General features: G+C 36.7%; 3 protein-coding genes across 7 annotated transcripts; 1 reads left to right on the plus strand and 2 right to left on the minus strand.

Moving 5' to 3' along the window:
• Positions 1-26,789: 26,789 nt before the first annotated feature.
• LOC121987579 (NAC domain-containing protein 37-like) lies at positions 26,790-28,512 on the minus strand. 2 transcript variants are annotated; one of them, XM_042541324.1, is made up of 4 exons: positions 28,448-28,512; positions 27,969-28,190; positions 27,595-27,869; positions 26,790-27,477 (listed from the first exon to the last, which is right to left on the minus strand). In XM_042541324.1, exons 2-4 carry the CDS (start codon positions 28,129-28,131, stop codon positions 26,932-26,934), a joined length of 984 nt encoding a protein of 327 aa, XP_042397258.1. In that variant the 5' UTR covers positions 28,132-28,190; positions 28,448-28,512; the 3' UTR covers positions 26,790-26,931. The 2 variants fall into 2 exon arrangements, with proteins under 2 accessions (XP_042397258.1, XP_042397260.1); XM_042541326.1 differs by lacking the exon at positions 28,448-28,512 and having other exon boundaries at positions 27,969-28,255.
• A 3,555-nt stretch (positions 28,513-32,067) lies between these two features.
• On the plus strand, positions 32,068-59,126 carry LOC121984759 (sister chromatid cohesion protein PDS5 homolog A-A-like). 4 transcript variants are annotated; one of them, XR_006112995.1, is made up of 29 exons: positions 32,068-32,291; positions 35,171-35,368; positions 35,626-35,807; positions 37,746-37,866; positions 37,997-38,182; positions 38,263-38,479; positions 38,560-38,705; positions 38,820-38,977; positions 39,049-39,198; positions 39,295-39,343; positions 42,045-42,236; positions 44,139-44,318; positions 45,460-45,602; positions 47,851-47,977; positions 49,965-50,111; positions 50,245-50,316; positions 50,711-50,847; positions 52,117-52,234; positions 53,919-54,053; positions 54,141-54,346; positions 54,452-54,590; positions 54,685-54,825; positions 54,937-55,575; positions 57,000-57,086; positions 57,169-57,197; positions 57,960-58,087; positions 58,384-58,475; positions 58,582-58,664; positions 58,753-59,126. XR_006112995.1 is itself a non-coding variant. In XM_042537885.1 (29 exons), exons 1-29 carry the CDS (start codon positions 32,199-32,201, stop codon positions 58,780-58,782), a joined length of 4,116 nt encoding a protein of 1,371 aa, XP_042393819.1. In that variant the 5' UTR covers positions 32,070-32,198; the 3' UTR covers positions 58,783-59,126. The 4 variants fall into 4 exon arrangements, 2 of the variants coding, with proteins under 2 accessions (XP_042393819.1, XP_042393820.1); XM_042537885.1 differs by lacking the exon at positions 58,384-58,475 and having other exon boundaries at positions 32,070-32,291; positions 37,994-38,182; positions 54,937-55,017; positions 55,138-55,575; XM_042537886.1 differs by lacking the exon at positions 58,384-58,475 and having other exon boundaries at positions 32,070-32,291; positions 54,937-55,017; positions 55,138-55,575.
• Positions 59,127-59,399: 273 nt separating this feature from the next.
• On the minus strand, positions 59,400-60,181 carry LOC121987580 (transcription repressor OFP15-like). Its single transcript, XM_042541327.1, has one exon. It carries the CDS (start codon positions 59,983-59,985, stop codon positions 59,467-59,469), a length of 519 nt encoding a protein of 172 aa, XP_042397261.1. The 5' UTR covers positions 59,986-60,181; the 3' UTR covers positions 59,400-59,466.
• Between the last annotated feature and the right edge of the window lie 3,507 nt (positions 60,182-63,688).

A 63,688-nucleotide genomic window follows, 5' to 3' on the forward strand; every position in this document is an offset into this window, starting at 1 on the left:
TAGATCTACATTAGATAAGGGTTATACCTTCGAAGCGTGCCTTTCGCTTATCCCGCTCGTCCAAGGAGTTGCCGGATCTCTAGACCGTCAAGCGCCGGTCCTCTAGAAGTATCCACACGGACACGTAGGTGGAGAAAACCTCACACAAAGGTGTGCTAGCACCTTGGTGAGATTCGGCCAAGCAAGGAGGAGAGGGAGAGGGAGAGCTTGAGAGGAAGAAGGAAGAAGATGCCCACAAGTGAATGAAAAATGAATTCACATCAATTCCCAAAGTGGCCAGCCACTTTCTTCTAGTGTAACTCCCCATTAAATGCAATTAATGTGAAGTTAATAAGAAAATGGCTTTGTAACTTCCATGAGGTGGCATCCATGATGATGTGGAATATCATCATTGGTCCACCTAATGCCAACTCACCAATGAGGTGGCAAAAGGTCAAGTCAAAATTGACCTTTGGTCTTCCTTCTCTAGTCAAGTCAAACTTGACTCAATCTCTACCATGGTTGATCTAATCCAACCATTTGATTCGAGCCAATTTAATATAATGAATCTAATTCATTAAATTAAATTGATTTAATAAGTCATGATCTAAATTAGACTTATTAAATACATGAATCAACTTGAGTCGAACTCAAGTTAGCCCAATTAGGATTACTCTTAATCCAATTTGATTTATCAAATAAATCTAATCCTCTTGGTTCATCATATGAACCTAATCTCCATCTATTTGTCTTAAGTGTGTGACCCTATAGGTTCTTGTAACGTTGGCAATGCCCTAAACTCATTTAGAAGCATAAGTAATGAGCGGTATCTAGCAACACATCATTACTACCCAAGTTACAAGAATGTCGAGATCCAATATCACCTTGTGACTACTAATTGTGACTCCTCACAAAATAATGACAAGTGTCCTTCTATCCTAGACATCTAGATTGATCAATATGAGGCATAGACCGTGTCATCCTCTAATCAATCTAAATCTTGAACTCCAAGTAGACTCACTCGATCAAATGAGCTCAACATCTAATGTTGACTCATTTGGGCATGGCCATGCGCTTAGTGGTCTCACTCTATCAAGAATAGCGATGTCGCTCCCGTCATATGGGAGGGATAGATCCTATCTACATCACTCACATCCCTCTGCATAATTCGTTACATACCCAGTAATCGCCTTTATAGTCCACCCAGTTACGAGTGACGTTTGACGAAACTAAAGTACATAACTCCTTATGTAGGGATCCATGGTGACTTCAGGTCTAAGGACTAATAGTCATACTAATAGCCACATGAGAAAGTATATGACACTCATATAACGATCCATGATACTTTCTCATGGCGGGTCATTCAGTATACATTCTCTAATGCATACCCATGTGTCAGCTTGATATCTCTATATCCATGACTTGTGAGATCAAGTCATCGAGCTGACCTACATGCTAGTCTTATTGTATTAACATTGTCCCTGAATGCTAATACTCGACTAGGAATGATTTAGAGTAGTGTTCTCTATATCATCTCACTATCGATTCAACTAATCGATTGATATAGGTATGAACCTTCTACTCAAGGACGCTATTATACTTAGTCTATTTGGCACTAATATAAATAAGTATAATAACCAAACAAATGTCTTTATTAATATACAAGAATATGATATACATGAGTCCATACAATCATCAAATGATTGGCTCTAGGGCTCTAACTAACAAAAGTTGGAGCAATAAATGCTTTAGGGGAGCAAAATGTCATTAATGATCCAGATTCAGAAAAGTATTTGATGTCGAGGCATTCGAGGTTATCCTATAAAGCTTCCGTGTTAGTTGATGATGCATCTTTGAGTAATGAAAGGACAACCTTCTTGGATGAACAATTCGATTGTATCTATAATAAAATTCAAGAGATGTCTATTAGTACAACATGCAGTGATAGAAGTCAAAGGAAAAAAAATCCATTGATGAGAACCTTAGTATTGTTGATCATTCTATAGTAAGAACAAAGGGATGTGGGAAGATATTAAAATTATCAAAGGATAAATCTACATCAAATTCTAGGCTTTGTCGTGGATGCGGACAACGAGGAGTATCACATGACAAGCGTAACTGTCCCAATTTGCAACAAGGGTTTGTGTCGATTTATTTTTTCCTTTTTATTATATGTTTTCTTGCAAATAAATTTATTTTATTATATTTATTATATGACAATGTGTCACTTATTAGTTTGATTGAAGATAATAATCATATCAGTCTTGACGACACATATGAACTTGATTTGGGATCTATAACGGGTACTATCAAAGTTTTAATTTGTTAAATTATAATGGTTTATTGTTTATTGAGAAAATGAGATTAATAAATTATCTTTATTGTTACGGGTTCTAGCAACATGTGCTAGGATGTCGTAATTATCTATGGTTAGTATTCATCTATTTCCTTTAGTGTATTTTTTTTTTGTATTGAACTTCTAAAGAATCTGGTATAGAATGCATACTTCTAACGCATACTGTTTCAGAATGCATACTTTTTCAAGTTCTCTTTTGGAAGATTGCGGCTACCTTGCCCGGGATGGAAAACCTTTCTTCAGAAAAGTAGAATGACATGGTCGGTGTTAATTTGAGAGCAACCAATGCACACTTGTATCAGTTACAGTCACAATCTGGAGGTTATGGTTGTTAATGTCATCCTTCACAATATTTTGTTGTACCTTAATTTTAGTGCTTGTGAGAGAGTTTACTCTTTTATATATTATTTTATTGTTGAATGATGTATGAATTCTAGTTTCCCATAACTGTTTGATATTCTAGAATAGTGTTGCAAATGCAAATGCAAATGCAATTACTTAGCCATACATAACTGTTTGATATTCTAGAAAAGTGAAATGCGGAAGTGTATCTAGAATTGTTGTGGAAAAAAGTATATTAATTGATAGTGAAGATAAAAACATTATATCAGTTTGTGATTTTACATATCACGTATGACACCCAACAAAAATTGATTGTTTGTGCCTAATCTGAACAAACACAGTTGTATCTGTTGGATACCTGCTCCAGTATATGATGAATGATGTGTGGTTGAATTGCTGAATGGGAAAAATTATATGTTTTGGTGCTATCCCATTATGTACTGTAAATGGTGAGAAGAGGCAAACAATACTAATTTATCGGCAATTTATTTCGGATGTTGTAAGGAGTTCAAATATGATGTCCATTATTTATTTCAACTTTTAATAGATATTAATATATAAAATCAAAGAATTATCAAAAAAGTCCACGTTGGGCCTTATATGGAATCATATCAGGCCCACGTTGGGCCTAATATGAAATAATATTAGGCTCACGTTGGACCTGATATGAAATAATAAATACCAAACCTATATTACCTTATTTTGTAATGATCAATTCATTAAAAGAGCTTGAGATCATTCATAACTAGACCACTTATCTGAGAATGATCCTTGAGATATTCAACATAGTTTCATGTCCAGTTCAGTTGGCAACGTTACATTTACCCTCACAACATAGTCATTAGTCATCACTGACCTAAAAAGATCAAAAAAATTTACCTTGAAGCAAGTGAAATAAAAATGCAGGCATACAACTCCATTTCAGACAAAAAAAAAAGTTTACAAGAGAGGTAATTGACACAAAAATTAGGTCACTTGGAAATGAAAACTCTTGATGCAGTATGCAATTCGTTGAAATAATGGAAGCAGACACTTTTGGGTCTCCACTTCATTAGTAATTTCTCTATATATTGCGTCAGACAGTAAGTCAGCTGTTGATGATACACACCAAGTGTCTTTGGTCTGTGCAGAGGTATCATACCCAACGTGGGTTTTTTTGCTACTTCTTTGATTTTATATATTAACATCTATAAAAAGATAAAATAAATAATGGACACCATATATGACTCCTTGCTGTTGGTGCAACATCCCTCAGGTCAAGGTTGACCTGGTTGACCAAGCTGAGTCTTGGTTTGAGTTTAGATGTTTGACAATAAGAAATTGATTGAAGAAGAGTCAAGTAGGTCAAGGTTAACCGGATACTTGACTGGGAAGTCCTAACTGGGATGTTAGGTAGAATGAAAGTCCTGGTGAGTGAAGCCAGGTGAAAGCCCTAGTGAGTGAAGCTAGGCAGATGGAAAACCCTAGTGAGTGAAGCTAGGTGAAAGCCCTAGTGAGTGAAGCTAGGCAGATGGAAAACCCTAGTGAGTGAAGCTAGGTGAAAGTCCTGGTGAGTGAAACCAGGCAAGGGAAAATCCAGATGGATCAAGGATGATCGGACATCTGGTGTTGGGAAGTCCAAGTAGGTCAAAGGATTGACTGGATACTTGGCACGAGGAAATCTGAGATAGGTCAAAGGGATTGACCGGACATCGATGGAAGTCCAAGTAGGTCAAAGGGTGATCGATACTTGGCATGAATAGAAAAGTCCAAGTGGGTCAAAGGATTGACCGGACACTTGGTGGGAAGTCCTAGCGGTCAAAGAAGTGACCGGATGCTAGGCATGGTGTACCAACAGTCAAGGTTGACCGGTGTTGGTTTGGTAGGCTTGGGACTTGGTTTTGGGCAAAACCAATCGGATCGATCATGGATCGATCCAAGCCTTTCCTAGCGAGCAGAGACTCGGATCGATCCGTGGATCGATTCAGATGTCCCAATCGATCGGTGGATCGATTGACGCTCACCAGCGATAAGCGCCGGATCGATCCATGGATCGATCCGGCGATCGAGAGGCGCTCTGGATCGATCCGTGGATCGATCCAAAGCCTCCCCGATCGATTGGGAACATTCGAATCGATCGGGATCCGACCGTTGGCGTCGATAAAGGCCGCAGGCGCACGATTCCTTCGGTATCTCTTCTCCGATTCACTCCAGATCTCTCGCCAGCTCCTCCACAGCACTCACAAAGCTCAGATCGCCAGTTCTTGAAGGATCTTAGAAGTTCTCCAAGTCAAGAGGCGGATCAAAGCCAAGAAGAGAAGCTAGGGTTAGGGTTTATACTCATTGTAAGCTTGTAAACTTGTATTTCTTGTATCCTTTCCCTCTCTTCTTGTATTGAGTCTTGTAGGGCTTCTCCGCCCTTGGTAGTTACCATAAAGGAGAGTCTTATTTAGTGGAGGGTGTGTGTGTTGGTGTGGATCCTTGGATTAGTCACCTCTTGTGAGGTGGATACCAAGTAAACCAACCGTGTTAGCGTTGTGTGATTGTTTCTTTGTATTTCCGCTGCACATCTTTGAAGAAACAAGCAACGTCGAGCAACGAGCGAACGCGACGAGCTATTCAACCCCCCCCTCTAGCTACTTTTGGTCCTAACAAGTGGTATCAGAGCGAGGCCGCTCTTCACCGGAATCATCACCGGAAGGGTCAAGCATAACAAGAAAAGCTAGAGGGTGAAGAAGTTGAAGCAAATTCATCAAAAGTCAAAGATTTCAAGAAGCTCAACTTCAAGATGCAATTCCAAGATGGACTTGGATTTGACACAAGGGTGGCTCCACCATACACTTCCACGAGCTTCGATTCTTGGAAATCAAGAATCGAAAACTTTCTTATGATGGAGATAGAGCAATGGTTTGCTCTAATGGAAGGATTTGAAGCTCCAACAAACTCGAAGGGCAAGCTTCTCAAGAAAAGTAAATGGAGCTCGGAGCAAGTCCAAAGGTGCGATGCAAATGACAAAGTGACCAAGCTTTTGGTTAATTTATTGCCAAGCACCATCCTTTGCAAAATTGGAGAATTTGAAGATGCAAAGGAATTATGGAGCAAATTGGACAAGCTTCATGAAGAGATCCCCTCCACTGTACAAGAGCAAGAAGTATCCAGAGAGGGTGACTCTTTGGAGCAAGACCAAGAGGAGGACTCCAAGGTTGAGAGATGCTCAACCTCCGAAGAAGAGGAAATCCAAGAAGCTTCATCCTCAAGGGAATGCAACGAAGGGAACAAGGAGGGAGCATACTCCTTGTTTCATATTCAAGATGATGAAGCCTCCACCTCTAGGATTGAGGGGGAGCAATCCTTGGTGACGCCGGATCAAGAAGAAGGAGAAGCTTCTACATCCGGGTCAAGAGACAAAGAGGAGGAAGAAGATTCTACCTCCACAAGTCAAGAAAAATCAAATGGAGGAGAATCAAGGTCCGATCAAGAGGAAGCTTCTACCTCCGGATCCAAAGAAAATGCCACCCCTACAAGCAAAGGTATAAATATTTCAATTAACAATAAAAATCATATTATATGCTTGGAGTGTAGGGAACATGGGCACTACAAGAGCAAATGCCCTAAATTGGCCAAGAAGAAGGGCCAAGTGGCACAAAAAGACAAGGTGAAGCCCAAGGAGATCATCCCCAACACAAAGAAGAGCAAGGAGCATATTATATGCTTCTCTTGCGATCAAAAGGGGCATTACCGAAGTCAATATCCCAAGGGGAAGAAGGTGGTCAAGGCTCAAGGAGGCACTAGTCAAGGGGGAGCCTCCAAGGTAAAGAAGAAGGTATCTTTTATTGAGCCTACCCCTTTACATTATGGTAAAAAACATAATAGTTCTAATTTTTATCATTTTAATGCGATTTACCATAAGAATAGGAAGCATGAGGGCTTTAAGGAAAAACATGTGGCCCTACATGCCAAAACTACCCAACCTAAGGTTAGGAAGGTAGATGGACACTTGGGCAAGAACACTAAGGATAATAGATACAAGCCCAAAAATAAAAATGCTCATGGGTGTAATGAAAAATCAAAATCTAAGGATTTAATGATAGAAAATCAAGTCTTGAGATCAAGACTTGATAAAATGGAAAAGACCCTAAAAAGGATGGAAAATATCCTAAAAGGGCAAAATGAGCATAACCTAGGTTTGGGATACAAACCCAAAGCTAAAAGGGATGTGCCTAGTTATCATAGGGTTCCATATAGCTATGGAACAAACCCTAAGTCTAGAGGTCAAGTCAAAGATACAAGGGAAGATATCCCTAGAAGTATCTTTGCAACCAAAGTGACTAAGACTTCTAAGAAGTCTAAGAAAGTCACTAACAAGGTCACAAGGGAGGCTATCCCTAGAGTTGACCTAGAAAATGTGACCAAGGCTTCTAAGAAGCCCAACAAGGTCACTAGGAAGGTATCTAGGGAAGTTATCCCTAGTGAGTACCTAGAGCATCCAAGGAGCACCAATAGGTGTTGGGTTCCTAGGAGCATTTTCTCTACCCCATAAATGGGTTAGAGAGTGTCAACTCCGATTAGAAGGGTAGTTAACCCAACTTTGAGGAAATTGACACTCAAGGAGCATTTTCAAGGTTTTGTTAACCTTTGAAAATGAAATGGAAGTATTATTTACTCTTTGAAAGAGTAAAATGTGCCTAATGGTGGAAGAATTGATTTTAATCTTAAATGACACATATTGGGAAATTCATAAGAACTACCAAGTTGAGATTTTGGTATGTTCTTAGTAAATTTAAGGCAATCCGGGCCTTAATTTAAAAGTGCTACTTTTGTGAAAAATGAAATATGCCAACATTTGAGGATATGTTTAATTTCGACTGGCATAAATTAATCAAGGGAATTAGAAATGTCAATTTAGGCTTTGGCATTTTCTTGAAGCACTTTAGGGCAATCTAGGTTTAAGTTGTAAGTTTAGCTAAGGTTTTAAGGATACTTAGATAGTTAATCTAGGTATATTTTATTTATGCTAAATCTTGACATGATTGTTTGCCCATCATATGCCATGACATCATGTCTATTTTTGCATTCATGTTTTATTATGAAAAATCCAAAAATACCATGTCATGACATTCATACATCATGTAGTTATAGGATATTTTCTTTTGAAAATTATTTCTTTTTGATGTATGCCATAACAGTATCATGCATTAAGTTTAATTCCTTGTAATTAAGGACAAATAACATTTAACAACACTTATTAACAAGTGACATCCTAGGTGGATGTCTAATATCTTTAAAATGCCTAGATAGATATGCATGATCCCTAGATTAGGGCAAAACCAAAATCTACATCTCACAAAGACTATAAGGTGACTTGTATGTGCTTTAGTGCACATTAGATACAAGTGAGATGTTAGGATGATGAACAAAGCTCAAGATGTTGATTTAGTGCATTCTTTTGAGTTTTTAGGTTCATCAAAACACAATAGTTATGTGTTTTCCCATCATTGGGAAAGCTAATGTACAAGTCATGTGCATTGTGCCCAAGGAACATGATGGGATATTGGTTTTGAAAATGTTTTTAAAATGCTTTTGGAAAACCATGGTGAAAGCTATCTTTTGATAGTAATCACCATTGAATAGTTAGACACAAACTTGAAGAAAACGCTAAAGTTTTAGCAAGTTTTCAAGCCTGTGTCAATCTTTGAAAATATGATGTATTTTCATAGAAAACTATTTTTCCATGATTAAGTATGCCCTAAATAATGTCTACACGAAATTTTATGATTTTTGGATTTTTGTAGAATTTTCTAGGGGTTTCTGAAGTTGGTGAAATGGAATTTCAGCAACTATCGAGCTCCGATCGATCCATGGATCGATTGGAGTGCCCGAATCGATCCGTGGATCGATTCAGAAGGCAAGTCTCCCGCGAGCAAGCTCGCTGGATCAATCCGATCGATCGGGTAGTCCGAATCGATCGGTGGATCGATTCGAAAGGTTCAATCGATTGGAACCCAACTCCAATCGATCCAAGTTGCTGATTTTGGGTGGGAAGGCAGCATCTTTGAACCTCTTTGAGTCTAGGTAACCATTCCAAACCCCTACAATACATTTGTATACATACAAAGGGTGTTTTCATGTGAAAACAAGGATGGATTGGTTAAGGAAGGCTTCATTGAAGTTTAGGTTGAGGTTTGTTTCAAATTTTGAGTATTTGAACTTCAAAACTTCTAAATCTGGGTTTCCTAAAGGTTTAGGGATTCCAAGTCATTGTTGGTGCAATGACAGAAGTTACCACCATGTCTTTAGGGGGAGGGACTCTTTAAAGACATGAAAAATTATTTTTCATGAACCTTGGAAGGTGGTTAACCTTCTTTAAAGAAAATGCTCATGTATGAGCTTTTGAACTTGAAATGAGGAGTGAATATCCTCATTATTTCAAGTGGGAACTCAAGTGGTTAGAAAATACTCAAGGTTGGGTATTTGTCTACATTCAGGAAGAAGTTAAGGATAAATGAAGGGTATGGGACCTTCATTATCGTGCTGATCACAACGAGCGATGTTGTGAACAACGAGGAGCAACTCTTCAGGGGGAGAGTCGTCAACAAATGGATTTGTTGATGTGTACCCAAAATTGGGGCAAGGGTTGATGTGTGCCCAAAGATGGGTTGATGTGTGCCAATAGGGGGAGAATGAAAGGACCTGTGAATGGGTGTAAGTTAGGCTTTCATTACCTAGAGGGAGTGTGCCCTCTTAGGGGGAGAATGAAGAGCTCAATTTATGTATTCATTACCTAGTGGCATGAAGATTGAGGCTATAGGATTAGCCTAACTTACATGTGGTATTGTAAGTGTTATTGTGGTATTGTCAAACATCAAAAAGGGGGAGATTGTTGGTGCAACATCCCTCAGGTCAAGGTTGACCTGGTTGACCAAGCTGAGTCTTGGTTTGAGTTTAGATGTTTGACAATAAGAAATTGATTGAAGAAGAGTCAAGTAGGTCAAGGTTGACCGGATACTTGACTGGGAAGTCCTAACTGGGATGTTAGGTAGAATGAAAGTCCTGGTGAGTGAAGCCAGGTGAAAGCCCTAGTGAGTGAAGCTAGGCAGATGGAAAACCCTAGTGAGTGAAGCTAGGTGAAAGCCCTAGTGAGTGAAGCTAGGCAGATGGAAAACCCTAGTGAGTGAAGCTAGGTGAAAGTCCTGGTGAGTGAAACCAGGCAAGGGAAAATCCAGATGGATCAAAGATGATCGGACATCTAGTGTTGGGAAGTCCAAGTAGGTCAAAGGATTGACTGGATACTTGGCACGAGGAAATACAGATAGGTCAAAGGGATTGACCAGACATCTGATGGAAGTCCAAGTAGGTCAAAGGGAGTGATCAGATACTTGGCATGAATAGAAAAGTCCAAGTGGGTCAAAGGGATTGACCAGACACTTGGTGGGAAGTCCTAGCAGGTCAAAGAAGTGACCAGATGCTAGGCATGGTGTACCAACAGGTCAAGGTTGACCGGGTGTTGGTTTGGTAGGCTTGGGACTTGGTTTTGGGTAAAAACCAAGTACTGGATCGATCATGGATCGATCCAAGCCTTTCCTAGCGAACAGAGAGCCTCTGGATCGATCCGTGGATCGATCCAGATGTCCCAATCGATCAGTGGATCGATTGGGACGCGGCTGCTTCGCGCGATAAGCGCTGGATCGATCCATGGATCGATCCAGGCATTTTCCCCAGAGCACAGAGGCGCTCTGGATCGATCCGTGGATCGATCCAAAGCCTCCCCGATCGATTGGGAACATTCGAATCGATCGGGATCCGACCGTTGGCGTCGATAAAGGCCGTAGGCGCACGATTCCTTCGGTATCTCTTCTCCGATTCACTCCAGATCTCTCGCCAGCTCCTCCACAGCACTCACAAAGCTCAGATCGCCAGTTCTTGAAGGATCTTGGAAGTTCTCCAAGTCAAGAGGCGGATCAAAGCCAAGAAGAGAAGCTAGGGTTAGGGTTTATACTCATTGTAAGCTTGTAATTCTTGTATCCTTTCCCTCTCTTCTTGTATTGAGTCTTGTAGGGCTTCTCCGCCCTTGGTAGTTACCATAAAGGAGAGTCTTACTTAGTGGAGGGTGTGTGTGTTGGTGTGGATCCTTGGATTAGTCACCTCTTGTGAGGTGGATACCAAGTAAACCAACCGTGTTAGCGTTGTGTGATTGTTTCTTTGTATTTCCGCTGCACATCTTTGAAGAAACAAGCAACGCCGAGCAACGAGCGAACGCGACGAGCTATTCACCCCCCCTCTAGCTACTTTTGGTCCTAACACTTGCAATATCAGAAATCCATAGGAACTGAAATGGGTGTCATCGGAGCTCCCTAGGTCCATCAGTGGGCTTTAACCGAAACCCACTGATGGACCTAGGGAGCTCCGATTGCACCCATTTCAGTTCCTATAGATTTCTGATGTTGTAAGGAGTTCAAATATGGTGTCCATTATTTATTTTAGCTTTTAATAGATATTAATATATAAAATCAAAAAATCGTCAAAAAAGCTCACATTGGACCTGATATAGAAGCATATTAGGCCCAACGTGGGCCTGATATGATGATATGATATGAAATCATTTTAGTTCCTATAAATTTGTTGCTCTGAAAGCTTGTGATCTTGGCATGGTCTGATTGCCCCTCACACACCTGGTGAGCTGACATTAGGTTGCAGAGTGCATCAATCAATTTCCAGTCAACAACTTCCTCTCATGTTGAACTATGAAATTATAAGTTGTCCTCAATCCCATGCTAATTACCTTGTTTGTTCAGTTTGTTTGCTAGAATTGTACTTTTTTTTGGCACAACCAAAATTCTCCATATATTGATACTTTGTTTTACCCATAAATGAATATCTCTACTCTCCATCTAAAATTGAAGACAAACTTTAGTTTAGTCAGAAAATGCTCTTATCAATCCTTATCGGATTCAGAAAACTTATCTCATTGAAAGATGCCCTAAAATTTTGTCAATGGTTATTTCATATTAATATAAAGTCGTTTGGAGAAATTGGATAAGGCAGGTTTGTTGGCAGTTATGGAAACAAGCAAATTCATGAGATTTATAGAGCTTTATAAACAGTGTAGATGGTTTAGCATAATATTACAAAGGTATACATTGAAGATTAAATCCTGCCAAATCCCAACAATTACAACAACAAAACACTTGTTCGAATTATTACTTTTGTAGATGTATTTTTTTGCCAATATAATTATTTTATTAGGTTTTTCATGTACAAAAAAGCTTGCTAGATGGAGTAAACAATAAGAGGCTTATGACATTATGGTACAAAAGTATATTTGAAATTGAGATAAATATGTTTGTTTGGGCTTTCTGTTATGAAATTCCATAGTCCCATTGAAATATTTTGATATTCATAACAAACATAAACATTCATAAATAAAAGGATAGACCTTGGTTCTATTTCATCTCTTCAACAAGTTTTGTAATAAGCATAACACAAAACTAATATCCATCCATACCATAAATAAAAAAAACAAATGTCAACATAATCCATAATTACATTTCTTTATCACATTACACCACTAGTACTACTTAACAAGGCCAACAAACAAACAAAACAAGTATATAGCCAAAATAATTAAGTTCACTATCACTAATATCCAGACCATAAGCGGTACATTCCAATTTCCCATATTATGTCCAGGATAAGTAATGTGTTTACTCCCCACCCTTGATTCTGCTCTTGACAACATGCTAAAATATATATCATTAGTGTCTTCATTTAGTCCAGTATCAGGCCTCACCCACTTTAACCATCCATGATAATTACATCCGTAATATAGTCTTCCTGTGTTCTTGATCGATCTAGAGACTAGCACCAATGCTCTTAGTCCGTAGTCCCTACATCGCACAGTTTCATATTTGGTATGGTTGATGCTGCTATTACTTGATGATGTCATTCAAGCACAACATAAAAAGTAAATTCAAGCACAACATAAAAAGTAAATTTTGACCAAATTAAGCTAAACAATAGCAATTTGCTTAAGTAATGGGAAATCATACAATTTTATTTAAAATTTGAACAATTTGCATTATAAGTAGCCATAATTTGCATTAAAATACCTAAATTTTATAACACACCATATTTTGTAATACCTAAATATCAGTGTTTGCAGTGAGACAAAATTAATCCAATTTACAAGAAATTAATCCTTTGTCAATCTTGACGAGCGAAAAAACTGGTGTTTTTTGGGATTTATCAGAAAAATATTAGTGTCAATCTTCACAAGTATAAGACAGCTTTAGGAACCAGTATACAGGTGAGTTTGGGAGAGCTTTGGCAAAGTGCTTTAAGGCTTCGATGTACTTTGAGGTTCAAATAAGGTGTTTGGTAAGGATATGATCATGTTTTTTCTCCAATGCACAACCTACTCAAATCCATCTTTACAATATAGGTGAGGAGCCCTAGTACAACCCCTTCCCCAAAGTTAATTCATAATTTACTGCTAAAATCAATACAGTGTACCATCACAAGCGATTTTTGAATAGAAAACCAAGACTGTAGGTAACAAATGATTGGAGAAAAGAAACTCAAGCAATAGAGTGTACCGTCGAGGAGAACAAATGAAGGAGAGTGAGGTGCGGAAAAATCCTAGGTTCAGCTTGTCGCGACGAAGGAGGAAGGTGCCTGTGGGTGTTCCTCTTCTGCGGTTGCGTCGCGACGAAGGAGGAAGGGGCAGAAACCCTAGCTTCAGGCCGCCTATGGGTGTTCCTCTTCTGTGGCCGCGTCGCGACGAAGGAGGAAGAAGGAAGGAGAAATGAGGAAGGAGGAAGGAGAAATCTGTGGAGTTTCCTCATGGTTGTGGGTGTTCCTCTTCTGCGACCGCGTCGCGATGAAGGAGGAAGGACAAATCTATGGAGTTTCCTCGCGGCTGTGGGTGTTCCTCTTCTGCAGCCGCGTCGCGACGAAGGAGGAAGGTGATAGATCGATTTAGAGCGATAAAGAGGGGGGGTGAATATCGCATCTTTTTAAAACTTTTCTTTATCTTTTAAATCAAAGTCGTGCACAGTGAAAAGTAAAAGGGAGACAGATTGTTTACTTCGTTTGGAGCTTAGCTTGACTCCTACTCGAAGGCCCACGGTCCTTGACTGCACTGATGGGCAAAGCACTAAAACCATCCTTCGGAAAGAAGCAGATCATACAGATACAAAGATATAAGATAGTAACAACCCTACTACCTTATTTGAATTTAAGTGCAATACAAAATATACCGACAGTAGTAAATGAAGGTTGAGGCTCGGTTGGTGCTTTTGGACGAAGTAGCTTGCTGAGCTGATGAAGACTTGTAGCATGAGTAGCAAGGTAGAAACGAACTTGAGTCAATCAGAAAATAATCTTGTGAGCTTCTGACTTCGAGCACTTTTTATAGGTGTACTGGAGGTTAGGTCGACCGATCCCACTGCTCGGTCGATCGAACCCACTCTCTTCCTTCTTGGCTGAAATCCGAAGCTGGCTCGATCTTTTGTATTTACTGGTCTTTAATGGTTCGGTCAACCGAACCATCTTTTCGATCGGCCGAACAAGCCTTTTCCTTGTTCGTCGAAATCTGCAAGAGATCTTCTTTTAATGTTGTTTAATGCTGATTGGATCGGTCGACCGATCAAGCTTCAATCGGACTATGCTTCGCTTTGGTCTGAACTGATCTCTGGTCTGAGTCAAGCTGGTTCGGTCGACCGATCCTCCTGTTCGGTCGACCAATCAGGTCAAATCTGTAAAATAGAGTTAAACAATATTCCTGCAAAACAAAGGTTAGCACAGTAATATAATGCATGAGTAATATAGACAGTAGAACTGTCTTGATCTCAACTTGGAAACCTTCCCGGTTTCTTCAATTGGATCAGCGACCTAAGGTTGTTCCCTTTAGGAACCCGACCTCACTATCGCTCCTCCAGTTGCATACCTCAACTTACCTGTCAAGCATTGGTCCTCCAGACCTGTTTGGACTTTTACCTGCTCAGTGTCTGATCGCCCGATCCACTAAGACTTTTCCTATAATACTACATTAGTCAACAACAATAATAGTAATATAGAATACAATGGTAAACCTAAACCTAGATTTACCGAGATCCGCTGGTCCGGTTGACCATCCGATCAACCTTGCTTGGAGTTCACTCCTCCAAGACTTCTCGTTACCTAAGGTTACCACCCCCTAGGATTTTCTCCACTTGGCTTCACTCACCAAGACTCAGTATTCGGCTACCCAAGGATCAAGTCCTCTAGACCTATCCACCTAGCTTCCACGATATACTGAGATTTCCCTTACCTAGCTTACAACTAGTACTCAGTATTCGGCTACCTAGGGATCAAGTACTCCAGACCTATCCACCTGGCTTCCACAATATACCGAGATTTCTCTACTTGTAACAGCCAAAAATTCTCAAAATAAATTTTAGAAATATTCTATTATTTTTCTAGAATTTTAGAATATTTTTATGAAATTTTTGGAGTAACAGAAGTAGCAAAATTAAATAAAAACGTAAAATAGCCTAAGCGGGAATTGAACCCGAGACCTATTAGACCCTACGATTTATAGATGACCTTAGTAACCAGGGGGCCCCAGCAGGGGTGTGCTTAAAGAAGAGGAGAGAAATTATATTTATGATCGAGTTGAGTTGTATTAATCACTTAATATAAATAGGGAATTTAAGTGGGAGTTTATTATTTCGGATCGACAACTCTCCCTCAAACCCTCACCCGACGCCACCCTCTCTCTTCCTCACCCTCTCACCGCACAAGCCCCAAGAGATCTAGGGCTCCATCCCTAGGGTCGTAGGAGCACCTTCCGGCGACGTCTACGATACGAGGACACTCCTCTCCGCGAGAAGAACGCGTAGACACAAGAAGACCGCCGAAGAGATCTTCTTCTCCGGAAATCTAGCGATTAGAATTATAAGAAACCTAGCGCAGGAAGTAAGTAACCCCTCACCTGCAATATAAGTAGCTAATCGTATGTTTCTATATTCTTAGTTCAGCCATATGCAGAGTTAGAGCACACCAAGTGCTCGATAAAATGACTAGTACAGTTATATGCTATAGTGGACATTTTAATAGCTCAATTAAATGTCATAGAAGCATTTTAAATAGCATACTTAGTCTTAGTCTTGCTTCAGTTTATATGGGACTACGGTCCAATGGGTGGGCTCCCATAGTCGTCTCTAGGTTCAGATAACCTAGCTCTAGGTTCAGATAACCTAGTAAGAGCAAGATAAGATAAATTAGCTTATGAATCAGTATTTTACTTTAACAGTGACACTGTGCTGGACTCTTAGTTGTCCTTGGGTTGGGCTCCCATAGTCGTCCATAGGTTTAGATAACCTAGTAAACCCTACTAGATTCGGGACTAGCTACCTCGGGTCTAGTTAGGGATGCGCGCATAGCAAGTACAGTTGTCGGGCCCATCAACAGCATAATTATTATTTTTATCTATTATAAAAAATAGTTTTCAAAACTTCACAATTCAGTTATGTGAATGTAGTTCAGATTTAATCTTAGTCTAACATCAGTTTAGCTTTTCTCGTTGACAAAGCAAGTTAGTTCTATGAACCGTATTTAATTGCCATAACTTACATATTTGTATGCCATATTTTAGTATTTTCAGCACGATTATCAGCATGCATTCTAACTAGCATCTTTTGAAAGCATGATTTCATTGAATGCATGTTTTTGTGAGGTAGATGGTTCTTACTAAGCTCCCAAGCTTATAGTTTCTTTTTCCTTATACTGCAGATAAAGGTAAAGGGAAGATGGATTAGCGGAGGCTGGAGGGCAATGCGACAAGATGTGTGTGAGAAGGAACTTGGAATAAAGACTCTTGGGGACTAGCCAATCTAAAAACTTAGTATTTCTGATTTTGTTACTACTCTGCACTTTTAGGATGTTTAAGTGTCATGAATTGTGAAAGTATGCACTAGGTTATGCTTAGATTACTAGTTGTATTGATATTAGATATCAAACTATGAGTAATGACATGCCTAGTAGTGTTGTTTCATGCTTTTAGTTGATTTATGTGAGTTCTGTATGAAATCGTGTGGAGTTTCTGTGAAATCAGAAACTCAATCGATCAGCCGATCGATTGGAAAGAAATTTCCCGCGTACAGAGAGTTGTTGAATCGATCAGCTGATCGATTAAGGAGTCCTCGATCGATCAGCCGATCGATTGAGACGCGACTTCCGCGTACAAAGAGCTGTTGAATCGATCAGCTGATCGATTGGCCATGGATCGATTAGTCGACCGATTGGGGAGCTCATTCTTGCAAACAGAGAGCTGATGGATTGATCAACTGATCGATTGGCCAGACTGGATCGATCAGCCAATCAATTCAGACGGGATTTCTGTGCACAGAAGCACGTTGAATCGATCAGTGGATCGATTGATATGTTCCAATCGATTGAGTCCCGACCTCAATCTATTGGGGAAGTTTGATTTCGGCTGGGAACATCTGATTTCAGCTCCTTGACCATATGGAACGTTGGGGGTACTGAGAAACTTCCAAATCATGTTAAAGTTCCCCTTTTTGATGTTTGACAAATATGTTTAAGTTAGTTCAATTCAAAAAGATTTAGATTTCTAACTTAAACCCTTCTTCTCCCCCTTTTGTCATACAATAAAAAGAACTCTTCATAAATGACTTTAATTGCTAAGGATCCCTAGGTTTTGTACCAACAATGATGGAATACTTTTAAATATTTTCAAGATATGCCTAAGGTATTCCCTCACCCATTTGATGTATAATAGAGTTTTCAAAAATGATTCATAGAGATTTTGAAAAAGCCTCATTCTGTGAAAAAATTGAGTAAATTTGCAATATCTTTTTCAAAATAATTTTGAATAATGCACTAAGTAAAATTTCTCAAGAATATGTTTCAAAAAGTATTTCAAGACTTAAAGTATTTTTGCAAAACCATGATATAGAAGACTTAATGCTTGCAAAATTTCTTTGAAAGATATTTTTATAGAATATTTTTCAAAAATATTTGTAAAGAGTTTTTATCAAGCATCCTTGTTAAAGCTGAGTTAAAAAAATATTTTCAAGTAATTTTCAAGAAAATTCTCAAAGAAATTCTCTAAGTAAAATTTTATTTTCAAGGAATTTTCAAAAAGTTTGAAGAATATGATTTTGAAAAGATAATGCTTGAGCTAGGTTTAAAAGATAGTATTTTGAGTTTTGTAAGCAATTTTTCAAAAATATTTTTTAAGTTAATTTCAAAACCAGATTTCTTTAAATAAGTATGTAAAGATAATTTTCAAAAAGTATTTGATTAAGATATTTTAAAGATAATTTTTAAAAAGATTTGTAAAGAAGTTTTATCAAACAATTTTTTTTTAAAAAAATGTTTTGAAACATTTATTCAAAATATGTTTTCAAAAGCAAGATTTTGAATGATATATAAAAAATATGTCCTTCAGTCAAGTCTCTCCTCCTTAATCAGACACTCCTTTTAGATATCCTTGTTACCCACAAGGAAGGCTTTTCTATGTGTATCTAAGGATGACGATTGACTTAAGGTTCTAAGGACTTAGGCGATGAACAATAATAATTTATATATATAATACACCCAATCAATCATCAATCAAAACAAAATCTTTTAAATTTTAATTTTCTTAGCATCTCACCCATTCTAAATTTTCAAGTATGGTAATTCTATAATTGTGTGAGATGACTTTATTGATTTTGAATTTGTTGAAACTTAAATTGAATTTTAGTTAAACTTTGATTATTGTAAGTTAAATAGATGGTAACATTTATTTTGTGAATTAATTGAATTAATGTTTAGTTTAGAAATTATAAAGTTATCAAGTGGATTTGGTTAAGAATTGTTTTAATAGCTATGATTATAGGTTGATTATTAGATTATTGATTGATTTAAATATAATTTAAAAGTTATTTTCAATTTAATTTAGTATTATTATTAATTAGGTTAAGAATTAATTTTAATTGTTGATTAAAGTTTCATCATTAATAGTTATGAATTAATTGATTATGAATTATTATTAATTTCTTAGGAATTAATTAGGTAAAGATTTTAGAATTAGTTATAAAAATTTAATTTTGTTTAAGGTTAAAGTACTTTATTTTTTTATTAAAGTTAAGATTTCAAGTTGAAATTTATTAAGAATTAATTAAGTGCATTAAGTTAATTTAATTAAGTTAAACTAGTTAATGATTAGGGTTAATTAATTAATTTAATTTATTTAGAAGGGGGTGAATATCGCATCTTTTTTAAACTTTTCTTTATCTTTTAAATCAAAGTCGTGCACGGCGGAAAGTAAAAGGGAGACAGATTGTTTACTTCGTTCGGAGTCTAGCTCGACTCCTACTCGAAGGCCTACGGTCCTTGACCGTACCAATGGGCAAAGCACTAAAACCCTTCTTTCCGAAATCCTTCGGAAAGAAGCAGATCGTACAAATACAAATATATAAGATAGTAGCAACCCTACTATCTTATATGAATTTAAGTGCAATACAAAATATACCGACAATAGTAAATGAAGGTTGAGGTTTGGTCGGTGCTTTTGGACGAAGTAGCTTGCTGAGCTGATGAAGACTTGTAGCACTAGTAGCAAGGCAGAAACGAACTTGAGTAAATCAAAAAATAATCTTGTGAGCTTTTGACTTCGAGCACTTTTTATAGGTGTACTGGAGGTTCAGTCGACCGATCCCACCGTTCGGTCGACCGAACCCGCTCTCTTCCTTCTTGGTTGAAGTCCGAAGCTGACTTGATCTTTTACATTTACTGGTCTTTAATGGTTCGATCGACCGAACCATCTTTTCGGTCGACAGAACAAGCCTTTTCCTTGTTCGTCGAAATCTACAAGAGATCTTCTTTTAATGTTGTTTAATGCTGATTGGATCGGTCGACCGATCAATCTTCGATCGGACTGTGCTTCGCTTTGGTCTGAACTGATCTATGATCTGAGTCAAGCTGGTTCGGTCAACTGATCCTCCTGTTTGGTCGACCGATCAGGCCGAATCTGCAAAATAGAGTTAAACAATATTCCTACAAAACAAAAGTTAGCACAGTAATATAATGCATGAGTAATATAGATAGTAGAACTGTCTTGATCTCAACTTGGAAACCTTCCCAGTTTCTTCAGTTGGATCAGCGACCTAAGGTTGTTCCCTTTAGGAACCCGACCTCACTATCGCTCCTCCAGTTGCATACCTCAACTTACTTGCTAAACATTGGTTCTCCAGACCTGTTTGGACTTTTGCCTGCTCAGTGTCTGATCGCCCAATCCACTAAGACTTTTCCTGCAATACTACATTAGCCAACAACAATAATAGTAATACAGAATACAATGTTAAACCTAAACCTAGATTTATCGAGATCCGCTGGTTCGGTCGACCATCCGATCAACCTTGCTTGGAGTTCACTCCTCCAAGACTTCTCGTTACCTAAGGTTACCACCCCCTATGATTTTCTCCACTTGGCTTCACTCACCAAGACTCAGTATTCGGCTACCCAGGGATCAAGTCCTCCAGACCTATCCACCTAGCTTCCACGATATACTGAGATTTCCCTTACCTAGCCTACAACTAGGACTCAGTATTCGGCTACCCAGGGATCAAGTACTCCAGACCTATCCACCTGGCTTCCACGATATACCGAGATTTCTCTCCTTGCCTAGCCTCCAACTAGGACTTCCCTTGCCTAACCTACAACTAGGACTTCCCTAGATCAAACTACATACTTAAACATATTTGTCTGACATTAAAATCTTGGAGGTCGATTGCACCAACAGAAGGAGGAAGGAGAAATGAGGAAGGAGAAATGAGAAATCTGTGGAGTTTCCTCGTGGCTGTGGGTGTTCCTCTTCTGCGGCCACGTCGCGATGAAGGAGGAAGGACGAAGGAGAAATTAGGACTGCTAAAAACAGTGGAAAATAACTAATATACTCTAACAAAAAAAATGGCACGGACCTGCCACGAGGGCAGGTCTGCAGTAGTCCGGAAGAAACGTTCCGCAGCGTAACATTTCTATATATATATATATATATATATATATATATATATAATATGTCGTATTACTTTAAATATTAGATTTTAAATAAATAGGATGGTCATGGATAAGTTCCATAATGAACTTATTAAGAATTTTAATATTCTTTTAATTATATAAAATATATTAAAACTACAGTTTGACACTAATAAATTTGTTTCTTTATTCATTTATCTAATCTTAATTATGATTTTATTTATTTATTAAATGCATACTTATTAAAACCAAGAAAATAATAATTTTACTTATAAAATTAAAATTTTAGTTAAAATACAAATAATAATATGTAAAAATATAGGTATCTTTATTAAAACGTTTTGAGATTTTTCTATTTTTAAAAGTTTATTTTTCAAGTTGTAGAATAATTTGTAGTCAATATATTTATCTTTGCCAATTTTGTAGGTGCCACCTAAAATGTTTAAAATTTCTGTCAAAAGGAGGTTATTCAAATAAAAAACTTAACTACAAACAAATTTATGAACTTGTTTATACATCCTAAATAAAGAATTTAACGTCCTCTGTCCAAAATATTTATTATACTATTTTGTTAAGAATATGAACGGGACCCTTACTAATTAATATTGGTGAAGTTTAAAGTGAAATTCTGTTAATTTTTTTTTCCTTTTTCATATTAAAAATAAATTTAAGATTTATTAATAAATTTTTTTGGTTATTTTTCATATAAAAAATATGTATTATCATAATTCTTTTGGTTCCATATCTTAAGATTAGTAACACCGTGAATAGAAAAAATTTTATAAATAATTTAGGTCTATAACGTTAGAAAATATATCTTTCTCGATTTTTTGACTAATTAAGATCAAATATAATATTTATTTTTATCCGTGTCTATTATAGTAACTTGTTGTTGGGTTCTTAAGCATTGTCTATTATAGTAACTTGTAACTTGTTGTTGGGTTCTTAAGCATTGCCGTTATGTTGCACTAATTTAAGAAATATTTTCTGTTGACATAAATGATCAAGTTACAAAGCCATGATAAAAGTATACGACCATTCATAATGGCCATTGATCAATTATCGGCAAAGGTCAAACGAACAATCCTCCTCGTAATGTTAATTACAATTTCTTAATTTATCTCCTGTTGCCGACTATGTATAGCCGATTCTATCTTTTACTGGGTTTTTCTTTTTCTTTCAATTTTTAATTTTTATTAGAAAAAAAGATTAAATAATTACAATGGATTTTAAAAAAAATATGAAAACTTATTCTTAGATAAATCAATTTCGAAATGCTATCGTAAAACCCTAAACCCTAAAGTGTCTTATATCTCTTTCACATCTTCTATCCCAATTCTCATAAGATCTTCTTTACTCTTGCTCAAAAGTTCTAGTAGTGTATGTATATTCGACCTTTTGGGATATGATTTAAGGGCAAAAAAGGAATTAGAGAAAAGAGGAGGGGGTAATTTGGTAAAATCACTATGTAGGATTTTAAGAGAGAGGGGACACTGTTGAGAGGGGTCTTCTTCTTCGTGGAATTTTCTCCGCCCCCACAGTGAAGAGGAGATAACCTCTGTCAGCATCGTCTCCCTTGTCGTCGGCAAGTCACCACCCTTCTCTTCTACTCTCCTATTCCTACAGCCGGCATGCGCTTCTGGTCACCATCTCCGCTCCTCCTTTGACACCGACGCCACCTTCCTTTCCCCCTCTTCAGGCCACCGCCGTCGCGGCCGCCGCTTTCTCCTCCCGTCGCCGAGCGGCACTGTCACCTCTTCGCGCCCTGGCCACCACACAGACGCACGCGAGAACGTCGTTGCCTCTTCCTTTCTTTCCTCCAGGGTGACACCACTGAGGTCGCCACAACCGTCGCGCTGCAGCCCTCCTCGCCGACACCGCCTTCTCTGTAACACCCCACCCTTCTCGCTACTGGACTGTGAGGGCGGAGCGCTACTGGACTACTAACTTTGCTTAACTATCCTTGTTCACATGTTGATAGTAATTCCTAAAACTCTCGGAGAACTCAAAACATACAATTAACTAGCAGCGGAAAACTAAATGACTCATCCAATATATTCTTAATAAATGACAATCTTAATAAATTCTTATGCTAAGTACCAAGGCTTCTATAGTCCAGGCATCACACATCCATCCGCACCTCCTTGTCGCCTTCCTTTGCTATAACTTTTCCTTTCCTTTATCTGCAGTAAGAGGAAATGCAACTATAAGCAAAATTATTTAGTAAGCGCTATCTAACTCACAAAACTCGAATATGCATGTAAACATACTGAAATCCAAGAACTAAAAACTCTAAAGAAAATACTACACATGCTCATCTAATAGTAAAAGAATAATGCATACTGGAATGCGAAACATGTAAAGCTAATCAGAATAACATGCTAGCATAAGGAAAACTAAAACTTGTTGAATTATAAACACTTTCTGAATCTTATTTCACTTGCTTAAAAACTTATTCTTTTATTTCACTTGTTTAAAAGATTATACTTATAATACCTCAAAATAATAATCAACTTCTCTTTGGGCCCGACAACTGTACTTGCAATGTGCGCATCCCTAACTAGACCCAAGGTAGCTAGTCCCGAATTTAGTAGGGTTTACTAGGTTATCTAAACCTAGGGACGACTATGGGAGCTCAACCCAAGGACAACTGAGAGTCCAACATACTAGGTTATCTGAACCTAGGGACGACTATGGGAGCCCAACCCAAGGACAACTGAGAGTCCAACACAGTACCACTGATAAAAGTAAAATACTTGTTATCTTTTAATACTTCTAATATATAATGCCTCTGCATTTTAACAAGCACATTGTGTGTCAAAAATCCTAAAGTCTTGACTTTAGGATCTACTTAAGGTCTTGGCCTTTTTCTTTCTTTTCTTTATCTTTCTTATACTTGTTAATACTTCTAAAAGAATGCTTCTTCAAAAAGAAATTGAAATGTTTAAGCAAATTCTAACTTTGAAATGCTTAAACAAAAGATCTGCCTACTATGCTAATCAAATTATGCATATTAAGCTTAACAAAAATCTGATCGAAGATTAGAATTCTGCATGCAACACTTATCAAAATCTGCAAGCAATACTTATGAAAGTCTGCATATCATACAAGCGTAAACTAAATCTAAAACTTGTTGGAATTAAAATCTATACTGCATGCTTCAAATTAAGAGAACTAAACTAGCTGACTCCAAACATATGTGAAGCTTGGTGGAATAAACGGTAGCAAGGAAATATATCTAAATCTCATGTTAGAATAGAGCCTCAAATCTGTATACTTGAATATCAACTCCTTATGCTCAAGCAAACAACACTAAGCAGTATCAATGAAACCAACCTACGGTCTAAAGCTAATACGAACTTATGGGTTGTCCTTGATCCTTGCCCAGCACACCGAAACCAACAGTAAGCTTTACAAAACAAAACTGTTCTGAAATAGATTTCATGGCAGCACACTTCAACAGAACTACAAAGGAGTAATCAAATCTTCCTTAAGCTTGCTACAATGGAACTACACAGAAACAATCGAATCCTCTTCAAGTATGCTACAACAGGACACTAAGGAGCAATCGGACTTTCTTTAAGCATGCTACAATAGAACACTAAGGAGAAATCAAATCTTCGAACCATTCCTAACTTTTGAAACTAACTCAAACCAACAATCCAGTGGAAGCCATGCAAGGAACATAATTCAGATTCAAAACTTCTCAAATCTATTCTATAGAAATCAAAACCGCTATACCAAAACAAAGCCGCAACAAAACCTACACCAACTTCCTTCAAAACAGATCATTCTCAGTATAAATCCACATAAACCAATGACAACAAATTGAATTCAAGCAAGTTCTCCAATATCTATTCCAAATCTTTCCTATATACTCATGTTATCTCAAGGAAAGAACCTGCACAACATCATTAGACCAAAGCTAGAACTTCATAAGAAACCCAATCCAAATATTATTCTTCCAGTTAAGAAATCGAAACTGAGCTCAACCGTAGATAAATCGATCGCCACAGAGTCACAGAAAACCTTCTAAAGAACATCGAGCTTCTTTCATACAGCAAACACTAGCTAAATTCCGAAGCCAAATCACATGAGCAAGAACCCCTGTGAAACCTCGAGCCAATTCCATAAACACATCCGGAAAGAGGCCAATCGAAAAGAACTCACGTAAATACGAAAACAAAGGGGATAGGAATCCGGAACTATCCTACTCCAGGTGAGTAGCGACTTACCTTGCTTCTTGGACTCACAACCGAACAAGAAGGGCTTCTAGGACCTTGGCCGGCCGCCGGAGACGATGCCCTAAGTCCCTTTTGTTTTCTGACCGAGCTCCGTCATCGTACACAGAAGAGAAGGAGAGAATGATTTTTGTCATGGGAATAAAACCCTCCCCTAACTTATCCCTTTTATAACATAGTATTTCTGTTAACTCCTTAAATAAATTTTTATTTTTTTTCTAAACAGAACTGCTGCTTGGATTTTTGGTTAGCCAAATCTTTGATCGGGTCAGAGGTCACGGGTTCGATTCCTCAGCCGAACCCTTTTTCTTCTATTTATTTCCTATTTATTAATTACTACTTAAATAAATTTTGTTCCTTCTTTTAATCAGCATCGCTCGCTGGAACACTTGGTTAGCCGTGCTTTGCTAAAATTAGGGGTCGCGGGTTCGATTCCTCTGTTATCAACTTCTACTACTTAAATATATTTCATGCTTTTTTTAATCAGTAACGACTGCTTGCACACTTGGTCAGCCGGACTTGTTTAAGGCTTGGTTCAGCCGGAGGTCTCGGGTTTGAATCTCTGCTTTGACATTTTTTTTTGTCGAAACTTCTTTCGTCTAGTAAAAATATCAAACGACATCCAAAAATTACATAAAAATACTCTAAAATTTTCTAAAAATCTCTAGAATATTTCTAAATATTTTTAACCACTATTAGAACTCCAAATGAAGAAATTTGGGTTATTACATTCTCCCTTTCAAGTTTCACCCCAACGCCAAAGTCGTCGCTTCCTTTCTTCTACACGACGACGCTGCCGAAGAGCATCGTCGCCACCCAAGGAGGCCTTTGGTGTCACTTGTAGCGGCCTTTGCCTGAGCCCGCCAGCACGCCGATAACCCACTGCCCTCCTCTCCCTCTCTTTCCATTGCCGCCGTAGTTGTCGGAGTTGCTGCCGTCACTACAGTCCATCGCCACAATCGCTTTTTCCCCTTTTTCGCACGCCTCCTCCATTCTTTCTCAATCGTCGCCACCCTTATCGCCGGTTAGGCACACCATCGACCATCTCTTCTTTTTTTGGCGTCGTCACCCGCTCCACGACCCACGACGAGTAGTTCTTAGTCGTCGGTGCCGTTGCTGGCACCTCAGATCCATCGGTCCTGTTCTCTGGCGCTCGATCCACAGTGTCGTATGCCTCCGATGTCGATTGGGCCCCCGAGCCCTCGCTGTCATTATATTCTGACCGGACTTGTGTGATGTTTTTATGTTTCAACCTTTGTGCTGCCATTGTATCTTGGCCCGTGTGTCGATCTCATATCCCGACCTGTGTGCTACTAGTACTTCCCGGCCTGCATGCCGCTATTATCTCCTGACCTGTAGCTCGTCTTCTAGCTCCGTGCTGCGTCCTACTCCGCTTCGTCGGATCCAGTCCTTCATCCGACTCAGAGTCATCTATTCTCTCTTTCGGGTCACAACAACTCGAGTAGCGCCTTATCCGAGAGCGCCCCCTGGGCTAGGGTACGTTACCGTACTCACTCTCCATTCATTTGATTATTCTGGTATTAGTCTGTTACTTATATATTCGTTGAATTTGCCTCGAGCCTCGAGGTACTAGAGACTGGGGTAACCCGGTCGCTAGCTACAAGTAGCGTTGACTAGAGGATTTCTGAAGACTTGGTCAACATAGAAGTCATCTCAGCATACCTCCCTCCGGGACATTCTGACTAGATCAACATTTCATCCACCTCACCCGGTGGTCCATCTGACTCATATTCCGGACAGGATCAACTACAAAGTATATGAATATTCAATCTTACAATATGTCATTATTTGATTTTGCCAGAACAAAAAAAAATGTAGAAAGTTAATCCATGACTAATGATCGATAAATATGTAGTAAAATTGTGATCTTTTTCACCACTGCATTAATCAATAGAATTACCAATATGAAAGTTCAAACATTATAATCCCTCAAAACAACCATCAAAGATTGAACTTTTGGTGCTTTAATCACATTTAGCTGAAATTGTATTGCTAGGAAAGTAACTTATCAATCAGTTTCCAATCAACAAATTGACCATGACTATTATCCTTGGCATCAAGCTCAGTACTGCCCACAATATTGCCTTCAAATTGTTCTCTAGACCATAAGCTTGAAGAGGAACTTACTTCATCTGATGATTGCACAACACGAAGAACATAATCATGGTTATCTTTGTCAGAATCAAGCAATTCATCTGATGACAACTTTGGTATGAGCCAGGGAATCTGCAGAACCTGATCATCTTGAGATTCTTTATTAGAATCAAACAATTCATTGGACAGTTCTTGAATGTGATGAAGGACTTCATCATCATGATTATCTTTCTTAGATTGAGGCAATTCATCCTTGTGATGGAAACCTTTCCCACAAAATGCTACTCTTTGTGAAGAAGACACAATGAATTCAAGAGTTTCATATCCCGATTGAGTGTGATCAAGAACAGATTTCGGATAGTAATTGTGCCCGAAACTGTCGAAATTAGGCCTTTGATTGGGGTTTGGCTTCTTGAATGCTCTACAAACAACCCATCCTTCTTCCTGTGCCAAGTTTTACACATCAAAATACTTCAGTATGCATGTGTTTCATACATGTATTAATATGATTGTTTTTCACTAACATACACAGCTTGAGGATGATCATTATGATTGACCTACCTGAGTTGGGTCATTTTCATTGGATTGAAGACGATATTCATGGATGATCCAATCTGTTTTCTTCCCATTTGGTGCTCTTCCCTTGTAGAAGACAAGCGTTTTGCGCATCCCTATTACCCTAAACTTCGATAACACCGGCTTGTCTCGACCGGTTGCCTTCCAAAATCCAGCTGAAGTAGCTCTATTCGTCCTCGTCCCACTTGGATACTTCCTATCCTTGAAGCTAAAGAAGTACCATTCTTTTTGCTCCTCATGTACTCCATGCTTGCACTTATCTATATATTTGTCAATTTAACCAAAGTAAAAGATAGATAATTAGCTAGCAAAGTACTTGATCATCGAAAGTAGTAATTAATTAAATTAAGTATGCTGACCTTGAAGATCCCAAGGTTCTATTCGATAAAGATCGACATCTTGAATGATATCTAAATCAATCTCTTGAGAAGCTACCTTTCTCGCAAGGTAGTAGCCCACCAGCTCTTCTTCTGTGGGGTGAAACCTGAAACCCGGTGGAACGACGCTGCTCTCTCCTTCCATCTCAAAGAATTAATATATACTGCACTTATTAATCTACCTTCTGATCGATCGAAGCACTCCTGAATTATTACAACTTTCAAGTTTATTTTGCAATTGAAGCCTTCCAATATAAGTTAGTAAGAAAAAGCTAACTAGAAAACATGAAAAGCACTACCGGCCACATATATAGAGAGAGATGTTTCTTTGAGTGCACTACAACTTATACAAGATGAATGGTTGCATGCTCAATATAATGTTAACGTAGAACACACTCTTAGTGTATATTCCTTCAGTAATAAGTACATAATCATATATATGCAGAGTTTAAGTAACTTACAGATTGAAAATGTTGAGAGAAGGGAAGCTCACCAGAAGAGAAATGAGGCAATGGAGGAAGAGGGAGAGGAGGTCTAGGGTTCGTAGAGGCATATATATAGTGTATTGCATCTCTCTTTCTCTTCAGAAAGCGATGTAATATATATATATATAAAGAATTAAAGGGGAGGGAGGTTAGGAGCCATCGAGTGCGCGTGCAGTACTGATAAATCATGGAATATATAACACATTTTTCACATTTTCTACGACACATTATTCATATTAATCCTCAATTACTTTTTTGCAGACTATGATCAATCAAGAAAAAGCTTTCGTATTCGACACAAAAGTTTGGCCTGAAATATTTAATCAACTCCTATATGTAAACGTACCTAACTATAGGGAAATTCTTCCTAAAGCGGCAATATAAATATATGATTAAACCAGCATTTACGGTATTGCTGATGCGGCAGCGCATGCCTTAAAAAAGAGTTGATCCAAAGTTTGTAGGGCACGCTTGTATCCATCTTGCAAGACACTGACTTTCTGCCCGTATCCTGTTTATACATTACATTATTAGGTTTTTTTTTTTTCCTTCTTCCTTCTCCTTCTGTCTTCCTTTCTTTCTCTGTGTCGATCGATCAAGTACAAAGTTAAGTGGAATACAAGTTAAATGTGTTGTTGGGTTTGGAGTGCTTGCCGCACATGATTAATTATAATCTGCCCGGATGAGCCATGAGCAGGCTATAGTTATAGTATTCATGATCACTGACAAGCATCCTAAATTAATAACGTCCAGTATTGTTTTCGCTACGTATCGATCGTATTATAGAATTAGAATACTTGTGTTTTTCAAACGCAATTTCCATTTTCCACGAAGTATTTTTAAATTTAATCGTGACAAAAAATAATGAATGAATGATTGATTGATACAGAGCTACTTAATTCAATCATCATCAAACGTCCTGCATGATGGCCGCCTGGTTCCGGTTGTGTCGCCGATGAGCTAGGAGTTGCTCCTCCAGCATGCGGAGGGGGACGACAAGGTCGATGACGAAGCAGCGATCTGCTTGAGGAGCTGCACCCCGCCGACGCCGCCGTAGACAGCGACGCCGACGGTGTCGCCGACTTGCTGCAGGATGCGGGAACGCTTGTGGGTCGGACGACCTTCATGGTGAAACCACGGCTGAGGGGATGGCCGCCCATCCTTGCACCAACCCTTTCATCCATTAATCAACAGCATATCCAAAATTGCAGATTTTCTAAAAAAAAATAAATATAAGATTTTGTTTACAAACTTTTCTAGGAATTAGAATAAATATATCAGGCTTTGCTCTTCTTTTATGTTTTATTTTTTTTTTTTAAATAACTTAATGGAAATTGGATAGTAGGAGAAATTAATTTCCCCAACCATAAGAGTAATGGATTATATGCTCTATCTGCAACATAAACTTTTAAAAAACTTTATGAAAATTGTCTTAGGGTACACACTACGCGATAGTCTTTCAGAACAGGATCCAGACCATATGGATTTTTTTTTCCATTTTCATTTTGAATAGTAGAACCACCAGTGATATTGGTAGATTTAGTTTTTTATATATAAATCGTAACGAACAAGGACATTCCAGCGAGTTGTTTACATTTCTCTTTCGGTTAAATAAACAATTTTTTTTTTCTAAAAAATTTCCATCGCCGCACAGGTTGCTTAGCTTAGATCCAAAAGGAATCTAAAGATTTTGATTTATCATTTAGCAGGCTGAAATTATTGCTTAATAAATTACGCCTATCCGACAATAGAATAAATAAGTCAAAAGGAAAGAGCTGCAAAGTCTTCACGGATCACGCCAGCTACACATTCCCGCCATATGCAATTATGCATGGATCAGTACTGAGATTTTCCTCGTTCTACAAAGATTAATTTTAATTTTACTGATGATGAAATATTTTAGTTGAGATTATGTGGCAAAAGTGACTCGATCACCAGTTATGATCTTTATTTGACCTGTAGATGGGCGTAAATTAAGGCGAAGAAATGGACAAAATGAGTATACATACCGACGGCGGGAGTGATGCAGACGAGGCTGGTGATCATGCCCTTCACCATGCCGATCACCGACGGCTTCTTAAAGAAGGTGACGCCGAGGTGGGTCCAGACGAGGAGCTAGCTGGTGGCTGCGCAGATGTTGGTGTTGAGCACCGCTATGTTGGCAGAGTAAGGGTCACCGCCGTTGAACCCCGCCCACCCCATCCACAGAAGTCCAGCTCCCTATTCTTGGTCGACCTCGGAGGTGAAGCCGGTGATGCCGGAGGAGAGGTGGATGGCGTAGCCTCCGGTGTAGTCACCCCACTGGAAGGGAAAGCTGGCCACTGCCCCATAGGGAGAAAGCGCTGACGGTGTCCAAGAAGTTGAGCCATAAGGGGGACGAAGAGCATCCAGGAAACGATGTTCATGAGGCCGAGGAGCGAGCCGGCGAGGAGGGTGAGGGTGATGGCGACGAAGACGCACTGGAAGTAGACCATGGAGGCCATGAGGTAGAATCAACGTTGTCTCCAGGTTGCCGTCGTGGTAGTAGTGATTGGTGGCCGGCAGCTCCGCGCTAGCTTGGCCTTGCCCCCATAAGGGAAGGAGTTTGTCGCCGAAGGAAATGTTGTAGGGTCTCACACTATCACAGGTACGCAGCCTGCGGGTCCGAACAAGAAGAGGTGGCACGATCGTGCCTCGCAGCCAAACACAAAGCTGACCATTAATGAAAGCTCGCTATCGAAATCAACAAGATAGGCTACAATTTAGGGGGAACTTACCAACTAAGAAGTAGAGGGTTGTCTTTGACACTCTCAGCAGGTCCTACTGGTGCCGAAGCTAGAAGTTGGCTCTGCTATGCTCCGAGAAACGTGAAAGGTGCTCGAGGAAAGGTGCTCCGCTAGGGTAGCACGCAGGAGAAAGAGCTCGAGGGAGAGAGAGCGCCGAATGATGAACCTTGATGAGAAATCGCGGAGGCGGCGCTCGAGTTAGGAGACTCGAGGAGTCAGGGGATTCAAATAGGACGACGGTGATTCAGCTAGGGTTAGAAGAGGAATCGAGGTAGAATCGCGCGAAGATAAGGTGACTGCAAATGGGGCTTCGAGGCGAGGCCGCGGCAGCCGGCCATCCTTTGTTTAGCGCCCGACAACTTGGACATTTGCCTACTTTCGACGACCTCCGGATGGCTAGAAGTCGTCCGTTCTGACCAAAACTATAATTTGATAGAGATGAATTTATAAAAGAATTATAACCAATTATAATCAGATCATAATTATAATCCGACCACAATTGAAAATGAATTTTTTTATCTATTTTTTTTTTTTGGACCAAGAGACTTGTTCCCTATCGGCGGTGGCCGGAAGGCTTCGCCAAGAGGAAGGCGTGGTGGAGCGAGATATTCTCATTCTGAACTTGACATCTTCTCATGCCGGGAGGTGAAAGGCGGGAAATTCAAATTGCTCGATTCTGGTGTTCCACTAGATCATTATAATGTACATTAACAGAGGCCAAATAGACTAATACTGACGAAGGAAAGATCGCAATTATTGGCATATTAAATTGTACCACAGGTACGCCGTAACTCATCCCCTTCTGCTCTGCGCCGTCTGTAAAAAGGCCTCCTGCAGGAGAAACCGCTGCGGATCGCCACAACTGACTAAAACCTAGAAGGCTAGAGATCTCTTCATTTCTACGAATACTTTGAGCGACACCTCCGTTGGCGATCTAGTGTTTGTCCTTCGGATCATCCGCCATGGCTTTGCCCCCGGAGCGAGTTGTACAAGAGGTCGGCAAGAGCCTTGCCCGACCTCGCCTCGGCAAGGATGCTTTGGTGAAGCTACTTAAGGTAACTCTGGGTTCCTAAGCGCCGAGATAAATCAAATCTCTATCGATCTCCGTGTTTTATTTCCGTTTCCTGATTTTGGATCGATTTGTCTAAGCTCCAAGTTCTTCCATGGCTTCGGTCGAGTTGTTCTATCCCAACGTGGTTTCTATTTCACTGTCAATAATGAGTTTCATTGGTGCACCTTTTGTAACCTAGTAGCATTAACTTGTAATCTAAGTTTTATTTTATAAGATTGGAACCCCGTAAATGTGATTCGGTGAAATGCGCTTTCTCGTCTCCATTATTTCTTACATCGTGAATGTAGTGACTAAATTAGTGATGGTTGATGTACTCCTCCCATCGCAGATCATAGTAAAAATTTGAGCAGATATCAGTGATGCTATGGGTACTTCGTAATTTCCATAATCTCATGGTATATGTTGTGCAAACTTGTAAGAGACAATTGTTCCTTGTGACTGATTCGCATCCATGTTAGCAGTATCTTCGATTGTTACATTGAGCTAAGGCAAACACACTATAAGAAGTGAGAACTGCTGGCAGGATATGCCATTTGGTGTACTGTGCTACTTGCTTGGCACAATGCTCACTCTAGCAACACCAGGAGTATCAACAGTTGATGAGTTGACTGCTATTAACACTTGCAGTAACTCTTGTTGTGGTTTTCTGGACTTGTAAATTCTTCTTGTGAGAGAAATTGGATATTAAGGCAAGAGGGATTTCATTAGTTAAATGAAATAGAACTCGAAGATGAAGAATGACACCCTCTGGCTATATGGATTGCTCTCTTTTGTTAAACCTAGATATAAATAAATATGAACTGGTGGGAAATTAGCTAATTTTAGCAATCTGCGTTATGGTGACATAATATGCTTATTGCTTTCTAGCTTAATCTTGTACAACACAAATATGTTTGAGGTTAAAACCTTCATACTTGAATTTGCTGTTTCTTTCTTCCTTGATCTTTCACTTGATGTTCAAGCAACAAAGAAGAAGATGGAACTATAAAGGTTTGTTTAATGATGGCAGCAGGCAGTGGGTTAATGTTGTTACTTTGTTATTTGAAGTAGTTATGTGCTTTGTTAAAGACCCATACAACTATTTGAATTGGGATGTCTCTTACATTACTGTCACTTCTCTTGACATCCATCAGTTGGAGAACGCTACCACAAATCAATACCCTTGTCCCATCTTGAACATGATCAATTAGTCTGTCTCTCTGAACTTGAACTATTACTTGGTAGAACTATCCTTTTGCGTCACTTGATTCATTTGTAAAGAAGAATCAACTAGTGTTGTTTTGCCATAACCCATATCTCCTTGTTTTTGCACCTTTGAAAAGAAGATGGGGAACCAATAACACACATCCCTCGGGAGAATGACCTCAGGGCTCTCTATTCAGCTTACACATGCAATCACTAGGAGTTTCTCTCAAGAGTCATTGTCATCTGTCCTCATCAACCTTTGAACTTGTCAAGTTGTATACTGTACCAATTGAAACACATACTGTCATCTTCCCTAAGTCTCTTCATACACTTGTTGTCATTGACTCACTGTCTCCCTCCCTTACACCACGTTCTCTTAGAATTAGAGCCTTTATGGATCATGCTCCATATGTTGATCGAGTATGAATTAGCCCTAGATGAGGTCCAACCTATTAGGGACTTGTCCAAGTGAGGAAAAAGTGGAAAAAGGAGAATTGCTAATAAAAAGGAAAAGAGCATGCCCACTCAAAGTTAGAGTGTGCAATTAACTTAAGTTTAAAGCATTAATTATAATGAAGAATTTTAGAAAACAAATATTATCTTTTGAGATAAGTAGAATAAAAATTCAAGAAGAAAGGAATATTAATGCATATATAGTTAATGAGATAAAAATGGGTGGTAAAAATTTGAAAAAGCTTCTCTTGTGCAAATTTTATGTCCTCTTTTAGAATAAAAAGGAAAAAAATATACTCTGGCTGTGGTACAATTCATAATTTATGAATCAAAAAGTTAGACTACTAAGGAATAGCACAGAGTAATGTTATTGTTGCAGAGATGAGAATATTATGATGGACGTATCTAGTTATAGGACATAGAAATGCTAATATTTGAGAGTTACTAAACAACATTTTCATAGGTGATAAAAATAGAGAACATAGGTTATAAAATTAGAGAACATAGGTTAAGATAGTATAAAAATGTTTAAAGGCAATGAGGTGATTTTGTAATTCGAAGACTATCTTTATTTAGAAGAGGAGTCAAGGAAGAAGAATATATGAAATTTTTTAATATCGTCACCAACTTTGCCCTTTGAAGTTACAATCTTGAAGATTATCACCAACTTCAGCCTCCAGCATTGTCCATCTATCAGTTGTTACTTTAGTATTCAGTTGCTTCATCCTTATGATCACTAGGCTTTTTTATAATTCTTTTAATTTTTTTGTTGCATAAGCAACAAGATTAGTATAGATGATGTCAATGCTCCAGTTTGTGGGGAGTATTAAGAATCATTTGACTTAATAGTTTATAGTTGTTTGTATTACGAATTTAGTCTCACATTGGCTATTTAGTTATTGGCTGTTGTATTTGTGTCCTACAAATATGGTGCAATAGTTTTCTAAAATAATAATTTTTCTTTCAATTCTCACTCTTCGTGATCATATTTTTACTGCACTTTTACCCTATTTGATAGTTGATCAGTGTAGTTCTTGGAGTAGCCTTTTCCATTCAGGCATCTTTTTAATGATATTTATTGTATTTTCTTCTTTAAGTTCTTGGTGGTCGCAACTGGAGCCAATTCTAGAGTGGGGACTCTTGACTGCTTCACATTGTTTTTTATTTGCAAGTTTTTGCTGACTAATCTTGATTTCTTGTTTTTTGTTCTCTCTTTTTGTGCAGGATGCAGAAGTTGCCTTATCTAAGTTGAATCAGTCTTCTTCTTTACAGATATCTCTAGGACCATTAACTAATTCTCTTTCTCACATAAATTTACTTCAGCATAAAGATAAAGAAGTTAAATTACTGGTTGCTGTATGTTTAAGTGAAATTATGAGGATTTTGGCACCTAATGCTCCTTTTACTGATGAAATATTTAAGGTAATAATCTTTTCTCAAGTTCCGCCTTTAAGTTTTTTTTTGAAATTCATAACTGCTTGTAGATACATATTGTTTCTTGATGGGTGGTTACCTTTGCTATTTTTCTCGGGGCAATAATGGTGGTTTGGCTTTTTAGATTTTACAGTAATTGATATTAATGTTCTTGAATGAGAACCTATGATATGGCTACTAGAAATTTTGAAAATTTTATTGCTTTCTAATTCAACCTTACTGTGAATTTTAATTGCATTTTGCAGCATGTTTTTAGGCTTATTATTGACACCTTCATGGACTTGGGTGATACTGCTAGTCCATATTTTACGAGGAGGACAAAGATACTGGAGAGTGTCGCCGCTTTGAAATGTTGTGTGATAATGTTGGATATTGATTGCGAGGATTTAGTTCTGGATATGTTCAAAGTTATTTTCTCTGTTATCAGGTTTGACTTCTTGTTCCTGACAATTCTCTAACTGAACAGCATCCTCAAAAGTTGTAAGTTAAATATACATTTAGAACACTATTTTGATGTTAGCTATAAACACCTATTTTCACTATTCTTTTTCTTGAGACTTGAGAGGTGAAGTTAGAATGCAACATTTGCTTTAGTCCAGTTTATCCACAGCTTTAGTGATTGAAAAATGATGCCTTATTCAAGATTTGTAATTAATTGGAATTTGATTGTGGAGAAATTTAATTAGACTGGTACTAGCAGGTTTTAGTCTAGCACATATTGTTGTTTTACATTAATGTTGTTGGGAATTCATTTGGGTTATTTAAATACAGTAAGATGTGGTAGATGGTACTAAGGTCGAATAACCTAAATAATTTCCCTTTTTAATAAGAGCTGCTAATTCCTAGGGCCTCTCATTCATTGCATGCTTTTTTGTTTTTTTTTTTGTTTTACCTTTGCATGCTGTAATTTGCATCTCAACAAGGTGAACTTGACTACTTAGGATATCACATCCTTGTCATGTAGTCAAGGTATTTTTATTCTCTTGCACACACATTTGTGTTCTTCTTCTAGGCCATCTCTTTGCATTTGGGTTCTTTCTCTTGCGACTAAGTAACAGATCATGTGATCATAAAATGTCACCCTCGTCCTCAAGCTTGTCTGCAGTGTTTTGTTCCCCAAGTATTATTTTTTTAACTTCTAGGTGCATCTATCCATTTGGTTCTTGCCTCTTGCTTCTAGCGCTTAGGTTAATCATAGAATTCTATAGGTTTCTTTCAATATGCTTTTGCATGTGTGCTCATACTTGTAGGTTGCTATTGTTGGCAATGGGTTAGATATTGTGAAATTTTGACTATCTATAACTGTATCTATTAAGGAATTCAATATTTGTATCCATCCTATGCAAGTCACAAATTTGTATTTTTTTACTCATACACAACCATACTTGCTATGTGCATTATTCGACTGATACACATCACATATTATGGATATAATTATCTATTTGATTAAATTTGTTAGGTCCAGAGTATGTTCTCCTAGGTTGTGCATAATTTGTCTAGATGTACTTGTGCTAGCTATGGTGCATAGGTACTAGACAATTCATTACACAACATTAATTGGCTCTATAGATGTTTAACCCGCAAACATAATAACAACGGTGACACAATGTATAGAATGATAAAATTGTATTATTTTAGAATGGAATATACAATCTTCAATTTAATTTGACCAGTAGAGGAGTTTTATAAGCTTGGATGAGATAGCTATTATCTCTGGTGCACAAGTTGATGCCAACTTGCTGTTTGTCTAGATTGTAACTATAAGCTGATTATGAATCTGTTTCTTCATCCTTTTTTATTGCTTTTGCATATGTTCTTTTGTTGTTTTACCAAACACTTACTGTTGTTTTACATTTATGTAAAAGTTAGTTACTTTATAATCTTCTCAACATCTATCCTTAGCTTATCTTTTGGAAACTGAAGGCAATTGTTTGATAATAGAGGTTAATTGGTAGGAGTTCTTTTGAAATACTTATGTAAAAATACGCTGTCATAAATATTTTAAATTTCTTGATTTATGTACATTATGTAGACTAGCTGATTTTTAAGTTGAGCTTTGTCTTCAATGAAAAGCTTGTGTATGAGGCAGTACCTTGGCACCAAATGAGGCATACATTTACTCAAACCTAACCTGACTACCCAGTGAATGATTATGGTGGATTGGCTGGTAAAGTTCACTTAATGTTCATCACCTGATAACCTTAAATATTCACCTATGTGATTGTTTTCTTGAACTTTTTCATGGTGCCGGATAGCTTTCTGTTTTGCACACATGATACTAAGTTTTTACCTTTGTGAATTCCTGTGTTTGACGTGTAATGATCTGGCTACACTGCTTATCTAAGCTATAACTGTTATTGTTTAGACACGGTCATCAAAGAAGCTTGTTCCAAGCTATGCTGTCGATTATGACACTTCTTATAGAGGAGAAAGTTACCCAACCACTCCTGGAGATCATTTTGCGACAACTGGTGAAGACTGAGAAGGTTCTTGTTTTTGTTTTTTGTTATCAGTTGCAATACTCATGCAAAATCTTGGTGTTATGTAAATTCAGAAAGTTTGTTTATTGCTTGCATTACAATCAGTTATCAACTTCTGTTAACTACTTATTAGCAGGGAGCATCGTTTCGGCTTGCTGTTTCATTGATACAGAACTGTGCTGGAAAGCTGGAGCCATCAATTTGTAGTTTTTTAACATCTTGCAATTTTGACAATGATACATGTGAAATTATTTTGGAGATATTTCAATGCGCCCCACAGATTCTCACCAGCATCATCCCAAACTTGACCCAAGAACTACTAGTATGTAGCTAGAGTTATTATAATTCCCTTTTATTATGTATTCTTGCATCAGAAGGCATCTCAATTGTTGTTTTTGACAGACTGAGCAGGTGGATATTCGTTTGCGTGCTGTTCGTTTAGTTGGAAACCTTCTTGCCAAATCTGAGCTCCGTTTTGGTCAGAAATACTATGCATTCTTTGTTGAATTCTTAAACAGATTCTCTGATAAATCTACAGAAGTCCGGATTGCCACAATAGAGTGTGCTAGAGAATGTTACATGGCGCATCCCTTTGGCAAGGAAGCACATGATATTCTCTGTGAGGCATTCACATTTTTTTAAGTTCTGATATTGTACTCTTTCTTTAGAATTTTTTGAATCTTGTTTACTTGCTTGCAGCTGTGCTTGAAGGAAGATTGCTTGATTTTGATGATAAAGTGAGATTAGCAGCTGTCTTTGCAGTTTGTTATCTTGCTAAATCTAATTTGACATGTTTTCCATCTGAGATTGTACTGCAAGCTGTGGAAAGGCTTCGCGATAAAAAGGTAACTAGGTTTTTGGTTTCTTCAAATAAGTATCTAAGCATCATGATAAAAAGGAGACTGGCTTTCAGTTTCTGCAAGTATCTATTTCTTTTCTTTTTTTCTGTTTCTTTGCAGGTTTCTGTTAGAAAGAAAGTATTAGATGAGCTATTGGTGTTATACCATGCATACTGCAACAAATGTTCTGAAGGATTACTTGCACTCAACGATCACTATGAACAAATTCCCTGCAAAATTTTTGGCTTTTGCTTTGAGAAAGATTGCAAGGAGTTCAGGTTAGTCTTTTCTCTTTAAATAATTGATTTAGATCTGTCATAGAGGCACTGAGGTGTGATGAATTCTGCAGTCAACACAACCTTGAACAAATCCTTGCAGATGGCATGTTTCCAGCATCGCTTTCTGTAAAAGAGAGGATAAAACATTGGATTACTTTTTTTTCAATGTTGAAGTTGCCTCACAGAAGGGCTTTAAAATCTATCTTACATAAGAAATGGAGGTATGATAATATTCTTCTGTTTAACTTAATGCTCACAATCAGTCTTTTTTAATATATTTTTAAAAATTTGTAAATTTTAATTTGTTGCTTTTCCAGGTTTCAGGTGGACCTAAAAGAATATTTGAGTCTACGAGATAAAGAAAAGGTATTTGATTCTCTGTTGTATTCAAGATAGTAACTTTGTAAGTTCATCTATATGCATATACATAATATGGTTTGAGATACTAGCATGTATTGATTGGAACTTGTTAGTAGAACAAATGATAGTACCATGGTTTAAAGTGTCGTGCCGAGACGGGCAAAACGGGCGAAACATCTCGTTCCGTCTAGCGACCGGTACCTGCACGACCTCGGCATTAGACCCGCAACAACTGCGACGTGTTGCACGACTCCGTGGCCGCAACGGAGAGGTCGCATGACCCTGTGGTCATAGCGGAGGGGTCTCTTGATCCGGCAACAACAGAGGAGGGGTTGCATAGCCCTTTTGCTACCGCCGCTGCAGAGGGGTCTGACGACCACTGTGGTTGCGTTGGAGGAGTTACGCAATCCCCGTGACCATGGATGAAGGGTCGTGCAACCTTGCGGTAGTGCCGAAGTCGTGCGAGCTCGCGAGTGGTGTCAGATTTCGTATTTTTTAAATTAAATTTAGGTTAATTATTTTAATCAACTCCTAGCTATGATGGAGATAATCTAAAGAGGCTTTATTAAATCCTAATAAAATTATCTAATTAATTTTATATTCCATTTATTTTAATTTAAAAATTATAATAAAATTTTTATTTATTTATCTATTTTCATATCTTTTCCTTTTTTAAAGATTATTTTTTATATTGTTTATTTTTAAAATATTTATGTTAAATATTTTATTGTTTAATTAATATATTTTATATTTAAAAAATATCGAAATTATATCGTCACGACACGATACGGTATCGAAATTGTATCGTTTCGGTTAAGAACCGAAACTTCTACACGGGTCGAAATTTTAAACCTTGGATAGTACTGGATGGACTGAATGATTTGGTACACATTGATGTCTTTTTCCTACAAATATCCTTTGTTTTCATTATGGCTTAGTGTTCAGCACTGTACCATTTATAGACTGTTCAGATTGGTATGGATCTGGCTATCAAAGCCTTTTATTCATAGAGTTTATTAAATTCTAGTGGCTCTTCTTTGAGTTTCCCCCTCAAAAAGGCATTGAAGCCTTGCACAAGGTGTTTATTACCGTTTTGGTAGAATTTCAATAACACTCTGTTTGAGGTTTGTTCTATGATTACTTTTATCCAATTGTCAAGTGTGGGATATGGTCTCTCAATCGTTGTTTCTATTTATGTTCTTTATTAATTAATTTTACAAACACTCAAGTGGAAGGCTTCAAAAGTTATTTTATGCCCATTTTGAAGATGCCCTTGTATATGACCTGGATATGCAAATATTAAATAGTAGTATACTCTAAAGAAAAACAATATTAAAAAAGCAAGGAACATTCCTATATTGAAGTGCACTTTCTAGTTTGTAAGATGGAAATGCCTAATCATGTAACCAAGACTCATCAATTATAGAGGATATGGATGGCAATTTCCTCCTAATTCGATGGGAAATTCAATATCCAATCCGAATGGAGGAGAGTATGAAGGGAATTTTTAGACCTGATTAAATAATCGTGTATGGGTATTTTAGGGTTGGGTATGGAGGCAAATATGGTAAAATCCTATCCACATATATATATATATATATAAGTCTCATTTTTTATTGGGAAAGAAAAAACTTTTGCTCGCTTCTTGTCTCGGGAAAAAAACTTATTTTCCTCTTTACCCAATCACCAACATAGATCTCATTTTCTTTTTCTTGAGAAATCCTCACCTGATCGAAGGAGCGAGTGACGAGGAAGAGCAGATGAGTACAAGAATTTAATAAATTTTCATAAGGTTATTGCAATATTTTTTTTAAAAAAAAGAGAATAGTAGGGAGTATATGGATACCCAATCCTTTGACTGATATGGGGATGGGGATGAAAGTTAAATAACCGTTGGATATGGAGATGGGTATGAGGATGCATATAATAGATGGAGATAGATACAGAGGATATGAAATCTGACTCAAATCCTACCTATTGCCATCCCTAATAAAGGGAGTTCAGAAGAGATGAATTTAGGAAGTATTCAATTACATTGAATTAGTTAGGTATAAGGGCTGTTATTTCAGCTTTTTGGTTGGAGGTTGAGAGTTATTTGAAGTTCTATCAAGAGTGAACAATTATCTGTTCCTGCTAATCTAAGGAAGCATAAATGATTTAACATAATGCAGAGTGGTCAGTTATCTGTTTCTCATTTGATTGGGTTGACAATTTGTATCAGTGTGTTATGATGAGCCACTTAGATTGAATAATTGATCCTTTAATTTATCTGGTTATATAGCAGTTTGCTTATTTGTGTCTATAAACCCTCATGATTAGCCTATTTTATGTTTTTGAGGAGAATATGGATTACATGTACAAGTGCTGTCTACATACATTATACCATTATGTATAAATTCTTTTCATACTGTCATTTGCATATGTTTTTCAAAATTTTGCAAATCAGCACATTTTCTAATTTTGAACATTGATATCTTAATCGGTTATCAATTACCAATGTGTGCTTTTTTTATTTGAATACTATGGCTTATAAAGTATATGTGATATATAATATGTGCTTCAAAATCATGGTAAAGTGTTATCATCTTTCTTCAACTTCATTTTTTATTATGCATTTTGATTATCTCAACTATGGCTACATGACTCATAGTCCTTGATGTTTGTTTTCATGGAGAAATTAAGTAGTTGTTTTGTACATGAATTGCAGGAAATTACTTCAGAAGATGCTTGCAACAGGATATTGTTATTGCATATGCAGATGTCCTCTAGTTTCTCTGATCCTTCTAAAGCTGTTGAGTGCTTCCAAAAATTGCAACAAATGAAGGATAATAATATTTTTAAGATATTGCTTGCATTGGCTGATGAATATGTATCTCCTTCAGCTATTCATTCTATTCATGTAAGAAATGTGGCTTTCAACTATCATTTGTTACTTTGTGTGATACATCCATCTGTCTTTGCTCTTAAAATTTTATTTTGTCATCTAGAATAGTTAGATATTGTATTAGAAGGACTCATGTCTTTCTAATGTTGCAAATTTGTTAAAAGTTAAAAAGAACCTCAATTTTCTTATATTTAATGCAGTTGATAGTACTTTCAGTTTGTTCACTGTTTAGCATAGGTTCTGCTAGCCATTTGTTTAGCAATGTGGCTCTAATTTGTTTTTCCAGTGTCCTTGGTTGATGTGCTAGAATTGTGTATTGATATGACAAATCACTTACAATGGATTGTGTAGCTCAATGTTTGTGAGGACATAAAAGCTGAAAATAATTATCAGGGTAATTCTAATTGTGTTGAATAACCTTAATTGACTATATTGAGTGTAGCTTTCTTCATTGGTATGATTGGGTAGTTTGTAATTCAGTTGTAGAGGGATTCAGCTAATAAATTCCTAATCAATTAACTTACCTTGTTGAACATAAAAAAGTCAATAATTATGCAAAAAAATGAATGTTAGTTGAGATTAAGAGAAAATTCGTGATAATTAGGCTTTGGTAATTTATATCCATTCTTGGTTTTAAGAAAAAGAGGTTTTTAATGGATGTTAGTTGTCGTTTTTTGTATTATTTAACTAATACAATTGATTTTGAAGTTTGTTTCTCTTAAACATTTTGAAAATTCTATGAGTATTTGTAGATTGCATTCTGTTTTCACTATTGATTGTTTTTAACAATTCAGCTTGAGTCAAATGGGTCTCTGTCATGTCTTTCCTGAGCTAGATCAACGAAACAGCAAGGTCACTTGTGTGTAATCTATAATTGTGATAGAATAAGATCCCAATAAAATAAATGGTAAATGCATACCTTAGAACAAATGCTACCTAAAATGGATTAATTATGATGTTAAGGCCTTACTTGCAGCTTCTCTTTATAGATTCCATTTCAAAACTCTATAATCACATCAATGGGTACAATCACTTAGGGGGCGTTTGGTTAAATGATGGGAATGACTATGAGTATGGATTTGATAGTAGGGTGGAATGAGAATAGGAATGGAAATGAAACCCATCAAGTTATATGGGTTTGGTTGATTCCCATAAATCTAGTAATCATTCCCATAATGTCATTCCTAAACCCACAATCCAAACACTATCTTTTACTATCATTCCATTCCCTTATTCCCAAACCAATCAACCAAACACCCCCTTAATGTCCAAAACAACATGGACAAGGAAGGGTATCAAAACAACACGATTTTAATATAACCTGGAGGATTGACTCAAAATCCATATTTATCTCTCTTTTTCTATTGTTCTAATGCACTAAAGGAATCTTATGGAAAATTCAATGAATTAAGGGAGGAAATATTTGCTTTTAACCCCTGACTACCTGTTGAGCATGCAAGGTTTCACAAGGTGATTTCAGGTTATAGATTATTTGTCTATTTTATGCACCTAGATGGTGGGCAAGACACCTTAGTCAGGGGCCTATGCTGGCTAATATTAAAATAAAATTAATTAATAGTAAGATTAAAAATGAATGTTCTATATATCTAACAAAATGTATTATGGTATGAAATTTCAAATCATGACTCACTTTTTATTTTCCAGGACAGAAGCTATAAAAAATTCCTTGTTATATTTCTTATCATCTTCCTTATAATTATGTTGGTTTGACATCATTAATGTAAAATCTTATGATTTATATTTTTTTTCTACTTACTACTAATAATTATATAAATGCTCATTCTTCTAGTTTTGCATTCTTTGAATAGAATACCAATTTATGCTCTATAGTGATTTATTAATAATGATGTGTTTTTCATGTCTTATTATTATTTTTAAACTTCTGTTTGTTTATAGGTTTCTCTTCTTAAGAAGATTGGGGATAAGCATCCATATTGTGATTTTTTCAATACACTCTCTAGAAAGTGTTCATATTCAATATTCACCGCTGAACATGTACATTGTATTTTGGAAGCTATTATATCTGAAAAGGACAATCAATCTAAAGTTATGCATGCCTCTTTAGATCTTCTAATTGTAAGTACTCTTGCTTTTCTATACTTCTTAGATCCAATTTTTGTTGTTTGAATTTTCTAGCCGTTCAAACCAAGACATGTTAACTATGAGATTCATCATTACCATCTAATCTAGTTTGTCACAGCTATTTGGGTTTGGCTATAAGAATTTTATCCCTCAGTTGAATTCAAGATTTGGTACTTTTATCTATAAGATTTATATCAGAATTTACTTAACTACAAATGTTAAGACATCATTCTAGAGTCATGAATCATAAATATGCCTCCGGATGCTGTTTAGGATGTTTGCAGTATGTGTTTTTTTAGCTTTTGTAGGAATGACTATTTAACGACAGATTATGGCTATAAGTGCAATAGCATGTAGGATCACCATTCAAACCTTGACCTCTTTAATTGTGGAATTTGTTAGCTGCTGTCTATTGCTAACTCCAATGTATGCCCCTTGGTGGATTTAGTGTTTACAAATTCAATATGAGTAGGATGACCACTGAAACATTGAGCTCCTTAATTGTGGATTTTGTTGTCTGTCGTCTCTTAATTGATTCTTACCATGGATTTGGTACAAAAAAAATGGTAAGTTTAAAAAACTAAAAATTGCATTTTGATAATTATTATTAGTGTGTGTGTGTGTCTATTTGCAAATTCAATATGAGTAGGATCACCACTGAAACATTGAGCTCCTTAATTGTGGATTTAATTGATTCTTACCATGGATTTGGTACAAAATAAATGGTAAGTTTAAAAAACTAAAAATTGCATTTTGAAAATTATTGCTACTCTGTGTGTGTGTGTGTGTATTTATGTGTGTGTGTCTATTTACAAATTCAATATGAATAGGATCACCACTGAAACATTGAGCTCCTTAATTGTGAATTTTGTTGTCTGTCGTCTCTTAATTGATTCTTACCATGGATTTGGTATAAAGTAAATGGTAAGTTTAAAAAACTAAAAATTGCATCTTGATAATTATTGTTACTGTGTATGTGCGTGCGTGTGTGCGACTGCGTGGGAATTGCAAAATGCATGACTACATTATACTGCATATGAGAGACCATATGATGCAGAAGCATTCCTTATGGCATCCTATTTCTTGGTATGTGCACATGTAATTCTGCTTCACAAATTCTTAAACAATCATGTAGGTCATTCTATCCATATTTCCCATGTTGATAAGAGGAGCAGAAGAATTCCTACTGAAGTTATTCTCCATGGGGACTGCAATGTATAATGAAAAGGCTCTTCAGATTTTATCAACAGCAGGTCAACATATTTCTGTAGAACTCAGGTAACAAACATGAAGCACTGTCTGCAGGCATGTAATGAGAGTTTTTCCTCCTTATTACTGGCTAGTTCTCGTTGCAGTAACAGAAAAAAAAGTTCCTTTTCCCAAGTAATAAAATAACAAATGTAACTGGGATTGAGAGCCCATTTGGATATATTGTTTCTAGATAAATCTTTTTATCTACTTTACAGTTTTGTCTTTATGGGCCTCTATAAGTAGAGATCTGTTTATGTTTTTAATGCTAACATCCTTGGTTTGTTATTTTTGTAATAAAAAAATTGTAGAGGTCTTTTGATCCTATTCTAGAAGTTTCCTGGCCACTCATCCACAGTAGTAAACCATATTAAAAGCATAATTCCTAATACTAGTACTGCTGTTAACATTGATGGGTACATTGCATGAACTAAGATGTTGCCTTGTGCTGTGGCACTGACCATTCCAGCAAAGATCTGAGATGCACACAGTGAGAAGATGAAATCATATACTATTGTTTCTCAAGTTCTTCTCCATCTTGAAAAGTTGGTGTTAGGGATTCCTCTATCAGATCCCTTGTAATGGTAGATCGTTGTGAAAAGTGTGAGAACTGTTATTAGGAGTTCTTTCAGTTCCTCTTGGTCATTTGTTGCATTCTCATGTTGTTCTGCTAATAAATATTTTTAAGAGCAACAATGTTCCATTCCTTCTCTTGTTGATTTCTTCTCAACGCCAATAGCACTTGTCTTATTACATTGATACAACAATGAGACCCACATTTAGTTCGAGGGCCAATACCTTAGATCGAAATGTTACTTCAAACTTTGATACATTGTAATATACTACTTGGCTTTTCAGATAATTAGTGCAATATGCTATAAATAATTATTATAATGAATTATCGTTATTCATTGTTTGACATATTAGTTTCTCAGAGATGTTAATGTTATTGAGGCATCTTTTTTAAGTTCCACAAATTATTAGTGACATAAATTCTTTCTGTAAGAGTTTGGAATATGGAGTTCGATATTACAGATGCATAAGAACCATAAGCCCAATCATATTACAAATGTGGTCAAACCAATTCTACTTGAGTTCGAAGTAGAATTGAAACATAAGAGTTGTTGGTGGAACTAGTTTAAAGAAGACATGTTGAAATGATTTATAACTTGAAGAAATTAGGAGAGCTTGACTAAGTTTAAGCAGTTGCTTAACTTTAACTCTCTTAAGTGAATTTAATATTTTGGTTTTCTAATTACCATTTTTTTCAATATTGAAAAAAGTTTTTTAGAAAAGTGCAATTTGTCATCTTTCCCTAATTGCATTTTCATTATTTCTATTCTATGCTTTATGCTTCTAATGTTTAAATTTTGATATTCATATAAGTAGTTTGTTTCAATTTTAGCTATTGATATCTATTAACTTCTTAATAGTTGCCTAGTGTGGTTTTGTTAGGGGACCTCATCAAATACCCAACATGTGCTCCTTTCAGATGTGTAATTTTAGAAGCCATCCAAGCATATCATTAAATGATAAATATGGTCAATAAATAGAATTAAAAAAAAGTTTCAATGTTGTGCATGCCTTTGGTAGTGGATTTAGAATGTTATGCTATTATTTGTAACTTATTTGATTAGTTGATTAGATATACTTTGTTTGTCAATTACATTGTTATGTCATTTGTTTTTTTCTTGTTATGTGAAAACATGAAATTTATTTATTTAATTTTACATATTTCTTGTTTATTTGTTAGTGAGTTTTCATTAATTAATATACTTTGTTCCATAGATACAAGTTCATTCTTTTTTAATATTTGCATCAATTTAAATTTTATTTTATTTTTCCTGTTGACTGTATGTAGTTTGGAATACTACATATGCAGCAATGTAGTCTGCCAATTTGGTGCAAGAAAATACCTTTTTATATCTTCAAAATTTTTAATGCTTTTGCTTATAAAAGGCTCTTGCACAACATTCATCCTTTTTAACCTTGACTTACATTTGGTGTTGGCAGTTTAGTATACAACAAAATCTTTAAAAGAAAACTATGTAATTTCATCGGTTGCTATACACATTGACCATTTCTGCTAATTTTGTCTCAATTTTTTCATTATCACCGGGCTGCTCCCTTTTTTTTCATTATCATTATATCCTTCATGCCTTTGCACTCAACATCATTGTGAATCACTCATTAAGCATTTCTCTAGATTTTGTTAACCAAGAAAACTATGATTGCATTTTTATGCTAATATGAAAGTCATGATTTTTTTTTCTTCCAGAGACATATACCCATTTTTGGAACATAAATGCCTTGAAGGAACGCGTAATGAGTCTAAACTCGCTGTGTCGGCAATGTCTTCACTTAATTGTACTACTAGTGATTGCACCTTTGCCACATTATGCAAGGTAATGCAAACCTCAATAAGAAAACTTGCAACTCACATCTTTTTTTGATTTTGATTGAAAACTCATAACCATTAACAATGATAAATTACTTTTGTTCTTTTGTCTGTTATCTTTGCAACCTAAATTATTGCTATTAGTACTCTTAGTTTTGCTTGGTTTCTAAAAAAGTATTTTCATGCTTATCTAGTCAATTTAAGTTTTCAGTTGTATCATTTGCATGGAATATCGTAGATAGCTTGACACTGCACAATTAGAATGATGGATAATAGTGTTAATGCCCTAAATCTAGATTGTCTTAGACAATACATATAGTAGAATATATAGTCATAAAAATGGACTATGCTAAATGATATAACCTTCGCAATTGGAAGCCAATTGAAAGACATTAATTGTTGGTTGAAATGCTTCCAAATGGGACAAAAATAAAAAAGGGTGCCCTTTGTTTTTTCCAAAACGTCAAAAGAGTGTCCCACTTTGATTTTTTATCAAAAGGGTGCTCCATGCCCCTATAAAATGATACAATTGTTCTTTACTATATCATTTTCATTATTATCTCTCTTCTATGTTTCTCGCCTAAATCTTAAATCTGAGCGTGTTGTAGCAGCTACAGTTTTATAGCTGATACAACATGGAAAAAATTATTTGGAGCCTTTAAAAATGCTTTAAAAGATGTTTTTTTAGCTAAAATCAGGTTATTACGTGTAACTAGTTGCAGATCTCTAAACGAATTTTAATTTGATATATTGTGTATCCATTGGTTTAACCTGAATCAAAAGTTATGATCTCTCAAGATTTAGGGTTTAACATTCATATTGTAATAGATACAAAACCGTAGATGTTACAACTACGAAATCGTACCTGGTAGTTGCTACAATTGAGCTGTCATATAGTTTTAGCAGTTACAGATTTGTAGCTACTACAATGTGAATGTCAAATCATAAATTTTGAGAGGCTATAATTTTTTACTCAGGTTGAACCATGAGATGCACAAATACAATATATTAAATTGAAGCTCATTCATAGATCTACAACTGGTTACACGTTGAAACTTGTAACAACTTAATTTTAACTCAAAAAAATATCGTTTAAAGCCTTTTCGGAGGCTCTTTAAACTTTTTCGAGGTTCCGAACAATTTTCGTCTCAATATTTTTTCCATGTTGTAGCAGCTATGAATCCGTAATTGCTACAATTGTGTGATAGTTTCGTTGTAACAACTATGATTTCGTAGCTGTTACAATGCGCCCCAGGTTCATGATTAAGGCAGGAAATATAGGAGAGATAATAACGAGAACAATGTAGAGGGTAGTTGGGTCATTTTACAAGGTGGTGGCGTGCCCTTCCAAATAATAGTCATCTCGTAAACTCTCAAGCCTAGTAAAATATATACAATTTTTCTTGCATCTCAATTTATGATATTAAGTCCAATCATCAAAGTCCCCTTTTATTCTAATCGTCCATGGTATAAGTAATAAAAATATTAACGCATATCAAAATGTTGTTTAGGTGTTTGCATAATAATATATAGCAATTGAAGTTTATTGTTACATAATTTTAATGAATACACAGATAAAATTTGTGAATGTCTAGTCTTGAATTTCTTACTATTACAACAAAATTATGTGATGGAGAGATTGATAACTTTGTGCATACATATTGGTTTTGTCCTATTGACTTATTTACTTTAATCTGGTTTTTTAGAACCAGCCCAATTACTGATAGTAGTATTTACCCATACTTGTCTTGCATTTCATCAATTTGGTTGTATTTATACAGGCAATTCTATTTTTAGTGGGTGTTTTCAAGTTGTTGCTTTTTCATGTGGTGCTGTGAATACTGGTACAACTTAAGCTCTAAGTATTGACATTGATGCCATAGTCATAATATTTGTTTGGATGATCAATTCAACATGTTCGATTGTTCGTGTCTTTGTGGTGTTAATAGAATATTCATGGTAACTAATTGAGCCTGAGTTTTTTTTTTTGGCAGAAAGTAGTTGATTATTTGCATAATGAAAATCATGTCCCAACACTTCTTCAAACCTTGGGCTGCATTTCACAGTACTCCCCTTCATCCTATGAATTATACAAGAAGGAAATCAAGCATTTTGTTGTCCAGGAACTTTTATGTTCAAAGGTAGTTTAGCACCTTATAGTTTGTATATATGAAAGCACCATTTACAGTTTTGTAGGATCAATAGTTGCAGATCGTTGTTCTTCACCAAGTTTAAATCTTTAATAATTTTAAATTGAAAATTTTGATTGTGTAGGGTCATGTGTCAGATTCAGAGCAAACATTCTCCATTGATAACACTATGTGCAGCTCATTGTGCAAATTGAAGGTTAGTGGCTCTAAAAGATACATAACTTTTGTAGTATTTTGATTAGAAGTGTTGCTTGGTGGTTGTTTTATTATGAAGTTGGACTTGTTTAAGAATAATTTTTCTCAGAAAATGTCTATTTTTCATTAACCAAAAGTGAATGATTTTTGTTCCACTAAAATTTGAAAAAAGTTTTCCTGGATTTTTTTTCCAGGAAATAAAGGATGAAAAGTTGGTGTGGCATAGAAAAGTGAGGAAATGAGTGCATGTAATTTTAAAAAAACATGTACTAATTTTCTCACTTTTTTGTTCCTTCTCTTTTCCTTCCTTTATAGGAAGCAGATCTAAGTAGTATGTATTATTATTTCCTGTAGAATTTCCATATCTGATATTCTGATAATCTGATGTTTTTCAGATATATGCATTGAAATCATTGGTTAGGAGTTTCCTGCCTCATCAACCATTAAAGCTACAGCATGAAGTGAATGAATTTTTCAGCATTCTATCAGACTTATTTCTTGAAGATGGGATCATGAGCAATAATGGCATAAGGTAAAGAGTGTCAGTTCCTTTTTTTAGAATAGTTTTGCTGCTTGTTTCAGTATTTTATGCTTGCTGAACCTGTTGTACTATTGCTTATACAGCTCATTTTGGCTAAGCCCTCTGTTTTCCTTCGCTGAATGATTTCTAAATCATTTCTTTGTGTTGGTAAAGAAAATTATTATATTCTGCCTATTAACTGTTTCACTGTGCAATTTTTCCCATAACGTAGTGTGCCTATACTGTGGACATGTCTTTTGCTCTTATTGGGCGCTCAACATACATACAGTGTGTTATTGTTTTGACCATTTTTTGTTCTATTTTAAGTCCATATGAAAAAACACCAAACAATGAGAAAGTTCATAGATTTTTTCTTTTTTGATGATTTTCAAATTTATATATTGATCATTTAAGCATTGTAAAAATACATAGGATGATATAATTTTATGTCAAATCAATTATAATTTAAAATATGAGGGATAGAGAGAATTAGGCAAAATGTCGAGTAGTAAAAGAAATCTAACTAAACTTAGTATTATTGTTGATTTTTTCTTAGGTAGAGGTTAGAGGCTAGCATCACTTGTCTTAAGCCTTGATTATAGCATTAAAGAAGTGAGGACCTTGAGCCTAAGCAATCTCACATGTTTGCATGCCTTAGAAGGTTATATTCCAACAGAGAAGAGAGTATTCTTGAATCAAATGATTTACTGATACTTGAATGAATGAAACAACAGTGGAGTTCTCTTTTATAGTCCATGTTTAGTTTAGTTATAAGAGTTGAATTGATTACAATGCAAGTGGAAGGTGCATGGGGTAGCGGAAAACCATATAATGCAACATTAGGAGACTAAGACCGGATTAATGCAATATTAGACTAGATACTTGATAGTGGAAAAGTCAAAGTGGGTCAAGGTTGTCAAGATACTTGGTATTTTAAGCCCAATAGATGTTGGCGGTGGAAGTCTTAATAGGTCATGGACGACTAGATGTTTAGAAGTTGGGTTATTGATGAAAAGTTCTAGCACGTCAAGGATGACTCATGTTTGGCTGTGGTAGAAGTCCAAGGAGGTTTCAAGCCATGATGTCAATATTTGTTGGAGACATTGTATTGGTGTTGGGTGAATTACCGAAACAGAGATTCGTGTGATCACTGTTTACAAAACATAATAATGATGTCAATATTTTGCAGGTTATGTTTTAGATTTCACTCTACTTTGTTATCTTTTGCAATCTTTAACATTCATTACTAGATTCTTAAATATTATTTTCTAACTTGTGCAGTCAAAATGACATGGTTCACCTCAGATTGGCAGCTGCAAAATGTGCTCTTCGCCTTGCGACAAGATGGGACTTTCATATTCCACCAAAACTTTTTCAGTTAGTTATTATGAGTGCAAGGGTATGAAATATTAGCTGTTAATGCACATTTTATCCTATAGGAGAAGTGTCAACTTAGGTGTTCTTCCTAATTTGTCAATATATAGTAATATGTTACATTCATATTTTGCAACATGTGTGATGGAGTTTTATAATGATACATAGTAAAATGTGTTGATGTGCAGTAATAATGATATATTGTTATTCTCAATCCACAGAGTTTTATGTGATTAATAGTTTTAAGGTTATTTGTGATGCTTGTCAATATAGTTGTACAAGAACTGGCATTTGCCTTGCCACCACTTGAATGTTTTGACTTATGGCAGGTTGTAGTTTCATGGCTTAAAGTTGTGTTATTTCAGAAAGGTATTTTTTGTTTGGGTGTGTTTCAGAAAACTACTACTCTAGTCCTGCTACACTAGAAAACAACCTTCAAATCATATATTACTAAACCACTTTGTTTTTTTGTCATAACTACGTTCCTGTGTAATGGCTTCTTTCCTACATAAGAGATAGTTTCGTCACTTGTGACAGAACATAATCATAAAATAGCCACCCAAAGAAAATGCAACAATGTATAATGATAAAAATGATAAATACTGGATTTTTTTTTAAAAATGAACTAAATATGTTGACACATTAACTAACTCATGCTTGACAACATTAGTGAACTCATGAATGAGTGTGGTTGGAACCATCTTTTGGGTGTCTTCTCTTGCCCTCTGCTTATCTATGATAGAAGGTGGTACATATGTATGTTTCAACATCTGCATAATCCAAATAATTCTATTAGTGATACACCCCTTATCCTTATCGTCTGGTAAGGACCTCATCTACAATAGAGCATTGACCACTAAAGACCTTAGCCACAATGGACTCATCATTCACTATTATCTTAGGATCACCCCTTACGAAAATAAGTCTAATTGTGTGAACTGTGCTAACACTAAAGACAATAAATAATTGCATTATGATAGTCATCCAAAACAACTTGATTAGACTACATTACCACATACATAATAGATGAAATTATATTAGCATTTACCACATACATAATAGATGAAATTATATTAGCATTTAAAACCAATGATGTGAAATAGTGAAAATGCATTTCATAATAATCCACGTAAATAGCTACTCATAAAATGACTTAGCATGATAAAATGTATAAGATGCTGCTGTTATATAATCAGACACTGTAAAGTTTCACATATATGCAAATCATCAAAAATTAACAGTAGTATGAATAGAGAAGGTATAAAATAGAAAGATAGCAAAATGACCCAAACTAAGAGAACAAGGAAAAAAAAATTACACGCCCTAGGTACCCCAGCCATAATTATATATTAGGCAATTAGTTGCGTTTACACAAGTCCTTGGTGTAGTTGATATCGTAGCTTAATTCCTGGGAGGTCTGAAATTCTGTGCGAACTGTTTTGTGTTGTTTGGGCTTCGTACAAGACTACAAATGATTATTTTTGTTGGATCAGTGTGCTTCAGAAAACACATCCCTCTAGGATTCACAAATAATTTGTATGCAACAACATTCATGCTTAGGATTGACTCCATACTTTTTCTTTTTGTAAATCACCCTAGTCTATTTTTCATTCACTGAGTTCCCATAACAGTTGCAAATGAATCTACAATTCAATCTCTTTTTTAATAATTACAGACCTCATAAGCATGTGGCTTCCATGTGATTTCAGGATCCTTCTTTTACTCTCCGTAAGGCATTGATTTATAAAATACATAAGTTGCTAAATGAACAAGCAATACCTGACAGATATGCATGTGCTTTTGCATTGGCTTCAATGGATTGTGTGGGACAACTTCGAGATGATGTTAGTTTTCCTCTTTTAAGGTCATTGAATGCAATTTATTTGATTTCTCTGTTGTGTAGTTCTAATATTCCCCTTTAATTTTCTTAGTCGATGAAGTTCCTCAATGAATTCCTGAAAATGCGGAGCAGACAATTTAGCATAAAAATTGATGATGTAGCGCAAAAGAGAGATGCAATTGCAAACACAAAACATCCAGGATATGTTGTAGTTTTCCTAATCCATGTTCTCGCCCATGATAAAAACTTTCCTCCTGACAATTGCCAAGACTATGAAGCTTATGCTGAGTTCCTTAGGTAATAACCTTCCTCATACTTGCCTTTCTTCTAATGTTTTTCTTTCTTTATGACTGATAAAAGTCATAACTGGAAGTCACCATTTTTGTTTTCCTTTTCTTGCAGTCCACTCATTATCATGTTACAGGCTTTAGTACATTTGGGTGATAAACAGAATGATGCGAGTCAAATAACATCATATATGCTGGGTATTTTCTCTGCAATTCAGAAGGCTGATGATGCTGTTGATGCTATTTGTACCCATGTAGTTTACCTTATTTTGTCCAAACAACCAGAGATTTTGTTTTTTTTGCCCTTCACTTTATTTTTCTAGATATTGATCAGCTTTTTCTGTGCAGAAATTGCATGTTTTGTCAAAAATAGGTTCTCTTGCAATAAAACATCTGACTATGCATTGCAAGATTTCCTTGGATGCTTCCCATCTTGTGTTGCTACCATCATTATACTTCAAGGTTTGCCAGGATGCAAATGACCAAGGGGTAAGTAGAGCATGCACTTGTTTCATTACTTTAGTTTAATCACTTGGTAGTATCTCTTTTTTTGACAAATGATTGGTTATTGACTGTTGTACTTACTTTTAACAACATCAGAGATCAACTGCCACTGATAAGTTATTGGAAGGAGGTTTTGTGAGGCAGATTCTCAGTATATTTGAATCTTACATAAATCAGGTGGCCTCCATTGCACCTCTAAATTCATCTCATGCAGTTGTATTTCAAAGCATGCTGATTGAACTATGATGTGATAAATTGTTATAATCTATTCAAATGTTTTTTTTCTCCATTTGATAGCCCACAGACACTGAATCTAAACAGAGTATCAAGCTTATTGATCCTCGGAGTTGCGATGTTATAAAGGACATATCAAACATTGCAAATCTGGATAGACATGTGGATCCATCACTCGGTAAATCAAAGATGAAAAATAACCTCAGAAAGGGGCTTCAGAAAGTTTGCTTAGATTCTTCTTTGATATCAGCACAATCCGTCCATGATGAAATAAATTTAGAATCTGGAACTGCTGAGGATGAAGTGACAGAAGAGTTGATATCTTCTTCTGGTTCTGTTAGTATACCTCCTGCAGTTACAACTTCAGGGGTTTCAAAAAAAGCCCTTCCTTCTAAGGAGTTAATGCTATTAGCAAGTGAGAATTTTGTAACAAGTAATGGGTTTACCAATCGTCCCAATGGAATTTCAAAACCAATATCCAAATGCCATTTGGATATTAAGGTATGTATATGTATACATGTCTGAAATATTGTTTTACTTTGTTGTCTCCGATATAAATAAAAAAAAAAGCCTTATTTTGTAAACTAACTAATATGTATCTCGTAAACTAAGTAAACTAACTAATAGGCTTACTCTTGACTCTGATCCTCTATGTTTTGAATCGTGATGTTAGACATGTATTTTTCAAAGAGGACATATGGGAAATCAGGAAGAAAAGGTCTAAATTTGTGACACAGGTTCAGAGATACATCACCAGAGGCTTGATATTCTGATCCAATAAATTGATTAGTTCATCCCTAAGCCAATCTCTTGATGCTGTCAATTAGAGTTTGTTTCTAGTTGGTCTTATCTCTCAACTCTACCTTTGACTCCTGTGACTAGGTGCAGTGCAGAAGCAAGTCTCCTTTGACTCCTCTGCTCCTTCCACTCCTATGACAAGGTGTGGCAACACCTTTGACTCTTCCATCTTCCTACATGGTACTGGGAAAGGCATAAGTCACCTCTACTTCATCCTCTCTTCCTCCACATCTTTCCTGTTTCTTTGCCTCTTCGATATGGTGAAACTTCATCTGTAAGTTGGTATTATACATTTTGAATTATTTTTTCCTTAACATATTTAGTTTAACTGTGGGAGGTGTTCATTCATATGATCCTCATACTAAGTGTGCGATCGGATAGTTTGAATATTCAATCATGCACAACATGACAACAGAACGCCATGAGCCCCACCCATTGGGTTGGCCATATACTTTCCATTGTAACCTTGTACTTATTCTTTGACATTCTGTAATGACTATTTTATAAACAGTTTGTCTTTACTATTTTTCTTTAACATTCACACTCTTATCAGAGGCTAAATCAATTGACTTACCGGGGTAAGAGCAAGGATGAGAATAATAGATATAAATACTAGACTAATTCAAGAAGTTTTTCTTTTGCCCTGGTTCGTTTGATGCTTAGTTCATATTGAATGCTGATATCTCGTGTGAATTTTTTTCTCGATTAACTAGTTTAACTGTATGGAACAGCTGAATCTATTAAAATGAAATTGGACATTTATAGTATGCACGTTGTTGTTTAAAAAACTCATGTTTAGTTATGTACCATAGTTAAAATATGAATATGGCAGGACAAAAAAAAATCTGCGCTAAAAATTAATATTCCATGCGCTGCACCATGCAGGATATCAGGTTAATGTATGCTTAAATATTACTAATTGCCTTCTCACATAACATATCTTCTTCCATTCGGTAATACAATGAACAATAGATGTACTTGATTCTACTTAAATTCACTGTAAAATTTTGCTTTTTGTTCAAAAGTCCTTTTCCTCCAATGTATTGATATTTTTTCATTTATTAGCTATGCAACTTAATTGTATAAAGATATTCATGCCTTTCTATTGATCTGCTGAAATTTCGTAGGGTACTACTGGTAGTGGTGACGTAGATCTTTTCCACTTTCAAGATAAGAATTGGGAGGCCATCAATAAAGTGCCAATTCTTGATAAGGTTTGAAGTACTCAAGTTTTATATTGCCTTATTATTTTGTTAATAAGATTAGCTTTCTAATATTTAAGAACCATTGCTGCAGAGTAGATGCAACCTTCAACCTACAGATTGGTAAGGAAATTTAATTCCTTTTTTTTATTGTTTTGATGAAATTGCATACCTTTCTCTAATTTATTTTGATGCAGCTAAAGAACCTTGAAGTAAAGAAAATAATGGAATACTAGGGACTTGAAATTTACATGTAGAATACATGTTTTTCTTCATTTTTTAATATATATTACTGGCAAAATGATTTTCAGGGCTAAGGAAATTGCATAGTAGAGAAAACTAGCTTCCAGTGATTGGGTTTTGGCCTTGTCTTTCAATTGAAATTTGATTGGACTGTTGACTTTTGGTATAAAGATATATAGTCACTATTAGATTTAGCATGAGCTATATAAGGCTCAGGATTGTTATTCAACTGCATCAATAAAATCATAATATGCAATTGAATTTTCAATATCGACTAAATTTGATTAAGTGTGGGCATTTGAATCATTATTGGTAATCTTGCTTATGTTATGGAGGGAAACTTTGTTGCTGGATGAAATGTGTATCAAATCAGTTTTATTGGTGTCTAGTCAAACTTCTACTTGGAATTTTGGGTAAAGTCGCCGAAATTGAAACAGGAGATGCCACTGGATTAAAGTAATTCAATTAATACCAGCTTATGTTTACAGTATGTCCAATCTAATTCCTTGTCCAGTAGTTTAAGCAATTGTAATTTTGTACTTTTAAATATGGGTTCAGCATGTGGTTAGACCTATTTAATCTATCTGTTCTCAAACTATTTTCTGTTCACTGTTTTAATCCGATATCTACTCATTTATTTAGGTTAGATTCTTCTAGTGGTGACAAGGAAGTCTTAGCTATTGATGGAGATGAAAGTGACAATATAATAGCTGATCGTTGCAACGAAAGAACAGTATCGTTGAAGGAAAACGCATTATCATCTTCAGTTGGTAAAATCTTCTTACTGAGTTGTTTCTATGCCAGTCAATTTGCAAGCTCCGTTTAGTTTTTACTTTTGGCTTGAACAAAATTTACTTTTTTTTTTATTTAATTGGAGTAAAGATAAGAAGATTATTACTCTTTTTTCAGTGGAAATGACTTTCTTGGAACCAGACAATAAAGAAAACACAATTTGACGAAACTAGGAATAGTTGTAAAGAACCATGATTTTTTTTTTTTCAATCCTAGTAACTTGGTTCTTTAACCAAGAATAATGATGGAACTACTTGCTTACTTTCCATTTCAGTGAAATGATCACTTCATATCTCTTTGTAACAAAAGTGACAATCCACTTGAACTGGTAGTCCCCGAGCGTAAATTTCTTATGTCCAATATTCAGTGAGTTGGATCTCCAGATTATATTATTCTCTGGTGCCATGTGCTAAATATGATCTGAGCAGTAAGAGGTGCGAATGTAAAGCATTGCTTTCCCTTTTCTTTACAGCAGCTGGCAAAGGAAATAACAAGAGGTCGCGACCAAGTGCTTTAGAAAGTTCATCAAATTTTGAAGATCGGGTCATGACTCGTGTAACTTGCCCTTTAAACACATTGTTTTATTTTGGTGTTGCAACTTGCAACTGCTTCATCTCACTGATTTTTTCGATTCGTTTCCCAGTCTCGGAGGAGCCAACAAAGGAGGAAATAGGCATCCCAATTTACAGCTGATATCGACTGCTTCAAGCATAGCTGACATAGTCAACAGCTGGAGAACCGTGGTTTGGGCGGTGAATTAACGTTTATGTTGAAAACATAAAATTAAAAAAAAATATCTAGTTTTTTTTTTTTTTTTTTTTTTTTGGTGTTAGAGTTGTATGTAAATAAATAGTTAGCCGGAGTAATATCCTTATTTTTTTGTTTCTTTCCATCTTTTGGGGTAATTATGTCTGAGGCCCCTTCGAGATACATTTCATTTTACCCGTGATTGCAATATTTTTTTCTTGGAATTATGTTTTAATTGATTAAATAACTAATTTTTGTTTCTTTTGTTTATCGCTTCAGTTCAGGTGTGGTTATCATTACTAATCAGGTTGTTGTTACTTTTAAAATGGAAAGAAAAAAAGAAAGGTGATAATCTTAACGATTATAAAAATCGACAACCAATTAAGAATGTGTCACAATATTCCATTCAATTCAAATGTTAGAGATCATCCAAACACAGTGCAGTGACGTTGGTGTCACAATATTCCATTCAATTCAAATGTATAATAGAGTCTATGAATTCTCATACTTCCAGATTCAAATGAAAATAGCATTTCATGCGGCACAAGATGATTCTAGTAAAGTCAAATCAATTTGCACGTCCCTCTTCTTCAATGTCAAGAGCAAAAGATCAAGATCTCAAAGAAGAAGAAGGCGACGAAGAAGGCAAAGCAATAAGGTCCAAAAGTATTTCCACAAATGCTGCTACGATAATTCCATGAGTGCTCTTTCCATTAGCCTCCAAGTACCACCGCAGCATCTCCTCCAGCCAGGCCCAATCTCTCACTCCGTGCGCCATCAGCATCTCCTCCATCGACTGCTTAAAATCTCTGTACGGATCATCCGAGTCCACCTCCACCGCGACGTCCCCTTCGAACGCCGCCGGCAGCATCGTCGCCGCCGTCCATGGCTCGAAGAAGAGCCTCTCCGACCTCACCCCGCGAGCCACGGCCTCGCTTAGGCATGACGACGACGACGACAACTCGACGAGATCGAAGAAGGGTTCGTCGAAATCATTCTCCAACATGAAGGAGAGTGTCTTTGGCTTTGGCTGCGCGCAAGAAGGCCAAGGCCGCGCTGTTGAAGAATAAGGGGAGGTGGCGTGGCTCGTTCTAGAGAAGAAGGAAGTGAAGCCGAGTTTCCTACCCATTAGTTTCCACTCTCTATCTAACTCAAGAATGGCTAGCAAGGCCGCGGATTTCAGATTTGAAGGATATCGATTCGATGGCGAGGTAAGTGAGCAATAAATAGAAGACGCAGGAGGATGTCACTGGTAATTAATGGGGATTTCTTCCATTGTCTGTGATGGTCTCCCTCCGAGTTTCACATTCCAATAGACTTTTAAAATCCGGAACAAATCGGCTGGTTCAGGAGAAAACTAAGAAGACGACAATACTGTCGACGTACACTCTTTTTTTAATACAACTTATTTTTATTTCTGTTGGGTGCATTACATCCATATATATATATTTATACAGATGATCAACTGCATTTGAAGACTGATATTGAGAAGAAGAAGTTGAATTCTGCAGTCGATAAAAAAAATAATATATCTATATCGATACTAATTAATATAATATCATAAGCTACGGATATATTTTATTTCTAATCAATATTATATTATATTATATCGATTATAAGAGAGTAATTATTATAATTGTTTAATTATAGGGAATCATGGTTGTTATAATATCACGATTGACATAGTTGATAGTCATGGGATCGATTACTAATTCCTAACATAAGTGAAATGCATCATTTGATCAATAGAACCTCTCATAACAGTTGCAGAGGGGCTCCCGGAATAAGTATTATTAGCTTTTGTTGCAATTAATTGTTGCTATAATATCATCGAAAAAATATTTTCAAAAATAAAAAATAATTGAGGGTTGTTATTTTAATAATAAATGGAGAAATGTTTCGATGATTTTAATAAAAAAATGACTCGTGTTTTTTTTTTTTTTTTTTCGAGAAGGTAGTTGGTGGGGAGATAGGAAGTCCATTAATAGCATGATTCAAAATGTGCAAGTGATAATAATTTGCAGGTGAGGAAGATGTGACACAACGGTAGATGCTCTCTCATTTTGCTTCTTAATTTCTTCACCCTCTTCACCAGTCTATTTTGCGTATTTACCAAGGCTGACTCCAGAAAAATATTGCTCATTTACTCTTGTATATTCAGCCGGTTTGATTTGTCTGAAACTGGATGTAATTTAATCTCTAAAATGAGATTGTTGTCTTGTCCCCTAGGTAGCCAAAGAGCTATTCGTCTCATCTGCTAGCATTTGTCCACAGCCATTTGTTCTAATTCCTCGTCCGTGTGTAAACATGATCTAAGCATGCATGATATTTGTCTCTATCATGTCGCTTTAGCCGGATTATAGGAGAGTATGTTCCTGCTGCTTCGACCCAGAACACATACCCGATCAAATATTATATTTTATATTTTGGAGAGACAAAAGTAATTAAACTGAAGCAATCAATGGACTGGATGGAAGCGACAAGGTATTGAATTGTGGAGGTGTGTTTGGAAGCAGCAGTGTGCCACAGAAAGTTACGTAGTAGCCAGTTTAATCACAAGTCAACTGGACTCACCATGGCGGATGGGCCCGGAGCCCTGGAAAATATAAATATATATATTACACAGCCCAAACTTCGCACACATCCCATCCTCGCTCTGTCCTCCGGCCTCCACACACGCCCTCCGGTCTCCGCAATCCACACTCTGCAATAAGCTATGCGTACTTCCTCCGTCCTCCTTAGTAAACAAGGAAGCTCTCAAATAAAAATATCCTTGTTCTGAAAAAAAAAAACAGATGGCAATGCTGGCCTCTTTATACTTTTTGGAGTTTACTTTCGAGTTGGACTGAATGGATAAATTTTGATTGTAGATGTTTGATTTATAGTCTCGTTGTGAATTGTGAACCGAAGTTGGCCGCTGTCTCACAATAACATTGTCGCTTGTGAAGCGGAGAGTTTCAGTCGTGACACTACTGTCAGGCTTGTTGTCAAAATTGGACTGAGGGAGATGCCCTCCACAATGTGCCCATTGACGGTATGTGTAATTTAGCTATATTGAATCATGTTGGGATTCAATAAAAGTTTTACATTGGAAAGATTTAGAAAAGATTATGGGTTTAAAAAAATGTATGATATCTCTATTGACATGAGACTTTTTTGAAACAGTCCAAGAGCAAAACCATAAGGACTTATGTCTAAAGTGGATAATATTATATCATTGTGGAGATATGCGGATATTCTTTGGCATAACAAATGGTATCAAAGTCATGATCCAGACCAGATGTTATATGGGGTGACCTTGAACAAAGTCGAGGGTAGGCCCAGAGCAAGTCAGGTTGACTGGATACTTGTAGGTAAGCCCCAAAGCAGGTTAGGGTGATCATGTGTTTACGGAGAGACTCAGAGCAAGTCAGGTTGACCGAATGATTGCGGTGAGGTCTGAAGAACGTTAAGAGTGACCGGACGCGGATGCTTGCGGGGAGGTGGAACATGTCAAGGTGACCGGATGCTCACGAGAAGGTCCGAAGCATGTCAAAAGTGACAAGATGAATGATGGGGGTCAAGACCATGAGAGTAATGGTGGTATTTCGTTTGAGGGGAAGATTGTTGGGATTCAATTAAAGTCCCATATTAAAACGATTTGGAAAAGATCATGGGTGTTTAAAAGGATGTATGATAACTCCATTGACATGAGACCTTTCAGGGAGAACTCAAGAGCAAAATCATGAAAGCGTAGGCCCAAAGTGGATAATATCATACCATTGTGAAGATATGTGAACATCTTTTGAGCACAGCAAATCAATATCCTAGCTCCATCCCTGGCCAACATCATTCCTATCTCGACTCTGAAACCTAACATCTTAATACTATCTCAACCTCAAACCCCGATATCCTTCATGTCTTAAACTCAGTCACCAACATCACTCCTGTCTTGGTTGCAGTCGTCGATATCATTCCTGTCTCAACTCTGGAACAGGACATCCTCTCTATCTCAGGCTCAGATCCCGACATCCTCCCTTGCCTTCAGTCACCAACATCGCCCATGTCTCGCCCTCAATTGCATGACATCATCCATGTCTTCGCCTCTAATCCAAGCATCACTCACGCCTCAGCTTCAGATCTTGATATCATCCTGCAACCGAGAGAGAGGAAGAAGTGAGAGAGAGCGGTGTACGAGGTTTCCGACAAGGCGATGGCGAGAGCCTCCAATGAGGCGACGCTGAACGGGGATGGTGGTATTTGTCCCTTGGCTGTAGTGGCGGCGCGCGAACATGAAGGAAAGCCCCCTTTTCCCCTATGCATTGCTCCTCCCCTTAATGCTCTAATAGTGAAATGCCCAGCATACCCCTCCACTTCCTTATTTCTTCTTTGCCCTTAAACCATACCCGTATCACAAGCCTCCCTTTCAAGTCTAGTCGAAGGAGAAGTAAGTTTGACTGACTAGACCAAGCCTCGCATAAAGCAAAATTGCTATTGACTACAGAATCAAATCGCTGGGCTTATCGTACCATGTCGACGAGCGTCTGACAGAGCGACAAGAAAAACCAGTGCCAACCGAGCGACAAAAGAAAATACCAAGCGAGCGATAAGTCAAATGATTACTGACCGAGTGGCAAGCGAGATGTCGAGCCGTGCTGGGACTGGAAAACCGAGCAGGGAACTGAGCGAATGCTTAAGGGATGATCGATCGGATAAAGGTGTTCTAAGCTGAGCAACGAAAGGAATGCTGAGCTGAGCGATGTAAGAAATAGTACCAAGCGCCCACCCAACAAGCGATCGATCGAATGATGAAGAAGACCGAGTGATACCGAGAAGAAGGTCGGACATAACTG

This window comes from Zingiber officinale, chromosome 5B (genome assembly GCF_018446385.1).
Source record: "Zingiber officinale cultivar Zhangliang chromosome 5B, Zo_v1.1, whole genome shotgun sequence".
Classification (NCBI taxonomy): Eukaryota; Viridiplantae; Streptophyta; class Magnoliopsida; order Zingiberales; family Zingiberaceae; genus Zingiber; species Zingiber officinale.

Excerpts from the sequence above, each read along its gene's own strand:
- LOC121987580 (XM_042541327.1), bottom strand. The coding sequence starts at position 59,985 with ATGGGTAGGAAACTCGGCTTCACTTCCTTCTTCTCTAGAACGAGCCAC.
- LOC121987579 (XM_042541324.1), bottom strand. The coding sequence starts at position 28,131 with ATGGAAGGAGAGAGCAGCGTCGTTCCACCGGGTTTCAGGTTTCACCCC. Across the intron at positions 27,870-27,968 it reads AGAACCTTGGGATCTTCAAG|ATAAGTGCAAGCATGGAGTA; the intron begins GTCAGCATACTT and ends ACAAATATATAG. Across the intron at positions 27,478-27,594 it reads ATGAAAATGACCCAACTCAG|GAAGAAGGATGGGTTGTTTG; the intron begins GTAGGTCAATCA and ends AACTTGGCACAG.
- LOC121984759 (XM_042537885.1), top strand. The coding sequence starts at position 32,199 with ATGGCTTTGCCCCCGGAGCGAGTTGTACAAGAGGTCGGCAAGAGCCTT. Across the intron at positions 50,317-50,710 it reads GCTCATTGTGCAAATTGAAG|ATATATGCATTGAAATCATT; the intron begins GTTAGTGGCTCT and ends GATGTTTTTCAG. Across the intron at positions 54,347-54,451 it reads GCTTATGCTGAGTTCCTTAG|TCCACTCATTATCATGTTAC; the intron begins GTAATAACCTTC and ends CTTTTCTTGCAG.